The sequence below is a fragment of the Dendropsophus ebraccatus genome, chromosome 4 (genome assembly GCF_027789765.1).
Source record: "Dendropsophus ebraccatus isolate aDenEbr1 chromosome 4, aDenEbr1.pat, whole genome shotgun sequence".
Taxonomy (NCBI): domain Eukaryota; kingdom Metazoa; phylum Chordata; class Amphibia; order Anura; family Hylidae; genus Dendropsophus; species Dendropsophus ebraccatus.
In genome coordinates this window covers 4865692-4937780 of record NC_091457.1, presented here as the reverse complement: position 1 = coordinate 4937780, position 72089 = coordinate 4865692, and the positions used below count along the sequence as shown (strand labels likewise).

At 43.1% G+C, this 72089-nt stretch overlaps 3 protein-coding genes across 3 annotated transcripts; 1 reads left to right on the top strand and 2 right to left on the bottom strand.

The window, feature by feature from the left end:
• Positions 1-3219: 3219 nt before the first annotated feature.
• Positions 3220-19963, bottom strand: LOC138789171 (vomeronasal type-2 receptor 26-like). Its single transcript, XM_069967775.1, has 6 exons — positions 19959-19963; positions 17524-17815; positions 11767-12546; positions 10667-10900; positions 7002-7125; positions 3220-4136 (listed from the first exon to the last, which is right to left on the bottom strand). Exons 1-6 carry the CDS (start codon positions 19961-19963, stop codon positions 3220-3222), a joined length of 2352 nt encoding a protein of 783 aa, XP_069823876.1.
• A 9550-nt stretch (positions 19964-29513) lies between these two features.
• Positions 29514-38969, bottom strand: LOC138789170 (vomeronasal type-2 receptor 26-like). Its single transcript, XM_069967774.1, has 7 exons — positions 38959-38969; positions 38042-38333; positions 36945-37727; positions 35870-36103; positions 35215-35220; positions 33582-33705; positions 29514-30424 (listed from the first exon to the last, which is right to left on the bottom strand). Exons 1-7 carry the CDS (start codon positions 38967-38969, stop codon positions 29514-29516), a joined length of 2361 nt encoding a protein of 786 aa, XP_069823875.1.
• Positions 38970-50981: 12012 nt separating this feature from the next.
• Positions 50982-71388, top strand: LOC138789169 (vomeronasal type-2 receptor 26-like). Its single transcript, XM_069967772.1, has 6 exons — positions 50982-51019; positions 52563-52854; positions 62207-63010; positions 66969-67178; positions 69718-69841; positions 70469-71388. The coding sequence occupies exons 1-6, from the start codon at positions 50982-50984 to the stop codon at positions 71386-71388; spliced, it is 2388 nt and encodes a 795-aa protein (XP_069823873.1).
• Positions 71389-72089: the final 701 nt, after the last annotated feature.

The window sequence follows — 72089 nt, the reverse complement described above, 5'->3', positions numbered from 1 at the left end:
ATACTGATACAGCTAATAAATGGGAAATCTTCAAATCCACATTAAATAACTGTACTGCCAAATATATTCCTATGGGTAACAAATATAAACGGTTAAAATCCAATCCCACATGGCTTACAACCGAGGTTAGAAGGGCTATAAATGAGAAAAAAGGGGCATTCAAAAAATACAAATCAGAGGGGTCAGCTGTATACAGTACAGATCAGAGGGGTCAGCTTTAGCCTTTAAACATTACAAAGAAGTCAACAAAACCTGTGAAAATGTAATAAAAGCAGCAAAAATTCACAATGAAAGGCAGGTAGCTATAGAAAGCAAAAGGAACCCCCAAAAATTCTTCAAATATATTAATGCAAAAAAAACAAGGTCAGAGCATGTAGGACCCCTAAATAATGGCGACGGGGAGTTATTAACTGCGGATCAGGAGAAAGCTGAGTTACTTAATCGATTCTTCAGTTCTGTATATACAAAAGAAGAGGATGGAGCTGTGGTGGGTGGGGCCAGTACTGAGGTGGGTGGGGCCAGTGCTGCTAACACATGTAATGTACTGAACTGGTTTACTATAGATATGGTCCAAGATAAATTAAATAAACTCAATGTAACCAAAGCTCCTGGGCCTGATGGATTACACCCCAGAGTTCTTAGGGAACTCAGTTCTGTAATTTCTCTACCCTTGTATGAAATATTCAGTGATTCTTTGCTTACTGGTATTGTGCCGAGGGACTGGCGTAAGGCAAATGTAGTGCCGATCTTCAAAAAGGGCTCTCGAACTTCCCCAGGTAACTACAGACCTGTAAGCTTAACGTCCATTGTGGGGAAACTATTTGAGGGGCTTATAAGGGACTGCATCCAGAAATATGTAGTGGCTAATAGTATTATAAGTGATAACCATAATATGTTTCTATGAAGAGGTAAGTAGAAGCCTGGATGGCGGCGCGGCTGTGGATATCGTGTACCTGGATTTTGCTAAAGCGTTTGACACAGTTCCTCATGGACGTCTGATGGGTAAGTTAAAGTCTATCGGTTTCGAAAGTTTAATGTGTAACTGGATTGAAAACTGGCTAAATAATCCTACCCAGAGAGTGGTGGTCAATGATTCCTACTCCGAATGGTCCCCGGTAATAAGTGGTGTACCCCAAGGGTCAGTACTGGGCCCTCTTCTGTTTAACTTGTTTATTAATGATATTGAGAATGGAATTAACAGCAATGTTTCTATCTTTGCAGATGACAGTTGTAGTACAGTACAGTCTATGGAGGATGTGCAGATGTTACAGGCTTTGTAGTACAGTACAGTCTATGGAGGATGGGCAGATGTTACAGGCTTTGTAGTACAGTACAGTCTATGGAGGATGTGCAGATGTTACAGGCTTTGTAGTACAGTACAGTCTATGGAGGATGGGCAGATGTTACAGGCTTTGTAGTACAGTACAGTCTATGGAGGATGTGCAGATGTTACAGGATGACTTAGACACACTGAGTGTTTGGGCGTCCACTTGGCAAATGAGGTTCAATGTGGATAAATGTAAAGTTATGCACCTGGGTACTAATAACCCACATGCATCATATGTCCTGGGGGGAGTTACTCTGGGAGAGTCACTGATGGAGAAGGATCTGGGTGTACTTGTAGATAATAAACTACAGAAAAGCACACAATGTCAGTCAGAGGCTTCTAAGGCCAGCAGGATATTGTCATGTATTAAAACAGGCATGCACTCTTGGGACAGGGATATAATATTTATTTATAAAGCTTTGGTGCGGCCTCATCTGGAGTATGCTGTCTAGTTTTGGAACCCGATTCATAAAAAGGATGTGCTAGAGCTGGAGAGGGTACAAAGACGGGCAAATAAACTAATAAGGGCAATGGAACATCTTAGTTATGAGGAGAGATTAAAAGAATTACATTTGTTTAGTCTGGAGAAGAGACGTTTAAGGGGAGATATGATTAATTTTTTAAATATATAAATGGCCCCTACAAGAAATATGGGGAAAAGATGTTCCAGGTAAAACCCCTTCAAAGGACAAGGGGGCACTGCCTCCGCCTGGAGAAAAAAGGGTTTAATCTCCGGAGGCGACAAGCCTTCTTTACCATGAGAACTGTGAATCTGTGGAACAGTCTACCACAGGATCTGGTCACAGCAAAAACAGTAGAGGGCTTCAAAACTGGCCTAGACAAGTTCTTAGACCAAAATAATATAAATGCATATGTATAGAACCTATCACCCCTCCCCCTTCCCTGTATCCATCCCCTCCTTGGTTGAACTTGATAGACATGTGTCTTTTTTCAACCATATTAACTATGTAACTATGTAACTATGTAACTATGTAAATCTTTACTGTTTTATTTTAGGTTAAGACTAATCTGATACATAATAATGGAGTTGTGTCCTAATATTTTGTACATTGTATTATACTGTTTAAGTTATAAAGCTCTGCAATACATTTTAACAATTTACAGTAATCATTTTCAGGTGTGTTATTGAGACCCTGTTTTTTTTTTCACTTTTTTATAGTTTATTCATAAACCTGCAATTCCCTTTTAATAGTAATTCTCAAATGCCGGTAAATTTAGGAATATTTTTTTTTCCTTTTTTTATGCTTGTAATATATTTTGTTTTAGTTTTGCTATTGTAAACAAAATATATCAAATTTAGAATGAAAATGTGCTATATTAAATAAATATATATTAAAATAACTGGCGGCTATATTGCATTATCCTGTACGTGATCCCCTTGCATTAAAGCCGCTAGGTATTTTACTATAGATCTAATTAAAACAGAATATTTTCATTCTAATTATGCTATTTTTTATTTATTTAGCAAATTTTAAAATGAAGTTGTGCAACAATTTTCTTTGTCTACTTTAGTGGATTTGCTTTGCTCATCCCAACTTACAAACTTTCTTTTTTGAGTAATAAAGCATTATTGGAAAATGCTTGAGCTTTACAAACTTTTGTTCTTGAGTACTAAAACATTATTAAACCCTGTGGGGTCCCTGTGACTGTTTCTCCTGCTGCAGAGAATGACACAGCTGCCAACATTGTATGTATAAACAAGGACAACAAGAACTGTAAGAAAAACTAAGGACATTTTCTAAAGATTGTATGGGTCTTAGTATAAAGTATAAAGCATGAATAAACAAATGTGCCTTCAAATGTGTCCATAGCCTAAAACCCTAAACCAAATACACTGTATTTACATTTGATTGTAAGATACTCCAGAATCATTAATGTGTAAAAGCATTTTTACGTTTTAGAATATGTTTTCTTGTGTTTAGTTCCCGCTTGAACAGGATAATATAACATTTCGGGAAGAATATACAGCCCAACAGTCCAGCGTTAGACATCAGGATGGCAAAAATCTCCACGGCCACCATGTATTTGCCTTTGGTGCTGAGATAAGCCGGGATCATGGCTATCCAGACACTGCAGAACACCAGCATGCTAAAGGTGATGTACTTGGCCTCATTAAAACTGTCTGGTAATGTCCTGGCTAAAAAAGCTGTAGTAAAACTAACAGCAGCCAGAATCCCCATATAACCCAGGACAGAGTAGAACCAAAGATCTGACCCTTCATTACACTGAACTACCATCTTCTCCTTATAAGAGTGTGTGTCCAGCTCCTGGAAGGGGGGAGAGAGGGTCACCCAACTCATACAGATGACCCCCTGGACAGAGGAGCAGATCAGGAGCACACAGTTAGGGAGCTTTACTCCACTCCATCTGCTCCACACACTTCCAGGCTTGGTGGCTCTGAATGCCCTGTAAACCATGATGGTCTTGGCCAACAATGAAGAGATGGATATTGAGAGTAATATTCCAGTAGAGATCTGACGTAACATGCAGGTTGTATCCACAGGACGACCGAGGAACAAGAAGACAGAGAGGAAGCTCAGCATGATGGAGACCAGGAGGACAAAGCTCAGGTTCTTGTTATTCGCTCTCACAATCGCCGTGTCACGTTGGGAAACAAAAATGAGAAGAATGAGAAGAGTCAGAATCCAGAAGAAAGTGGCTAAAGAGGAAAAAGCTATAGAAATGATGTCCTCAGTATAAGATAAATATTCCATCTCCTTCATCACACACAATGTTCTGTTCTCATTTGACCAGGCGTCTTCTGGACATTTCCTGCAGTTCTCACTATCTGTAATAGAAATTCTATGTGGGAGAAGCTCATTCCTTTTTATCACGTGTGATGCTTATGTTTCAGTAGTTTCCTACATTAGGCTCATAGCCTATAATCCTATAATCTGCCCATATCAGATTATAGGAACTAAAACAAATGTGATATTCTTAGCAGTTTAGAGCAAACAAGAGAATATAGGTGGACATCCTTGAATAAATTAATGTTACATATGACATAGTTACCTGGTTGATACAGTTGAAAAAAGACACATATCCATCAAGTTCTACCAATGGAGAGGATGGATAATTAGAAGAGGACCTCATAACTGGACAACACATATATGAATAGACACATGGGGGGACATTTACGAAACTTACGCCTGTAGCGTACACCAGGAAGAAGGTGCAGATTTGTCCCTTTCCGTAGTGTACGCCCGCCATATCCCTTGCTTACACAATGGGCGGGCAGAGGGACTCTTGGGAGGGGGGGCCTTGCAAGACAGGGAGGAGGAGTGGCCCCCTCCCATGCCACATTTACCATGCTCACAGGCATAAATCATGATCCAAATCTGCACCTGCTTCTTAGTGATTTTGGATGGGGTAAAGGGGCGGGGCATAATTTAATTCATAATTCCCCTCCAGGTCTATAAATACACCCTAGTGCCTCAGTCCTCTAGGGTGTGTGCACCTAAAGAAGCACACAAGAAAGACGATAAAGCTATAGGCAGTGTACACACAAAATGTGATAATTCTGTGTGTGTATGTGTGTGTGTATACTGCATATAGCTTGGTCCTTAAAAGGGTTTGCCCATCCTCAGAAAAAAAAAAATAATCTCATTATGGAGTTCCTACAGGTGGGACACCCCGCAATCTCCAGAACAAGTCACAGAGTCTCCTATGAGAATGAAGATCCAAGACTTCTCTCAGATTGAAGCTGGTGAACTGTTGCTCTATTCATTCTCTATGGGAGTCATCATAGATTGCCAAACATTGTACTTCCTATGTTTAGCAGTTCCCATACATAATGTGATTGAGAGGATGCAAGGTGGTGTAAGCAAAAGCTAGGGATGTTGTGGTACCGCCATGGCACTTGTCATTGGGCTGAGTGGTACGTTCGCTCTTCCCTCATTCTCAACACAAACTCAGTAAATGTACCTATTACCCAATTCTATGGTGTGATGTGCAAGACTCAAGCACGAAGGGGGACATTTATGACAACCGGCCTGGTGCAGGCTCCACACATTTAATCTACAACTGCGAGAAGGCATAAATCATGCTAAATAAATAAATGATAAATAACAGTCTCTAGCAGATCCGTCAAGCTGTGATGAGTATGCAGAGTGGCACAACCAGTAGTATCTGTCCCTAGTGGGTCACTAAGAAGAGCTGATCTTTGACCTTGGCCAAGAGGAGGGAGACACATTGGAAAGAAAACACAGCTAGACTTTGCGGAATCCAAATTTTACTTTCAGAATGGTGACCCTCTCAGTGTGGACAGCAGGTGCCCCTCAAGTGTAGTTGCATCTCTAGTGAGCTTAGTATTTAGTGAGCATAGCTTTGCAGTTAGGAACACAGGAGCAGGGACACAACACAGCAGCTCAGAAACGCAGGAACAGGTCCTGTCCAGTGGCCAGGCCCCTGAAAACCAATTCTCTTCACTGTAGAAATCGGGACAAAGTGGAAGCAGAAAACTAGAACCAAAGACAGTCTACCTAATTACAGGCGTACAGTAGTCACCTTTCTTATACATCAGGGAAGCTTATCCATTGATGGAGAAGACATCATTGTCCTGAGGAGACACTCAACTCCCTGTTCAGGAGACTCTGTTTCCGGTTCTTGATATCTCTGAGGTTCCCAGCAGTTGGACCTCTGTGATTCCCTGTCTTGGGTGATATTTAAGAGCAAACCCCTTAAAAATCAATTATTAGTGATGAGTGAATAGTATTCAATCGAATAGCTATTTGATTGAATAGTACGCTATTCACGCTATTTAATTGCATCGAATATTCAAACAATAATGCAGTAAAAATTTGATTTGCCCCCCCCCCCCCCCCCGGTGCTTTTTTCCAGCAAATAAATATGCAGGGGGGAGGGTCAGGCACTAGGAATAGGCAGTACTTTAAAAAAAACCTCTAACTGTGATTGGCTGTCTAATACATTTGACCTCAGATTCGTGTCACTTGCTGTTTGGAGCTAGAGAGGGACAGACTATATACCAGGGAGAGAAAGCTTTTAGGTGAAGTTAGGTAGGAAGGGACCCCCAAAAGCCCTTGTTAGGGATAAAAGTATAAAAACCATAAATTTAGAGGCTGTTGTGAGACAGGCAGTGTGTTCAGACATCTACTGATAATGTATACGGCTATATACTGCGATTGTGCAATAATACATAGTTAATTTTTGTTATTACGTATTTTACACTGCACCTGACCTGATACTTCATAATTTGTTCGTGAATGTTCGGCGTACACGAACCGATCAACATTTTTTTTTTTGTTCATGTTCAGGAACCAAAAGTTGGGATGTTGGCTCATCACTAGTGTTAGATGTACCTAGGCATGCTTCCCCTGCTATCCCATATACATTCCAGAGATGTTGGCATCATTTCCTGAGGTGTGATTGGGCACTTGGTGACCTCCTGGTGGTCGAATCTTGATTTCCAGTTCCCAAGGATTTTTCTCCCATAGACTGTAATGGGATTTGATATTCGTTCGAATATATTGGGAGTTATTCGAATCGAATTTCGAATTATTGAATATTTCACTATCTGATCTATTATTTCTTTAACATTTCACTCTATCAATTATCTGAACATGCTGCATTATGTAAGGATGGGAAATAATTATTGGGCAAAACCCTATAAATATGGAAAGACATTATAATCTACCTGTTACATTGGATATTTCTCCTTCTGCACATGGGGCACATTCATAGCAGCACAAGTGTATACTAGGGGTTGTAATTTTTTTCTTTCCGGGTAAACAGCTTTCCGAACATTGGGATCTGGGCATCTGCAAAAAAAAGAAAAAAAAAATAGCAGTGTAGGTAATTGTGCCCCCCCCCCCATATTGTGGTGATGGTACCATACACCGCAGGAGTATATCGGGGGAGTGTCAGGTAAGAATAGCATGCTTATTGTGTTGTATGGAAGGGCAGTAATATGTCAATTTTTTCATTGTTGAAGTGACCTTTAATTGGCAAAATGGATATGCATATATCTGTGCCGCCAGTTTCCCACTGCCGATGACTATGCATACATACCTTCCATAATGCTCTGTGATCAGCTACATCACACAGGTGTGTCTGTGACACTGTCAGCATGCCTTTCTCTCTGTACGATACAATATCTTCACCACACAGCCTCACCTCTTTTAGAAAGTGATGTTCTGAGCAGGAGGGAGGCTTGGTGGGGATACAAGTAACAGGAGATGCGGTCGTGGTTCTTTCTCTCTTGCACCCAGATCCAGGAGGGGAATGGCGATGGGAGCTGATGGGACACAGCACGGAGTCCTGATCAGCGCTGCGGCCCTGCCGGAAGTTTGGAGCCGGAAGCCATTGCTGCTGGGTGAGAAGTCAGGTGCTGGACCGGGCGGGACCTTTAGTCCTGCCCATAGTGCTTCCAGTGAAGAGGACAAGGGGCCTGGGGAGGGGGGTGCTGGATCCACAGTGCATTTGATGAAGTCACCCCATGAAGATCAGCAGCGTCAGACAAGAGGTCTTTACCAGGTACCACAGGTACAAATAACCGCATATACCACATATGTGGTCTTGCACGCAGTAAAATCCCTTACCTCCCATCTCACACCACCTAACTGAACCACTCTAACATTATTCAAATGATCGAAATATTGACAATGGTGGAATTATTAATTTCCAGGGTTCTGAATTGCTCTACCCAACCACATATCTTTTTGCTTTATATCCCCCAATTCAGAGAATCTACCATGTACAATCTCATCCCTTAGGTTTTTACACAGACGGAAGGTTAAAACTAGAGATGAGCAAACCGGGTTTGGGTTCGAGTACATCCGAACCCGAACGATCGGCATTTGATTAGCTGGGGCTGCTAAACTTGGATAAAGCTCTAAGGTTGTCTGGAAAACATGGATACTGCCAATGACTATTTCCATGTTTTCCACATAGCCTTAGGGCTTTATCAAACTTCAGCAGCCACCGCTAATCAAATGCCGAAAGTTCGGGTTCGGATGGACTCGAGCATGCTCAAGGTTCGCTCATCTCTAGGTAAAACCTGAATATATCACAAAAGTAAGATCATTACTACGGAAAGGTGTAAAATTAGGTATACTGTCTAGAAGATTTGCAGAGAAACTCCTGTTGGAGTCTCCGGTGAAACCGTATTGGCACTAGATACCCAAACTGCACAAGGATATGGAGCGTCCCCCGGGCTGCCCAATTGTGGCAGGTATGGGCTCTGTCACTGAACCCCTTTCTAAATACTGTACCTTGACTGGGTGTTGCTCCCTCTATTACAGCAAGTCCAATTGTATCTTCAAGATACAAAGGAACTCCTTAATATTTTAGCTGATTTTGGAGGGAGGAATTTTTGTTGGCAAGCATGGACGTCAAGAGCCTGCAATTTTACACCTGCATTTTGGCGGTGATTGTTTCGTCTGGGCACCATGGATATGTCACACATTCTATATACCTGTGATATGGTATCTTTTGTTCTCCAGCATAATGCCTTCCAGTTCGCTGATCAATGGTATTGTCAGTGAGCTGAAACAGTGATGGGGACCCCGGTCACCCCAACTTTTGGAAATATATATCTTGCGGAGTTGGAGGATGATATAATTTTTAATATCGGGAATATATTTGCTGCTAAAAAAGCCTTATATTACATGTATTTAGATGATGTACTGATAGTATGGTCTGGGTTCAGGGAGGAGTTCTTATTGTTTTTACAGTGTATGAACAGCAATACTTATAATATGATGTTTACATTTGAGTATGGGACGGACCAGTTAAATTTTTATCGGCGTGCATTTAGAAGTAGTTAATAATGCTTTACAAACCAATGGGTATTGCAAGCCTACAGCAACAAATATGTTGCTGAACTACCCCCCGGCAGGCTTAGAAGAAGGGATCTCCCCTCCGTGATTGCATCATGGAGCAGAGATCTCACCACTAGACACCAGGGATTGCTCTCTGCATGGATTTAAATGCAGCTGTCATGTCTGATAGCTGCATTTAAATGTCCTTATTAGCGGGCACAGCAATAAGCCGCGTCCACTAATAATTGTGGTCCCGGGCTATAGAAAGCACCCAGGATCGCGGCGGTTCAGAGAGGGGTTGCGGCCCCTCACTGAACCCACCTAATGGCGCCATGACGTATGAGATACACCGTGGGTCGTTAAGGGGTTAAAGAAGTCCAGCGATGTCTAAAAGTCGGCATTCTGCGGGGGAAGGGGGGAGGGGGAAATGATTACAAGTAACAACTTACCTCTTCCCGTGACTGCGGTGAGCGGAAGGAGCTGCTGCAAGACCCCTGTCACCTCACCACCCAGCTGATGGACTGGTTGCTCAGCCAGTCAGTGACTAGGGCAGGATGCAGCTCCAGTCACTGATGGCTTAGCAGCAAGTCCATCAGCCAGGATAGGCATTTCTTGGGGGAAATGACTTCCGGCGGGGTCCAACAACCGCTCCAGATGCTCACCATGATCAGAGGTAAGTTCCTACTTGTGCAACATCTATTTCTTCTACGTATTTGATTTGACAAGAGGACTGTACTATATGGTAAAAAAAACCACAATTAGCATGTTCCAATGAGCCACTGTTCATACACGATTATCTTGTCGGCAAGCATTCGTTTATGGGAAGTGTGGAGGATGTCTGGTTAGTGATACTTTTTGTGTTTGAGATCGGCTTCTGTAGTCTCCACTGTAGCCTATCAACCGCTGAGGTGGGGCACTGCTGTAGCCACTAACTGGCTGAGTGGAGACTGCAGGAGTCGGACCCAAACACAGAAAGCACTGTGTGTCAAGTCTGGTGAAGGGTAAAGAAAACATGAGACCAGGAGGGTAAGTATAACTACCATCAATAGAAAGTGTACTGTGCCTGTCTCAGCAAGGAGGGGGATTAAGTCGCTTAACCTCAATGATTGCTGGGGTGGGCGCAGTGCAAATGGAGAACAGTCTGGCCCCCGGGAGGGGGGTTAAAGTGGGAATGCTTGTCCCCCTAAAAGCCAGAGATCAGGGCTGTGTTATAAGACTACAGAACATCTCCTATCACTGTAACTGAAATGATTTTACAGTTGTCTGAGCTACTTTGTTCCCTGACAGCACAGCCCTGGCCCCACTGGGAGTAAGGAAATCAGAGTTTTACTTTCAGAGGATGGAACAGCTCCGATCACTGTACAACCAGGTTCATTTAGAATTGGTTCGGTTAAAACTGAATCTTCTACCCAAAACTCACAATCGTGACAAACCAAACTTTTCAAAATTTCACTCACCTCTGATCATAATACACAAGATGAGAACACATTGTTACATTTTATTATGTGAAACAAAGCAAGAAAGTTTTCCAAGAACTCACTTTTCTTATGTTATTCTTCCATATTGTGTCTTGTGCCTTAAACCAAGAATCCATGCTGTCCTTAGAGCTTGGCCTGTATGATCCCATTGTGGTCAAAGACGAGTTATACATATTCCATAGAGTGGCATTATTAACGGTATAGAGGTATTCCTTATCTCCTTGGTCTGTGAAACATTTGCGTTCTCCTCCAGATTCATCGGAACATATCATGGCTTTTATATATTTGTGCACCTTCTATAAAGAGATAAAAATTACCTAAAAAAAAGTTAATATAGAACAAAAAAGACTAAAAATAAAAAAAAAGTACAGAAACAAATCGTAACTGGAAAGCAGCCTGGAATGTGTCATTGTATGGTGGATTCTTATCATGTTAGTTCTTCAGTACTACACAAAGACATCGGCCCAGATTTATAAAAAATCGGACATCCTTTTGCCATAGTGTTTTATAAATGCTTATTCTTTATGCTGCTTTCTCTTAGATGATATGAAGTGATTACGATAGCGCAAACAATGAGTAAGGTCAAGAGACCGAAACACGTCAGCTTCTGTCGCTGAGTTTGTTATTTTGCATGTAAAGATTTAATAAAGACCAAATTTTGGACGTATCCGGTTTTTATCCTATCGTTTGTTGGTGAAGTTTGCACCAGGCGGGTGAACTGCTGCGAGTGTGGCGAGCTGAATAATCCTTTACTTTGTATTACGATAGCGCACTCTTAATTGGTACAAGTTGAACGTCAGTGGTACTATATGAAAAATCATCAACTGCACACAAAGTTCTTTGAACATGGAATTATTGATGCTTGAATAAACTCTATGGCTTTAGAGCTTTTCTAAAAGCACTTTGTGTTCTGTTTGATGATATTGACTTCCTAGTAGAGTCATAAATTTTATTTAAGGAGAGGTCCGGCAATTTCTAAAAGCCGTCAGTCTGCAGGGGGAAATTGAATACAAGCCTGACCAAACCTATCTTGTTACTAACAAATATTTATTTATCTAAATGGATAGTTCAGAAGAGAATGTGGATACATGACTATCAACACCCTGTGTTAATCTACATCATCACTCATATTTTATCATCACTCATATCTCCATAGACTCACCTTGTGTGTATGTTGATGTATCTGATGGCCATGAGAGATGTACATATGGTGGAAGGCGTCAGCCAGGGACCGGACAGCCAGATACATCTGGAAACTATTTCCCCTACATGGAGGTAGAAAGTGTTCTATTTTTTCCGCTCCATCACATTTATGAAGAGGCTTTTTATATATTCGTTCAAACACATCATTCTTTCCTATATTTCCCGTTAAACATTGAAACATTATAATCCAGAGATTTTCAAGAATCATGTCTTTAGGATTTCTCAAGGGGTGGAAACTTTTAAAGTAACTTTCCATGTCGGGAATTTTTCCTGGTTTCAGGTGAAACAATAAAGCGATATTGAACATATTTGCAGATCCAAAATAAAGAGAGTAGGTGGGATTAAGGATTAGGATCTTGTCATGTTTCTTTTGTTGAAAAGATCCAATAAAAGTTATCAGGAGTTCAGAGAAAGTTCCACAAGCTATAATAATCCGGGCAGAAGACTTCCTCATCACTGCAAAGCTCCTTTTAATGAAATTCCCTTCCGGTAACTTCCAGTAACTTTCTTTTAAAACAAAGTCCACACAGATGCCATGACTGGAGAGGACACTGGCCAGTAAGCTGGCTTCTCTATCAACGTTATCCTCAAAGGCGATAATTCCAACCCAGGTCCATCCAAAGGAGCGTAAGAAGTCACTCATGACTGAATAAGATGTGTAGTCGTCTGGAACAGTCCGGAAAAAAGACGGAAACAGACGTCTGTCACCCAACAACGTGTCTGTGGCTCCATAACTAATCTGTATTATTAATAAAAACCATAGTTATTATTAAAGATGAGCAAAGCGAATTGGATGAATAAAAATTTGCTGCTAATGGGGACGTTAGTAAGCTTTGTTTTGCAAAGCAAATTCACAAAAAAACAAACTGGCATCTGCACATGCACAGCAGGCAGTTAGAGCAGAGAGAGACTAAAAGAGTGATATAGAGACAGAGAGGAGAAGATAGAAGGGCTAATTGTGGGGGATTGTTTGTTGTAGCTGCCAAACAAAGTCCAGTTCAACTTGGTGCCTATAGGAATTCACTGGGACCAGTAAAGACACAGTCCATGTTATTTACTCACTGGGCACTGTAAACTCCTTTAAACTGCTTTAAACTCCTATTGAGTTACAGTATACCAATTTACTGGGATCAGTGAATTGAGTGTACGCCTTCTATAATTAGTGGTTGCACTCCATATCTACTGTGTTCCAAAACTTTGTTTTCATTAGTGAACTGAGTGTGCGCCTTCCTTAATCAGCGCTCGCAATCCACTCCTACTGTGTTATACAAGTCAGGCTGATGGTTTCCTCTTCAACGCTGTCTTCCTCTAGTCGCATGTCTTCCATCACCTTTCTTTGTACAAAGATACCCCTGCCTGACTCTTTTGACTGCTTGCAGGCCTAGCAACCTCTGCAATTTGAATGCTGCCTTCCAAATGCTGATTGTTCTCCCATTCCTCCAAAGAAGAGAGTCCGGGGTGGAATTTTCTCAGCCACGTCTCTTGTAGTGTCTTCACCGCAATAATACTTTTGGGGGCCATCAGCCAAAAAGCTTCAGATGAACCTAGACCAAGTCCGGACTCTTCCCATAATTGTTGGCTCTGGGACTGACGACTGACTAGTGATGAGCGAACATTCCAATGTTCGGTTCAGATCCCGACCACAAACATAAAAAAATGATCGTGATCGGTTCGTGTTAGCTGAACATTCACAAACAAATAAGGAACGTACAGTAGAGGTGTCCTTTTTGGTCTACACACATGTCTACAGATTATTAGATGAAAAGCGTAAATTACGAATATGTTTCAAAATGATTGTTATAACATTTCAAAGCATCAAACAAATTGTTTGTGATTGGTGAACATGAACAATTAGCATCATGTTTCTATGAACATACGAATGTTTACGAACATGTTCTCTCATCACTACTACTGACTGCTGTGGAGCTGGAGATTTGAGGGATCGATTCCACAATAACAGGCTGGCTATTACACACCTGACCACTGGGTTTAACTTGGAAGCTGCAACCTACGTCCAATCCTGTTAGGATGGCCGCTACCACGACCCCATGTCCCACCACTTTCACCTCTTTCACTACTACCTCTGCCACTGGCCAAACCCTGAAAAGGGACAGACTTCTTTAGACACTTGAACATCCTTGCAATTTATTGCAACACAAGGGAAGATGAAAGGCTACTTGATGGGGGATTGAAAGGTGTGAAATGTTTTAGTAGAAAGATTTCCGATTTTCTGCCACTATCATGCCAATGCCCACTCCTGTCCTGGGAAAAAATATATATATATTACGCCGCTGATCCACCAAGGTCCATGCTGTCTATGGTGGAAATTGAATGATTGACTGGCTGATTGACATTTTTTTTTAAATTGTGATTTTCCGTTTTTTTTTTTTTTGTTTTGTTTTGTTTTATAACAACTTTTCCTTTCTGTAATAGTCCCAGTACTGTAGCTACTATAGTTTTGGCTGTTTTAATGAAATTCATTAAAGGGGTTGTCCGGCGATAAAAAATTATTCACAGAATAACACACATTACAAAGTTATACAACTTTGTAATGTATGTTATGTCTGTGAATGGCCCCCTTCCCCGTGTCCCACCACCCCCACCCGTGTACCCGGAAGTGTGGTGCGCTATACATTACCTGTCGCATGCCGACCACGGTCTCCGATCGTCAGCAGTGACGTCTTCTTCGGGAGCTTGGCGGATCTTCCCGAGTGCCGGCCGCCCTCTGCAGCGTCATCCGAAGCTCAGCCGCGATTGGCTGAGCATAACTGTGCTCAGCCAATCGCGGCTGAGCAGCTGATGACGTGGCCGCGTCATCAGCCGCTCAGCCGCGATTGGCTGAGCACAGTTATGCTCAGCCAATCGCGGCTGAGCTTCGGATGACGCTGCAGAGGGTGGCCGGCACTCGGGAAGATCCGCCAAGCTCCCGAAGAAGACGTCACTGCTGACGATCGGAGACCGTGGACGACACGATATGCGGTGAGTATAATGCACCACACTTCCGGGTCTAGCGTGGGTGGGGGGAAACACGGGGAAGGGGGCCATTCACAGACATAACATACATTACAAAGTTGTATAACTTTGTAATGTGTGTTATTCTGTGAATAATTTTTTATCGCCGGACAACCCCTTTAAGATTCCATTCTCAAATCTTAACAAGTTTGACCAAAAATTTGCAAACGTCACAAAACAAATTTCATCTCCAGTTATTATCATGTGGGAAGTTATTGCTGTCCGCACAATGCTCCCTATTACTAAAGGCATGAATTATTGATGGGACCAATGCGCCATTTATGGGACCAAAGATAAGACATCAAAGCCTTCTCTGCTTTACATCTGGCTGTGAGAACCTATGGAGTGATTTCCTCTCTACCATCAGTGGTTAAAGGTCATGGCAAGTCTCTATATTTACCGGAAACATATAAGCAGTGGGAGGGTGACCAGCACAGTGACTTCCTCTCCTGACCTGACTGTAGTTTGTAATGACATCGGCAAAGCAGGGAGAGCATGTTATCAGGGTAAGAAAACAAAGGGACCAAGACATCACTTGGCCAGTATATACTTTGGCTTGTTATTTTAGGGACATAACTGTCAAGGAACAGTCACACAACACTCACAGATAGTCACTGCAAAGATAGAGAGTACTGTCAGGGGAACATAGCTTGAAACCGCAAGCAATAGGGTAAAATAGAGATGGCTAACTTAGTCGCTCAACTCTGGCGGTTGTGCTTCGAGCCCTACACCGCAAAGGAATGAAGTAGCCATCTGCTGCCCATCTTGGAATGCCAGAGAACCAATGGAAGTAGCTGTAACAGATTGCAGCATAAGGTCCCGACATGCGGGGATTCCAGGATGTCAAGGCGCTGAATGGCTTGCAGCACAGAGATTATTGGAGGCACAGTGGTATCTGATAATAAGTTTTATTTGTGGATAAGGCGTTTAAAGGTCACCCTCTTTGTCAGAGCCGATACCACTACACCTCCCATCATCACTCTGAGAGGAGTGCCCTGCAAACTGTGCAGCACCTTGACATCCTGGAATCTTCCCAAGTCGGGACCTCCTGCTCCGATCTCTTACACACACAGATAGGAATATCCAAAAAGGAAATACACAGAAAAAAGTACCTCACTGATACTAAAATTCTGAACAGACCAAGCACAGTCTCAAAATTTAACCACCGAGACCTTATGTGCAATATGCTATAAATAAAGATAATCAAGATTTGACATGTGTCTAAATCATTTCTTTATTGTTTAAAATAAGCAGTAGGAAATGCCAAAAATCCACACATGGAAGACGACACCCCAGGTAGAGCATAATAGGGCGAGCTCATGATAAAGTGAGCATGTGTGTTGTAAACCTTTAGTAAACAAATCCACCAGTATTCACAATGAAAGGAATAACTATATAAATCATAATGTACTAAGCAAACCGCCTAATGTACAATCATAGGTAAAGTGACTGGTGCACAATCTGATCGACAAACGCCAAGTGCTCTACATACCCATAGTCAGTACACTGCTCCCCTAGGATGCCGCCAAACCCCGACGTACGTTTCGTCTCCTTCATCAGGGGGTGACATCATCCCAGCAGGACAAAGGTTATATAGTGAATCCCCACCAATAGTATGTTGGTAAACACACCTGTGGTCATTACATGGCGCATGTCGTGTGTAGTTTGGGTTGATCCCTCCGGATGTGACGTCACAGGCACGTGCCCGGCGGAGGAGGTGGACCGCAGCGAACACGTCACCGCGCTCCGCCCCACCACCACAGCACACCCGTTGGAGATGCCCACCCGAGAATCATCAAGCAACAACGTACTCAAGAGTCAAGCAAAATAGTCATGGGAGGCAGAAAACTAGGAGAGTCAAGGAACTGAGAAGAAGGTCAATTCAACACAGCAAGCAGAGGTATAGGGAGCACTAAGCATAGAACAAACAGGGAATACACTGGGAATGTAGGAGCAAACTAGACTAATATAAAGCCAGGGGAGTAAACACAGAAGATGCTTCATAGGAGGTCAGAGGTCTGGTAAAGAACGTGATTGGGCCAGACCCCCTAATCCCAACCACAGACACTTGTGGTCACAGAGAAGTTGTGGTTCAGCCTTTGTGCGGCATGCTGGCACTCCTCACCACTCCTTCCTCCTCCCTCTCCTTGCTCGGCCTCCTACTCGCTCAGCTGTCAGTCAGTATCTGTCAACAGAGGACTGATCAGCAATCAGATATAGTTTAATCTCCTAGCCAGTGTTGGAGCTTTGGTCTAGGGGTAAATCACCGGCCTAGAGACCACCAGCAGTTAATTTTTTTTCGTTTGATTGCCCTGATTGAAATTAAATATAGTTGTTTATGACTGACAGCTAAGCGAGCAGGAGGCCGAGCAACATTGATTATTCATGAAGGAGAGGGAGGAGGAAGGAGTGGTGAGGAGTGCCAGAGTGCGGCACAAACACTGAGCTACAACTCCTCTTTGACTCTTCATTACAGTAGGAGACTTGAGATTGAGCACAATCCACTACACGGACAAATTACCAAAAAATACTATCCTCATTAGGGGACTGCCAGCTACAGCACTGTCAGTACCTCAGGTAGGGCCCGGGTGCTGACAGATTCCATTTATATAGTTCTATTATAAATTTATTTACTAAAAAATGTATGAAAATAATTTTTGCTTGTCAGAATATCTTTTCAACAAGGAAATACCTCATAACTCACCTGTGAGTACGGATAGATCCCCAGGAGCTGGGCTATAGGTAAAGTGGTAAATGAAAAATGGTCTCCAATAAATCCAATAACCTTCTTCTTCCGAGTGCAGGAGTAGTTGGGGACAATGTGTCCGGGCCCAGATAGTATCTGTAAAATGCTCTTTATGGCCTTCCTGGGATCTGCACAGGAGTCATAGATGTGATATCCCAGAGTCAGGTTTGGTAGAATAGAAGGATCTTTATTAATTTCATGAACAGAATAGAATAAGGTCATTAGATTCTTGTAGTAATACAGGGTTGGACTGTAAAACAAAGAGACAACACAAATAACTAATATGTTATAATATATAATACCGCAGGTCAGATCCAATCTCACTAGAAGTATATATAAATTTAATTTTGTCTGTTATTTTTTTCCCTTAAAACTAAGACATAGTCTATCTGCTTGTGACCTACCCTGACCTACCCCTTTCTCACAAACACACACGCATATCTCCCAACTGTCTCTCTTTTGGAGGGAAAGTCCCAACTTTTGACCCATGTCCCTCTTTGCCCCTTACATGTCTCTAGGAATTAGATTTACATTAACACACTTTTTATGTCGCTCTAGAAAGTGTCTGGTTTCTTAATATATAATAGACCCTAACCTACAGATTATTCCATCATGCGGTGCCGGCTGGATCCTAAAAATTGTCCCATTCAGATGAATGATGTGACATTATGGCCCCTGTCACACATCATTTCACACATGGAGACTCATTGATTTCTATGGCCCCATACACACGGCCGTAGGTGTTACGGATCCGTTTTGGGGACATGATCCGTGCCACAAAAAAAAAACAATTAAGCCATTTCACGGCTAATGTGACCTATTGGAATCAGTGGGTCCCTGCAAACGTGTAATCCTGTCCACAGTTGTAGGTCTGCAATTACAGACAGGGTTACTGATGTGTGAATGGGATCTAAGATTTGCAGATATCGATGAAACTAAAGGCATGCATCAATCTGCAGCAGATCTTGTATGTGTGATTGCCTCAATCTGCAGCAGATCCTGTATGTGTGATTACATCCTTGAATTAAAAAGTAAAGGAATGTCTATAAAATTTTCCTACACTGAACCACAAATGTCCCTCTTTGGCCGTCTTAAAAGTTAGGAGGTATGGGTAAGATACAGCACCTGATATCATTTGTTCTGGAACTTACTAAAAACAAATCTTCTTATTTGGAGGCGTCTTAAAAGTTGTTTGCAAAGGTATCAAAAGACTGTGGACAGTGACAATCCCTCCGACCATAATGTCTCCATCTTGTACATATTCATAATCCTCAATCACAGAGTCAATCTGGAGCCTACAGGCCAATGCTGGAGACTGATTGGTCACTACACAAGGTGTCACACACAGGAGTAACACACAGAGCAGAGATTTCAGGGAAAAAGATGATGTTAAAACTGAAGACGATGTTACAAGGTATAAAGTCATCCATCCTATAAGAATAAGTAATAGCCCCGGGTTCCCGGCATCCAGTGACATAGTGACCGGCAGCATCTTAGTGTCACTGCAGCCTGAGCGAATCCTCCCCCTTATATACACAGTTCTGCTCACTATCATACATGGTGTCCTAATATTACACTCCGGTCTGATAGCATCAGGGAAGAAAATATCTTCTTCACTTATAGAAAATCAGATTTTAGATGATAAAAGTACAGAGTGGAAAATAAAATAGTACAAAGATTTCATTAACACTTGCAGAGACGTAGATAAATTTTTGCATCTTTCCTGTGATGGGATTTAACTTGTATATATATATATATATATTGTATATATTTAGAGATGAGCAAACCCAACGGCCAAACCTGGGTTCAACCGGGACCTTGCTTGCTTCTGCTTTGGCAAAATAAACCAGACATGGCCCAAGGAAGATTTCACATGCCCTGTGCCTGACTCCACTATATAAATTCCTAGCTGCCACCATTCACCACCACAACTCCTTATGAATGTCTCTGTCCTAATACCATACCCCACCGACAACTTCTACCTCCACCACCAGCCCACCATCCATGCTGCTGTGGCTAAATCACTGGGGTGTTTTACAAAAAAAATACTAAATACTACAATGGTTTCAATTTCTTGGAATTCATTTAGTCTGCACACAGTGCCGGCTGTCAAACCTAGTGCTCTACCACGAAAAGGATATTTTTTTCTTGTTTTTAGGAGTCCATTCCATCTGCACACTGTGCCGGTTGTCAAACCTGTTGCTTAACTATGAAAAGGGTTAATATTTAAATGTCTAGGAAGCCATTTTGTCTGCATACAGTGTTGAGTGTTCAGCCATGAAACTGTTTAAATTTTTGGTGCTTAGGAAGCCATTTAGTTTGCAGACTGTGCCTTCTGTCAAATCTGTTGCAGCTACTAAACCGCACTTAAGACTAAGGCAGCAAAGTCTTACCTCATTGTCCTAGCACCAGTGCAATTGGTTCGACTCAAAAATTGAATGCCATGCCATCTTCAATGTGTTGGGTGTCAAAACACCCTAACAAATGGAGAATGTTGTGGCTCTTTGTTAGAAATGTCATCTTCGTTGTACCTGATCTCAAATCACCGTACGGCTATGTTCACACAACGTATGAGACCGGCCGTTCCGTGACCCCCGCCGGGTCACAGAACGGCCGGTCTCTGGCCGGATCATCTCGGCCGGTACTTAAGTACCGGCCGGGTGATCTTTCCGGCCGCAGAGCTCTGATGCGGGCGCATCAGCGCGCGCCCGCATCAGAGCTTACCATAGCACACAGTGAAGCGAGCGGCCGGAGCCGCTCGCTTCACTGTGTGAACTGACAGGTCTTTCTGTGGCCGGAATTTGCTGAATTCCGGCAGCAGAAAACTGACATGTCAGTTATTTGCGGGGCCGCACAGATCCCGGCCGGAGCGTATACGATGTGTGTACGCTCCGGCCGGGATCCCATTGCTTAAAAGGCTGTGCTCCGCTGCACAAAAACTATGGCCGTTGTTGCCACTGGCAACAACGCCCGTAGTTTTACGTAGTGTGAACATAGCCTCAAACTGTAATTTTGAGGCCCTATGTGAGCAATTTAGTTTTCATTGTACTAAGTGTAAAACCACCTGAAAAAGAGAGAATTTTGTGGCTCCTTGTGAGCAATTTTATCTTCATCGTTATGTGTTGTAACCACTGACAACATAGACAAACCACATGCAGAAATCACGGGCAAACAGAGCTGGAACCAAATGTAAAGCATGCAGAAGCTCCAATAAAGGAAATATGAAAGGGCCGGGCTAAATAGGCAGATGCTGCCAATTGGGGTGCACCGGACCTTTAAATTTGAGCGAGTCAGTGCTAGATAACAGAGGTACGTGTGCTGGCCACAGGAGGATACACAGGCAGCGAGGAGAAGGGAGGCACCCTGAGGAGATGAAACACAGGCGGCGCCGGGCCCTGGTGTGTGGGCTACGACATCCACAGAGGACTGGAGGTGAGGCATGGGAATTCACCGAAGATATGACAGTTACCCCCCCCCACACACACACACACACACACACACACACACCTTCTTGCTCTCTCAGCAGGTTATGGTCCAGGATATCGGTCTCAGGCGATTGAGAATAACTGGCTATAGGAGGGAAACATGGAAGGAATTCGGGATATGCATGGTGGGAGGCAGACTGAGTTTATAGGCAACAGGGTTGATGAGTTTCAGCTGAACAGATTTGGAAGACAACCATACTTTTTTAATAGGAGAGAAATTTATGGAAGGTCTTCTTTTCTGCCTGGGACATCTTCTTTTCTGCCTGGGACATAATGGGATGGATCTCTAGTGGCGTAAAAATGCAATCCCCCCCCCCAAAAAAAAAAAAAATATTATTTTTTTTTTTTTTTTTTTTTTTTTTTTATTTCACCACACACTGAATTTTTTAATGGTTTTGCAGTGTCCTTTATGAAAAAATTCTGCCTGTCATTGCAAAGTACAAGTAGTGACGCAAAAAAATAAGGGCCCATGTGGGTTTCTAGGTGAAAAAATGCAAGTGCTATGGCCTTTTAATCACAAGGAGGAAAAAACAAAAACGCAAAAAAATTTTATTGGCCTGGTCCTCTAAAGGTTAAAACGACATATTTTCCTTTCAGTTTTGCTTTTGTAAACAAAAAAATTGCAAAATTAGAATGAAAGTATGCTGAATTAGGTAAATAGATAGTAAAATAACTAGCGACTTTATAACAAGGAGCTATTTTACTATATATTTACCTAATACAGCATATTTTTGTTTTAAATTTGTAATTTTTCATTTACAAAAGCAAAAGTGAGCCAAAAATATGCTGTTTTAAGTTATATAGTAAGTTATAAGTTGGCATCTATATTGTTTTTTACAATCTTCATACATTTTACTATATATTTATTTAAGACAGCATATTTTCTTTTTAATGTTGTTATTTTTTGCTTATAATAGCAAAAATGAAATTGAAATATACTAAAAATATGAAAATATAGGATTTCATTCATAAATTTATTGGCAACTGGGAATTACAGGAAAAAAGGAATTGCTGGTAAATTTATGAAAGAAATATAGAAATGTGAAGAAATAGTAGGCTCTCAAGATCAAGTCTAAAATGATAATTGTAAATGGTTAAAATTTATTTATAATTAGTGATGAGCAAGCATGCTGGTCCGAGCTTGGTACTTGTTTCGAGTATTAGGGTACTTGATGTGCTCGTTACTCGGATGAGCGTCTCGCGATACTCGAGACAATGGCATATTCCTCTTCCTGCATGTTTGGCGGCTTTTTTTCAGCCAGTCATAATGCAAGAGAGTCTTTGGGAGTTCGTAGCATCACGTTGGAACCCTACATGTTGATAGCAGTGATTGGCTGGCCAGATCAGATGACCTTCGGACGCAGGCTGTATGAGCATAGGGAGAGGGCTGCTGTCTGTCAGCACAAACAAAGAACATCAGTGAAACATGGAAAGAGATCTATGCTTGATGCAAACAAAGATATGTATAGATATATAGCATACATGACATATATATGGGTTATTACAAGTGATGAGCGAACATGCTCGTCCGAGCTCGACAGAGCTGCTGCTGGTCAGGGAGAGCATTAGGGAGAGAATTAGCGTTCCAGTAGGCAGGGAATACTAGCGAAACAACCAAGCAGCCCTTGTAAGGGCTTCAAAGCATTTTTAAATTGTATTACTCCAGACTGCTGGCTGGGACTTGCAGTGCTGCTACCACGATTTCAGCAGCACACTGTGGTGATCGGCTGCTGGCAGAAAGGGGACATAAGGTTTTACATACAGACCCCTAAGAAGTGCTCAGTACTCTTTTATTATTTTGTGGCTGGTGGTGCTGCTGACGTACATTGTATTGCTGTGATTTGTAGTACACCTGCATAGAACTTCACTGCTCATTGTAAGGGGGTGTCACAGAGTGTATTGGTGCAGTCACCACCAGATTGTCTACCACAGTCCCCAAAAAACTAGTGGGACCACTAGTATATTTCCAGATTTCTGTCTTTCTTACTCAAGCCATATCTAAGATCGCTACTGCTTGCACAATGTAAAGGGGGTGTCACAGAGTGTATAGGTGCAGTCACCAACAGATTGTATACCACTACCCCCAAAAAACTAGTGGGACCACTAGTACATGTTCTGATTTCTCTATTTCTTACTCAAGGGATATCTAAGTTCACTACTGCTTGCACAGTGTAAAGGGGGTGTCATAGAGTGTATAGATGCAGTCACCATCAGATTGTATACCACTGCCCCCCAAAAACTAGTGGGACCACTAGTACATTTCCAGATTTCTGTCTTTCTTACTCAAGCCATATCTAAGATCACTACTGCTTGCACAGTGTAAAGGGGGTGTCACAGAGTGTATAAGTGCAGCCATCAACAGATTGGATACCACTGCCCCCAAAACTAGTGGGACCACTAGTATATTTCCAGATTTCTGTTTTCTTACTCAGGCCATATCTAAGTTCACTACTGCTTGCACAGTGTAAAGAAGGTGTCACAGAGTGTATAGGTGCAGCCACCAACAGTTTGTATACCATTGCCCCCCCCAAAAATAATGGGACCACTAGTATATTTCCAGATTTCTGTCTTTCTTACTCAAGCCATATCTAAGTTTACTACTGCTTTCACAGTGTAAAGGGGAATTCACAGAGTGTATCGGTGAAGCAACCATCAGATTGTATACGACAGCCCCCCAAAACTAATGGGACAACTAGTATAATTCTGATTTCTGTCTTAATTACTCAAGGCATATCTAAGTTTAATACTGTGCAGTGTCCATAAAATGGTGAACCCCAGGGGTAAAGGTCGAGGACGAGGGCGTGGGGTTCCAAGCGGTGCAGTTGGCAGAGGCTGTGGTTCAGAGCAGGGTTACACAGCAGCACCCGTTGACGAGGGAGCAGTGGCACACCGCAGACATTCACTCCCTAGCTTCTTCGCCCAACTTACGGGGTCTCATGGTAGACCAATATTGAAACTGCAGCAGTGTGAACAGGTGATCATGTAGATAGCGAATAATGTGTCCAGTAACTTATCCACCACCCAGTCTTCCACGCAGTCCACCCACGTTACCCAAGGGAGTGGAACCCTTGATCCAGCAGCTCAGCCTTCTTCCCCACAGCCTGGCCCCTTCAGGGAAAGAGGGGATTCAGATCCACCACCACCACCATGCTCCCAGGAACTCTTTTCTGGACCCTTCCCTGAGTCTGAGACTCGGAGCAGTCGATCTGTCCCAATGCCCAAACTATGCAGCTCACGCAGTCAGTGGGTGATGAGAGTGGGGACTTGCAAGCAGGGTTGGAAGAGATGTCTGATGATGACGATGAGACCCGGCTGTCAGACAGTGAGGTTGTTGTCATGGATGTAACTCAAAGTGGGGAGCAGAGTGAGGAATTGAAGGAAGAGCTGGTGGATGAGGACGAGGTGACTGATTAAGCCTATGAAGACAGTACTTCTGAGGGGGGACAAGTTCACCCACAGGACCGGTTGGAAGAGGAAGAGGGGGTGCAGAGGGAGAAGCAGGGGCAGAGCGAGTAGATCAGCAACTGTTTCTAGGAGTCAAACTCCCATGGCCAGGCCTAGATTTTCCCAAGTCTGGAGGTTTTTTAAAGAAAGTGCGGATGACCGACGGACTGTAGTGTGCAACGTGTGCCAAACAAGGATGAGCAGGGGAACCACCACCACCAGCCTAATCACTACCAGCTTGTGCAGGCATATGAGGGCTAAACACCCCACTCAGTGGAACCAAGGCCTTTCAGTGAGTGCAAGTCGCACCCATGCTCCTTCCCCTATGTCACGTGCTGGCTCTGTCAGTCCCCCCGCCCAGGCCCCAGGCACGAGGGCCTCCTGCCCTACGCGCACCCCTTAACGTCCACTATGCTCCACACCCTCCAGCAAGGTGTCCAAGCGCAGCGTTCAACTGTCCCTGAAACAGACCTTTGAACAGAAGCGCAAATACACTGCCACTCACCCACATGCACAAGCCCTAAATGTGCACATAGGCATACCGCTGAGCCTGGAGATGCTGCCTTATCGGCTGGAAGAGACTTTTAGGAACCTCATGGCGGTGGCTGTCCCTTAGTACTCTGTACCCATCCGCCACTACTTTTCACGGTGTGCCGTCCCAGCCCTACACCAGCACGTGACGGATAACATCATCCGTGCCCTGACCAACGCGGTCAGTGTCAAGGTCCACCTAGTGCTGGTGGGCAGGGCGGGCAAAGACACTATATCACATTGGGTCAACTAGGTGAAGGCTGTGACAGAGTCTAACCCAGGTTTCCGATCCTGTGCTGCCCACACCAAGAATTACGGGGCCTACCTCATTATTAATATACCTGTTTCTCCTTCTCCTCTTCCTCTTTTTCTCTATTACCCTTCACGAGCATGTCACCTCCATTTCAGAGCGCTAGCTGCATCAGCACTGCGGTGGGTAAGCGCCAAAAAACAGTGTTGAAACTGTGGAGCTTAGGCGACAAGAGGCACACAGCCTAGGAGCTGTTGCAGGGCATCAAGGCGCAGACAGATCTTTGGCTCACGCCACAGAGCCTCAAAACAGGCATGGTTGTATGTGATAACGGGCGGAACCTGGTGGTGGCTCTGCAACTCAGCAGCTTCACACATGTACCATGCCTGGCCCACGTGTTCGACCTAGTGGTGCAGCGGTTCCTTAAGACCTACCCCAATTTGGCTGACTTGCTCACCAAGGTGTGGCGCATCTGTGCGCATTCCCGCAAGTCAACCATGGATGCTGCCACCCTTAGGGCAGTGCAAAGGCTCACAAACTGCTGTGCGACGTGACCACGCGGTGGAATTCCACCTTCCAGATGGTAGCCAGGGTTTAAAAGCAACTCAGAGCCATTGTGGAATGCCAGATGTCAACCTCTGTGCGAAGTGGTAGTCAGGTAAGTCAGCTACCTCAAATCTACAATGAGGAGTGGACGTGGATGTCTGCTATCTGTCAGGTACTGGGTCCCTTTGAGGAGTCAACACAGATGGTCAGCGGCGATGCCGCCATCATCAGCCTCTCCATCCCGCTGCTGTGTCTGCTTCAAATCTCCCTGCTCAGCCTGAAGTCTGAGACTTTGCCTTCATCTCAGGATACGGGGGAAGAACATCCGCCGCTAGATAGCCAGACCACCCTGATGTCAGTTTCTCACCACGAAGTAGAGGATGAGAAGGAAGAAGAAGAGGAGGAAGAGGAGCAGACTGCTTTCACGACTGAAGAGTGTACCCATGCTCAATCCTTAGTTGTTGCGCATGTATGGCCTATGGCGGAGGAATTGGTGGGGGAGGTGGAGGTGGAAATTGAGCCTATTGAGGAGAGGGTGTTCTTCCGTGTTTTGGGACCCTGGCGCACATGGCTGACTTTATGTTAGGCTGTCTTTCTCGTGACCCTCAGGTTACATTTTTTTTTACAACTCCGATTACTTGGCATTCACCCTCCTGGACCCTTGGTACAAACAGAACTTTTCCACTCTCATTCCTGCTGAGGAACACAGTATCAGAGTAAATCAATATCAACAGGCCCTGGTGCAGAAGCTGAAAATGTACTTACCATCTAACACCACTAGCGCCAGAGGATGTAGTTCTGTGGTCCAAAGAGCGGGGGAGAGGAGGGGTGGAGCAGGAAGCTTGTGAAGTGGCAGGGGAACACTCTCCAAGGCCTTTGACAGTTTCATGGCACCCTAGCAAGACTATGTCAACCGTCCCCAGTCTAGACAAAGTAGGGGGGAGGCCTTCAGAAAGATGGTGATTGAGTACCTTGCTGACCATACCAACATCCTTCCCGATCACTCTGCTACCTACAACTACTGGGTTGCAAAACTGGATATGTGGCCCGAACTGGTGCTTTACACCTTGGAGGTGCTGGGCTGCCCTGCCGCTAGCGTGTTGTCAGAGCAGGTCTTCAGTGCAGCTGGTGCCAACATCACTGATAAGTGCACCCGCCTGTCAACTGACAGCACTGACAGGCTGATGTTTATAAAAATGAACAAAGCCTGGATTTCACCTGAATTCAACTGTCCACATGGGGAAAGCAGCTCAACATGAAGAATCTTGGTATCTCCTCTCCTCCTCCTCCTTCAATTCTCAGCCAACAGCCAATTCTTCTTCCGCCATGCTGTGTGTGGGATAATTTTTGGGAGGCTCACCTGCTACAGCTTCTACCTGGGTCACTCTGTCATCACCGCCATGCTGTATGTGGCATAATATTTGGAAGGCTCACCTGCTACTGCTTCTACCTTGGTCTCTCGGTCATTACTACCATGCTGTGTGTGGCATCATTTTTGGGAGGCTTATCTGATACTGCTTGTATCTGGGTCACTCTGTCATCACCGCCATGCTGTATGTGGCATAATTTTTTGGAGGCTCACCTGCTACTGCTTCTACCTTGGTCACTCTGTCGTTACCACCATGCTGTGTATGGCATAATTTTTGGAAGGCTCACCTGCTACTGCTGCTACCTTGGTCACTCTGTTATCACCGCCATGCTGAGTGTGGCATAATTTTTGGGAGGCTCACCTGATACTGTTTGTACCTGGGTCACTCTATCATCACCGCAATGCTGTATGTGGCATAATTTTTGGGAGGCTCACCTGCTACTGCTTCTACCTTGGTCACTCTGTCATCACCGCCATGCTGTGTAAGGCTACATTTTGGGGTGCTTCATATGCTAACTCAATTTTAATGGTTCTCTGTGTCCTCACCGCTATGCTGTGTCAGGCAAATTTTTTGGGTGGTTCATCATATGCTACCTCTGTTTTAATGGTTACCTCACTTCCATGGGTGGTTCATATTCCTACCTCTGTTTTAACCAGGCTGTTGACAAGAATTAGGCATAATGGTGTGATTAGGCAGCCTCAGAAGTATCAATACATGCTGCCCCTGCTGTTTCCTGTCCATTTCCATTGTGTTTCCTTCATTTTCTGAGGTTGACAGGTTTTCACATGACCTTCCCTCTACCGAACTTGGCTCCCCTGCAAAAATGCTCAATGTTTCCTATTGACTTTAATGGGGTTCATTACTTGAAACGAGAACTCGAGTATCGGGAGATATTCATCTAGAGTAACGAGCACCCGAGCATTTTAGTACTCGCTCATCACTAGTTAATACCTTGCAAAATAACATGACGCATTATTCCAAACCTTCAGTGAGGAATCACAGTGTATCCTAGCCGGCACACCCTTTATAGTGTCTCAAGGAGGAGAAACACACTGCCAAAGGAATGTAATTCTCATGCACCTGTAATGCCCAGAACTCAGACAACCTATAAGTAGAAGAGAAGTTTGGAAACATGCCATAATCCTGACGAGGGCAACCGTGACAGTTGCTGAAACGCATTGATTTTTGGCCGCATTGAGGATCCATACAGAGAGTGACGTCACTGAATCTCCCGAGACCTTTGAATCGGACTATCGGTATTTACTGAGGAGTAGTGCCGCCAGCTGAAGCACCTCCAGAATGGACTAAGTAACATCATCGTATGGAGATTACATCGTGAATCTACTTACTACAGTGAAGCCTCCTTCATGAGCATCGACACGCAGACGGATGCTAGCAGATGATTCCATTAGGTACCTTCATTGTATAGTATTTTTTCTATGCCATCATTTTCCTTGGACTAACTATCCATTAAGCCACTAAGAATAGGGTACCTAGTTTTGCGCTAAATGTCTTTTCTTTTATTCTGTATATTTATGAATAGTTCTAAATAATCAGTTTTGTTTCTGTGAATAAAAAAAATAGCAAAATTAGAATGAAAATGTCCTGTAAGCAAATATATAGTAAAATAGCAGGTGGCTTTAATGAAAGGGAATCATGTAAAGAGATAAATTTGCCAGACTATATATTATATATAAAACAGCACAGTATTGCTTATAAAAAGGAAAAATAGCAAAATTAGAATGAAAATATGTTTTGAATAAATAGTAAAAAAGAAAGCTGGCGGCTATATTACATTATATGCAGCCCTTGTATTAAAGCTATTTTACGATTTATTTAATTAATACAGCAATTTTTCATATTAATTTTGCTATTTTTCATTTTAAAAAAGCAAAACTGAAATGAAACTCTTTTATTTTGTCTTTTTTTTTGTGTGAAAAATAAAGTTTGCAAAATTTTGCTTAGTCAACAAAGCTTCACTGGATTGGTTTTGTTCATCCCTAACTAAAAATTTTCTTTCTTAAGAAATATAAGAATTTGTGGAAATTTCATGAGCTTCAGTTTAAACCTACAAAATTTTGTTCTTGAGTAGTTAAACACTCTTGGACCCTGTGGGGTGACTGAGACTGCTTCTCCAAAAACAAGAAAAGAAGGGAAACAAGAAGTGTAAGAAAAACTAAGGACATTTTTTAGTAAAGATTTTATGTGTCATAATAAGTTCAAAGCATGAGTAAACAAATGTGTCCATAGCCTATCAACCCAAACCAAACAAAATTTCCAAGGCCACTTTATATTTCCATTTGGTTTAAACATACTCCAGGATCAATAATCATTTTTAGGTACTAGAAGATGTTTTCTTGTATTTAGTTCCGGCTTGAACAGGATGATATAACATTTCGGGAAGAATATACAGCCCAACAGTCCAGCGTTAGAGGCCAGGATGGCAAATATCTCCACGGCCACCATGTATTTGCCTTTGGTGCTGAGATAAGCCGGGATCATGGCTATCCAGACACTGCAGAACACCAGCATGCTGAAGGTGATGTACTTGGCCTCATTGAAACTGTCCGGTAATGTCCTGGCTAAGAAAGCTGTAATAAAACTAACAGCGGCCAGAATCCCCATATAACCCAGGACAGAGTAGAACCAAAGATCTGACCCTTCATTACACTGAACTACCATCTTCTCCTTATAAGAGTGTGTGTCCAGCTCCTGGAAGGGGGGAGAGAGGGTCACCCAACTCATACAGATGACCCCCTGGACAGAGGAGCAGATCAGGAGCACACAGTTAGGGAGCGTTACTCCACTCCATCTGCTCCACACACTTCCAGGCTTGGTGGCTCTGAATGCCATGTAAACCATGATGGTCTTGGCCAACAATGAAGAGATGGATATTGAGAGTAGTATTCCAGTAGAGATCTGACGTATCCTGCAGGTTGTATCCACAGGATGACCGAGGAACAAGAAGACAGAGAGGAAGCTCAGCATGATGGAGACCAGGAGGACAAAGCTCAGGTTCTTGTTATTCGCTCTCACAATCGCCGTGTCACGTTGGGAAACAAAAATGAGAAGAATGAGAAGAGTCAGAATCCAGAAGAAAGTGGCTAAAGAGGAAAAAGCGATAGAAATGATGTCCTCAGTATAAGATAAATATTCCATCTCCTTCATCACACACAATGTTCTGTTCTCATTTGACCAGGCGTCTTCTGGACATTTCCTGCAGTTCTCACTATCTGGAAAACAAAGTGTATTTGTGAGACACTCATTCCTTGTGGTCTTGTGCCGCTGTGTCGCCATGTAAAGAACAGGGAATAGTTGGTCAAGCAATTGCCCTTTCACAGTCTTGGCGCTGGCCATTTTGGTTAGCTGAGTGTAGATATGGAGGTTTTTACCCTTTAACCCAAATACAGAAATCTGGGCTTTGTTGCTACATATTAATAGGTTGGGTCTGCAGAGTAGTCACTGACTGGTGGAGCTTACAGACAAGAGAGGAACACGTCTCTCTGTTCTGCTCTAATTGAAAGCTGGTAGGCGAAGTCCTCACTCCTCATGTTTGACTTAATGGTTATTTGTGTATCTCTGTAATGTCTGATTTTCTCTATGAATGTGCTGACAGAATTCATACAGTGTAAATAAAAAGATAATTTTTTTTTTATTATTGTTCTTTCAGTATACTGGCCAAAACTTGACACTTTTCAAAATTTTACACTATAAAGTAAAAATCCTCAATGTGGTGTATTTATATTTTTTGAGTAGATTCCTACATAATCCCCTACCACATACATGACCAAATGTGCTCTTTATAGCTTGTTGCCTATGGTTATGACCTGTGGTTTAGTTTTAACTTTCTGGTCACACATGCTCAGTTTTTGCACTATGGGTTATAGGACAGTGAACCATTTGGCTATAAAAGAGCAGATAAAAGCAACTAGAAGCAAATGTGGGATTCTTAGCAATGGGGGAGCACGGTATGGTGTGCACAACGGTGTGGAGACTTACCCTATAGTAATCAGAAGAAGACAGATAGAGGTGGACATCCTGGAGTAAATGTTATGTATAACATACAGTAATTGGTGAAGTTGAAGTAAGACACATGTCCATTAAGTTTAACCAAGGAGGGGATGGATGGAGGGAAGAGGTATATATGGATGGATAGATGATTAAATTCCATATTTCTACATTAATATAATTTTTTTCTAAGAACTTGTCTAAGCCTGTAGTGAAGCTTCCACTGTTTTAGCTGTGACCAGATCCTGGGGTGATTGTTCCACAGATTCCCTGTTCTCGCAATAAAGAAGGCTTGTTACCTCCCGAGACTGAACCTTGGGTTCTCTAGGCAGAGGCAGTGCCCCCAGGTCTTTTGAGAGGGTTTTACCTGGAACATGTTTTCTGGGGTGGGGATTGGGGTACAGCATATCCTAAAAGGCAGTAGACTAGGTGCATTGTACACTGGATGCTCTGTGGGAGATTAGAATACGTGTCAGGAGTCGTCCGTCAAGATTGACTCGAAGTACAGCTGGAGCGTACGACCGACCTCCCACAAGTGTACGCCGAAGTGTACGGCCAGCGTCCCTGGCTACCAGTCGTCCAGGTTGCTAGGGGCGCGGTGGCTATTTCATAAGTTGTTGCCACTTCACTGCCCCCGGCTAATCGGCCTAGGTGTTTGATATGAAGTTTGTGCTGACTGGCGGCTGTTGTATTGTGAGAGTTAGAATCTCAGCCCCAATCACGTCCTAGGGCTGGGACTCCAGTCTCTTTAAGTATCCTCCCCTGTGTGTCCATCCTTGCCTGCGGAAGAGCCTCAGTTCGTGAGTGTTTTCTTGACCTAGCGATCCTTCAGACTGTTATTCCAGTTCTTAGATTTTGGCTTCGGCTTTTTGACTACCCTTTTGACTAAGTTTTGGTACTGCTCTGAATGCTTGTTGCTGACCTTGCGTTATTGTGTTTGTTTGTCTTGTCCTTTTTTTGTATCACAGGCCAGGGACTGTCAAACAGTTATCCACTGCCATTTAGGGCAGTTGAGGTAATTAGGCTGGGACAGCGGGACGGGTGTTGGTGGGAGGGCATCACCTTTCTGGTGTCCTCCAGTCCCCAAGCCCTGACAATAGGTCTATGTAGTGTTAGTATAGGGAATTCCAGTATAGAGAGAACAATATTATCACAACACTTTCACAAGCATCATTACAACCACCCCCATACCATTACTAAATAACATCCGCTGTATAAATACCAGTATCACCCATGTAAAGTTAGATACCAATGATACACAATGATAAAAAACTTTTTCCCGGCGCAAATCATCCCCGCAGAATCTACCAGACATTTTTGGCTTCTTGTTCATACTGTATAGGCGTCCTTTGTGCCCCCATATAATAGTTTGATTCCCTGTGTTTCTCCCATATAATAGTTAGGCCCTTCTGTGCCCCATATAATAGAAAGGCCCCCTCTGTGCATTCATATAGTAGTTATGTGCCTTTTTGTGTCCCCCATATTGTAGTTAGGACCTCTCAGTGCCCTCTGTATAGTGATTAGGCCCTCTCAGTGCCCCTATATAGTTGTTAGGCCCTTTCAGTGACCCCATATAATATTTAGGTATTCTGCTGGGCATCCATATAAAAGTTAGGCACCATTCTGTGCATCTATATAAGAAAGAGCAAGGAGAAAGCGGCTACTCCACTTACTATCATGATGCTGCAATCCACCGCTCCTCTCCCCAGTAGTGTAAGCCATGGCCTGCAGGTCTGAGGCCCCTCCCCCAGACCATATCCCAACAACGCCATACAGCAGGTAAAGAGTAGGGTTGATCAAACTCGAACATTCACGAACCTGTAGCATTTGATTGCTGATGCCTTCCTGGTCCATGGGGAAGGAGGAGAGTGCCCGAGTACCACCTGGAATTCTGGGATTCAGCCTAGGCAATAGGCTAATTCCCGGATTTCCAGGAGGTAACCGGGCAGTCTCCTTCTTCCCCACAGACCGGGAAGGCTTCAGCAATCAAATGCATTAAATCGAACCTAGGATTTCCCAAGGTTTGATCAACTCTAGTAAAAAGCAGCGAATATAGCACTGTGATCTGGCCTGGGGGAGGGTCCTCAACTCGCATCGGCTTACAGTACAAGGAAGAAGAGGAATAGTAAGTGGAGGAGCCGCTGTACTCCGTACTCTGCTATCTTCTGAAGCTCCCACAGAAAATGAATAGAATTGTAGTTTGCATGTACGACCATTTTTGAGGTGATTGCCCATTTTTCAGAGGAGACTAAGCACCCTTTTCTCAGGAGAGATTCTGTTTCCTTTTCTTATGAACATATAGGTTCCTGGCGGTTGAACCCCTATTATTCCCTATCTTGGAGATAAGGGATAACTTACAATACAAAAGACAATAGAATCTACCTGATATATTGGAGACTTCTCCTTCCGAACATGGGGCACAGTCATAGCAGCACAGGTGTATACTAGAGGTCGCCATTTTTCTCCGTCCAGGTGAACAGCTTGCTGAGCATCGCGACCTGGGCATCTGCAGAACAAACAAATTTCATCAGTTTATATCAATACCCCCCACCCCTCCTTCCCCCTTATATTGTGGCAATGGGATCTTTCAGCAGGGTAACTGAACACATTGTAGGAAGACATCAAGTGAAGTAAGAATATAAGAATAGCATGGCCATTATGTTGTATGTGAGGGCAGAAATATGTCAAAAGTTTTTTTTTTGTTTTTTTTTATCACCGGAGTGCCCCTTTAATCTGGCCATGGATGCTGAGATTTGGCCATGAAATTGTTCTTACTTTTTTTTTGCTAGAAAGCCCCTAGGTGTTGGGGCATAAACAAGAGGATGTTTCCAATGAGAGCTCATTTGTAATGTAGCATACATTGTGCATTTGTTCTGCTGTACATGTTTTTGAGAAAACTCACTTCTAGTAGAATTTAGTACAAAATGGAAAAAAAATAATTAATAATTTCAATATCTTCTTAATATTCTTAAAATGTTCTTTACATTGTTAAAACTTTAAATAAAAACAAATGTAATTAAAAAAGAAACCATACTTACAAGTGATGAGCGAATAGTATTATAGCTATTAGCTATTCGATCGAATACTGCAGTTTTCGAAAGATTCGAGTTTGATTGAATATGTGATCGAATATTTGAATCTAAATTAGCTTTACTAAAACAACTAAACAATTATTTAGCTGCTTTAATAAAGATTAGTGCTAACTGGGAAAGCAGGGAATCAGTATCACAGGGCACGGTATTACTGGGGTTAGTGATCCCCGGCAATAATGCCGATTCCTGTAATAAATAATATTTAATAAATAAAACAAAGTTTTGTTCTAAAAAAGTTATTTCATTGTTCAATAGCTTAAATAAAACGAATCCATGCTTTTGCATTTAAATATACTGTTAATAAAAAAAATAAATATATAAATAAATGTGTATATGTATTTATTTATATATTTATTTACAGCATATTTAATTGCAAAAGAATGTATTCCTAACCTACACATTTTTTTTTTTTTTTAAATAAATAACTAAAAAAAAAAAAACATTTGGGTTCCCCCTATTTTCATAACCAGCCGTGTTAAAAACCAAGCAACAGCTGCCTAGTAACAGCAGGGTGGGAAGGGCCATTGTTTTTGCCCCTCCCCAGCCTAAATATTATGAGCCTGCTGCTGCCCAGTCCAGGAGCGTCAATTTTGATGCTCCAGGACCACTGGCACCCGGCTCTTCCCAGTACCCCTAGTGGCATTGGGTACTGGAGTAATAAGGAAGGGGGGGGGGGGTTAGTGTTAGCCATTTTATACCGGCTAACACTAAGCCCTGACTTAGTAATGCATTTTGTCTATTAGACGGCTTCCACTACTAAGTCTATATAGTAAAGAAATAAAGACGAGACACAAGTGAAAAATATTTTTTATTCAAATAAAAACACCCCCACACCTCTTGCTGACAATTTTATTTAAAAAAAAATCCCAACAACCGCTGGTCATTGACGTGGTCCATCGAATCTGCTGTAATCCACAGGATACCGATATCTGAAAAACAAAAAGGGAGAAACACACAAAAAACACACAAACAGGAGCGCAACACCCATCATTGTGAGCGGTGTTTTGCACCTTACAGTATGCAGCATCTTTACAGATCGCTGCTTACAGTGTGGCATGGTTAAGTAAGGGTCCCCACATAACCCCTTGGGGGCCAGATTGATATCAGACTGCACCCATCCCAGCAAGGAAGGGGTTAAGTGATGCCCCTTCCTTGCTGGGAGGGGTGCAGTGCTGGGGGGAGAGCTTTCTACTCCTCCTCCGATGTGTTCCATCTTCTATCTTCTCTCTTCTTTCTTCTCTCTTCATCGGTCCCCGGCACACTGAGGTTAGTGTGACAGGACCAACTTTTTATATGTCTGCTCAGCCAATGCAGCCCCCATGAGGACATGCATCCTCATTTAACCTCCTAGAAGTAAGATTGGGGCTGTGCTGTCAGCGGAGGGAACAGCTGTTAGTGAAATGATGTTACTGTGATAGGAGCGGCTCTGTTCCCTGACAGTAAGGAGGCCAGACTTGTACCATCAGGGGACGGAACAGCTCTGATCACTGTAAAACCAGATACACTTAGAGCTGGTTCAGGTAGAACTGTTAACATATATTTTGTGAAATGAAGAAAGAACGTTTTCCAAACACTTACTCTTTTAATGTTGTTTTTCCATACTATATTTTGTGCACTAAACCAAGAATCCATGCTGTCCTTAGAGCTTGGCCTGTATGATCCCATTGTGGTCAAGGACGAGTTATACGTATTCCATAGAGTGGCATTATTAACGGTATACAGAGTTTCCTTATGTCCTTTCACTGTGAAACATTTGCGTTCTCCTCCAGATTCATCGGAACACATCATGGCTTTTATGTAATTGTGCACCTTCTATAATGAGATAAAGAATACATGAAATACAGTGAATATGAGAGAACAAAAAAGACTAAATATAAATAATGCACAGAAACAGATGGTAACTGGAAAGCAGCCTGTAAAACTGCCGGCCGATCCTAACAAAGCTCTTTGCTTCGTTCCTACTGAAAATTCACTCATCGCTAATTATCTGTATAGAGACACCTTGTGTGTATGTAGATGTATCTGATGGTCCGTAGACTGGTGGCCATGAGAGATGTACATATGGTGGAAGGAATGTTATCCCCATAGACTCCTCACCTTGTGTGTATACTGATGTATCTGATGGTCTGTAGGCTGGTGGCAATGAGAGATGTACATATGGTGGAAGGAATATTATCCCCATAGACTCACCTTGTGTGGATGCTGATGTATCTGATGGTCTGTAGACTGATGGCCATGGGAGATGTACATATGGTGGAAGGAATATTATCTTCATAGACTCACCTTGTGTGTATGCTAATGTATCTGATGGTCTGTAGACTGATGGCCATGAGAGATGTACATATGGTGGAAGGAATATTATCTCCGTAGACTCACCTTGTGTGTATGCTGATGTATCTGATGGTCTGTAGACTGGTGGCCATGAGAGATGTACATATGGTGGAAGGAATATTATCTCCGTAGACTTACCTTGTGTGGATGCTGATGTATCTGATGGTCTGTGGACTGATGGCCATGAGAGATGTACATATGGTGGGAGGAATATTATCTCCATATAGTCACCTTGTGTGTATACTGATGTATCTGATGGTCTGTAGACTGATGGCCATGAGAGATGTACATGTGGTGGAAGGAATATTATCCCTAGACTCACCTTGTGTGTATGTTGATGTATCTGATGGCCATGAGAGATGTACATATGGTGGAAGGCGTCAGCCAGGGACCGGACAGCCAGATACATCTGGAAACTATTTCCCCTACATGAAGGTAGAATACGTTCTATTCTTTCTGCCCCATCACATTTATGAAGAGGCTTTTTATACATTCCTGCGTACAAATCATCCTTTTCCTTATTTCCCGATAAACATTGAAACATCATAATCCAGAGATTTTCAAGGATCGTGTCTTTAGGATTTCTCAAGGGGTGGAAACCTTTGAAGTAACTTTCCATATCAGGAATTTTTCCAGCTTTCAGGTCAAATAACAAAGCGATATTGAATATCCCTGCAGATCCAAAATAAGGAGAGAAGGTGGGATTAAGGATTAGGATCTTGTCATGTTCCTCTTTTTGAAAAGTTCCAATAAAACTTAACAAGATGGTAGAAAGAGTTCCACAAGTTAAAATAATGCGGGCAGAAGACTTCCTCATCACCTCAAAGCTCCTTTTAATCACATTCCCTGGTTGTAACTTCCAGTAACTTCCTTTGACGACAAAGTCCACACAGATGCCATGACTGGAGAGGACACTGGTCAGTAAGCTGGCTTCTCTATCTCCAATGTTATCATCAAAGGCGATGATTCCAACCCAGGTCCAGCCAAAGGAGCGCAAAAAGTCACTTATAACAGAATAAGATGTGTAGTCGTCTGGGACGGTTCGGAAAAAAGAAGGGAACAGACGTCTGTCACCCAACAATGTGTCTGTGGCTCCGTAACTAATCTGTATTATTAACAAAAACATGGTTATTATCACGGGAAAAAGATAATTTTCCGCACAATGTTCCCTATTACCAACGGCATCAATTATGGACGTGACCAATACAATCTGTTTTGGAGCAAGGGTGTTACGAAAAGTCACTAACAGGTAGAACAGGGGACACAGAGAGTGAACCCCACCAATTTTTTTAAGTATATATTTATATTTTCTTAAACAAAATTCTGTTATAAAATTATACATTAAAAATCTAAAAAAAAAAAAAGCTGATTTTAATTTGCCAGAATACCTCTTTAATAAGAAAATACTTTACGACTCACCTGTGTGTATGGATAGATCCCCAGGAATTGTGTTATAGGTAAAGTGGTCAATGAGAAATGATCTCCAATAAATCCAACAACCTTCTTCTTCCGAGTGCAGGAGTAGTTGGGGACGATGTGTCCGGGCCCAGATAATATCTGTAAAATGCTCCTTATGGCCTTCCTGGGATCTGCACAGGAGTCATAGATGTGATATCCCATTGTCAGGTTTGGTAGAATAGAAGGATCTTTATTGATTTCATCAACAGAATAGAATAAGGTCATCAGATTCTTGTAGTAATACAGGGCTGGACTGTAAAATAAAGTGATTAATTTATAGACAATGCAAGTATCTGATATGTTATAATATATACTACTGTAGGTCAGATGTGATCCCACTGGACAGGTATACAGATCTTATTTTGTCTATTATTTTATTATTGTCATTAATTAAATTTTTTCTTTAAAATTCCTTCTACAATTTGTAAAACTGATTTACTGAAATACATTTTTTTCCGGCACAGGGAAAGGAACAGGTTACGGCTAGTGATGAGCAGCCCTATCGATATTTGGTTTTTACTGGTTCGTTAAAATGCAATAAAAAAAGTTTGACTTTTACCTGCACTTTTTTTTGGACCTGAAGCTAACATTGCACTGCAATGCATTGCATTAGACCTCTGGCCAGGTGTCCAATTTGTAAACTCAGAAATTGAATTGGAACAAGCCATCGTTCAGCACCATGAGATTCTATTCTCTAATTCTATTTAAGGAAGAACCCTTTGTTTTTTGGATACAGAGAACCAAACTATTTTGGTGGCCTCCGACTCTTAACAATGAGTGCAACTGTGGTTAAACATAAAGAAGAAGTCCTATATATTGCCACAGACGACACCACTGTTGAGGGCAGTTATTACAGTTTTTTGGCCTTCCTATCTCACCCTGCTTGCATTGCCAACCTCTCCTTACTGGACTTGTAGATTATGAAGTCACAGCACTGGTAGAAGTTGAAGTCATAGGACTGGTAGGATATGAAGTCATAGGACTGGTAGGATATAAAGTCATAGGACTAATAAGATATGAAGTCACAGGACTGGGAGGAGATGAGGTCACAGGACTGGTAAGAGATGGAGTCATATAACTGGTTGGGGATGAAGTCATAGGACTGGTAGGAGGTGGAGTCATACAACTGGTATGAGATGAAGTCATAGGACTGGTAGAAGATGAAGGCACAGGGCTGGTAGAAGGTGAAGTCATAGGACTGGTAGAAGATGAAATCATAGGGCTGGTAGGAGATGGAGTCATAGGACTGTTAGGATATAAAGTCATAGGACTGTTAGAAAATGGAGTCAGGGGACTGGTTGGAGATTGAGTCATACAGCTTGTAAAAGATGGAGTAACAGGACTAATAGGAGATAAAGCTATAGGGCTGGTAGGAAATTGAGTCAGTGGACTGGTAGAAAATGGAGTCATAAGGATGGCAGGAAATGGACTCATAGGATTGGTAGGGGATGGAGTCACAGGACTGGTAGGGGATGTTGACATAGGACTGGTAGGAGATGGAGTCACGGGACTGGTAGGGGATGGAGATATAAGACTGGTAGAAGATTGAGTCATATCACTGGTAAGTGGAGTCATAGGACTGGTTGGACATGGAGACATATTACTAGTAGGGGATGTCATAGGAATGGTAGAAGATGGAGTCATAGGACTGGTAGGAGATAATGTCATAGGACTGGTAGGGGATTGAGCCACAGGAGTGGTGGAAGATGGAGTCATAAGACTGTAGGACATGGAGTCTCAGGACTGATAGGAAGTCATATAGTTGGTGGGATATGGAGTCATAGGACTGGTAGGAAATGAAGTTCCAAGGTGCAGGGTCTGTCGGATAAGCTGCAGTCACATTACTAGAGGTATACTTGGACATACATACACCCTTTCCTGCTGAAAGTAATGATTTCTGGGCACGTTTCCTGACATTTCTGGCCAGAGCTATACAGCCTGTACAAGCTTGTTCTTCCTCCAGCCTCTCTTCTCCCTACTTGACTCCTTCAGGGTCTTGCACTACAATAGTGGTAGCGATGAGCAAACTTGGTTATGCCGTACTTTGCCGCAAAGTTTGGGTTTGTCCAAACCAAACCTTACACAAAGCAGCTAAACAATTGCAGACATTTAGCTTGTTTCAGTGCCATTTTAGTGTATTAAAATGTGTGGCTGACATCTTGTAACAGGATGGCTACAAACTTTGGTTTCGGCTACAACAGTTTTGGTTCTGTAAAAGTTCTTAATAAAATTTGGGTTTGTATAGTTCTATTTGCTCATTTCTAGTTAGCGGAGCCAGAGCAGAGTTAAATGACATGAACATGAAAGGGTAATGAAGGGTTGGGGAGTGGGGAAAACTGAAGAAGTCCCTGATATCAGGTCAGTAAAACCACTTCACACTCCTGTGATCAGTGTAAGAAAGCAATGGTCTATATCCCAGATAATACAGATCAGTGTCACAGTATACTGACCTCTTACTTGCTCTCCCACCACTGCTGACACCCAGAAGCTCAGGGAAGAGCTCAACCTGAGGCAAGTTGCTCACTTTGCCTCATAGATGGTGCAGCACTAGGTGTAGATACAGTAAAACTTTTTGCAATTTTTCTTCAATTTATCTTTTTTTTTTCTTTTCTTTTTTTTAAATATGACATTTTCATGTCATGGTCGCTGGACAATTAACCATTTCTTTGTGGTATCTTACTGACCATGCAAAAACTGAGATATCCCTTTTTACTTCCTGCAGTTCAATATATGAAGAGTTGGATATTTCTCATCCCCTCCAGAAGATAAGACATAGTACCTGATATCATTTGTTCTGGCACTTACTAAAAACAACACTTCTCAGGTGGAGGCATATTAAATGATGTAGACAAAGATACTAAAAGACTGTGGACAGTGACAACTCCTCCGACCATAATGTCTCCATCCCGTACATATTCATAGTCCTCAATCATTGTGTCAATCTGGAGCCTACAGGCTGGTGCTGGAGACTGACTTGTCACTACACAAGGTGTCACACACAGGAGTAACACACAGAGCAAAGAATTCAGAGAAAATGAAGATGTTAAAACTGAAGACGATGTAACAAGGTATAAAACAATAAATCCTATAATAATAAGAAACAGCCCAGGGCTCGCAGCATTCACTGACATAGTGACCAGCAGTAACTTGTGCAGCATCTTAGTGTCACTGCAGCCTGAGCGAATCCTCCCCCTTATATACACAGCTCTGCTCACTATCATACATGGTGTCCTAATATTACACTCCGGTCTCATAGGAACAGGGAGGAAAATATCTTCTCCACTTATTGATAATTACACTTTCAGATTATAAAAGTACAAAGTAGAAAATAAATTTATTGAAAGATTTCATTAACACTTGCAGAGACATGGTGATGTTTTTGCATTTAAATTTCTGCATAGAAACATAGAAGACTGTCGTCAGAAAAAGACCGCTGGGTCCATCTAGTCTGCCCTTTTGGTATTTCCCTTCCTATTATCTTAGGATAAATATAAAATTTCTGCATCTTTTCTATAAAGTGGTTTAGCTTTGGATTTGGACGAAACCAGACTTTCTCATGGTTTGCTGCAAAAGGTAGACAGATGGCATCTTTAAAACATCTTTGAAAATACTCGTGGCCAGGACATTTGCGCCACTTACCACTTTCTAGGTTTGGCTTACTACAAGCAGCAGCAGGGGGTAGTGATGGGAGGAGGAGCAGCCAACTACCGTTGCTCGTATTTACCACTGGGCTTTTAGCGAAACATTTGGAGGAAAAAGACCCTGATGCTTCCAGCCAGGCTTCAGAGGAGTCCTCTGCTACTATGCTCATCTAGCTTGGCAACAGAACCTCAGGTCAATCTACTAAGGCCACTTCTGGAGAGATACTCCCTGTAGGACAAAAAAAAAAACACTGGAGATTATCCACCATGACAGGAGGAGGTGAAGTTCTGTGAGGACAGTCAACTTTTAAATGTGGATGAGGTAGAAGTGATGGCTGACAGTGAGACACAGAAAGGTGGTGGTAACAGTGGTGGTAGCCACCCAGATGGTGCTCCTGAACTGGATAATGATAATGGTGATGATGTATTATTGGACAGAAAGTTGGAGCAAGGTGTAGAGAGGTCATCAGAAAAGGAGAAGCCTTTCACCCGCACTGATGAGGCACAGCCAAAAGGTCCTAGGGGGTGGGGGGCATAACATTAGCCTACAAAAGGACAGGGGAAGGCCTTCTGGCAGAGGAGCAAGCTTAAGTGAGGAAGTTGTACTGTAGGTTGCAGTGGTTGTTTCAGATCCTTGGTAGTCTGGCAATTTTTTGTTACCTTCCTTGGTGTTTAAATCGTGCCATTTTTCACAATTTGTTAGAAGGAAGTAAGCTGCATCAAGGGCACAAATGTACACACCGCAGCCTTACAGAGGCACATGATGTGTCCCCATAAGGCCATGTTTGATGCTGCAGCTAATGAAGAAACACTAATGTCTTGCACCCAGGCCTCATCGACTCTAAGAGCATTGTCAGTTTTGCTGCTACTCTTCCCTGGGTATTCTCTGGGGAACCAGCAAGTGTATGCACCTAGTAATCCACTTACCTAGTAATCCAGTTGCTTACCTCAAGCCTGACCAAGTTATTGGTCATTTAGGCCCTCCAGGAAAGGGCAATATCTGATTTTACGGCCTACTGGGTTAAGATATGGAAGGGAAAAGTCAACAACAACTAGAACGGCACAGGTAAAGAGTCTGATACCACCATTATGCTTGTGCAAAAGAAGGGTCCGTGGAGTCTCAGTTACAAGTGTCATAACACAGGAATAGCCAGATATCCCTCCAGGGGAGGGAAGCCTATTGCCAAGGGGGTGCCAAATCACCAAACCACCCTGATACGTAGCCCCTTAAGTCCCACTTGGTTGCAAGTATTGGAACATAAATCAGGAAATACCAGGGTGGCCCCTTATACGTCAAAGTCTAACTCTGTGGCGAGTATTGCGACATTACAAGGGGTTTACCAAGGCAGGCATCCATCCACAGACGATTGTTTCGGGGTAGTTGCCCCTCGTCAGTGTGGAGAAGGATTCTTACTAACAAGGGCAATGAAAATAAGACCAACAAAACACAGCAATCGCTGAGCTCAGGGAGACCAGCGACAAAAAAATCAGATGGAGTACTCACTGAAGAGTCTCCACTGATACATTGCCCCCTTTAAATTTAAATATGCAAAAGAAGGGTCCGTGGAGTCTCAGTTTTGAGTCTCAAAACATAGGAATAGCCAGATATCCCTCCAGGGGAGGGAAGCCTATTGCCAAGGGGGTGCCTCCCAGTGGGGAGATCACCAAACCACCCTGATACATAGCCCCTTAAGTCCCACTCGGTTGCGAGTATTGGAACATAGATCGGAAAATACCAGCGTGGCCCCTTATACGTCAAAGTCTAACTTTGTGGCGAGTATTGCGACATGACAAGGGTTTACCAAGGCAGGCATCCATCCACAGACGATCGTTTCAGGGTAGTTGCCCCTCATCAGTGGGGAGTAGGATTCTGGCTAACAGGGGCAATGAATAATAGACCAACAAAACACAGCAATCACTGAGCTCAGGGAGACCAGCGACAAAAAAATTAGATGGAGTACTCACTGAAGAGTTTCCACTGATACATTGCCCCCTATAAATTTAAATATGCAAAAGAAGGGTCTGTGGAGTCTCAGTTACGAGTCTCAAAACACAGAAATAGCCAGATATCCCTCCAGTTGAGGGAAGGCTTCCCTCCCCTGGAGGGATATCTGGCTATTCCTGTGTTTTTCCAATGGGAAATTTACTTCCCATCTGACACCACTAGTGCCATAGGACATAGTTCTGTGGGCAAAAAAGTAGGGGAGAGGAGGGGTGGAGCAGGCAGCTTGTCAAGTGGCAAGGGAACACTCTCCAAGGCTTTTGACAGTTTCATGGCACCCCAGCAAGACTATATCAACCATCCCCAGTCTAGACAGAGTGGGGGGGAGGCCTTTGTGAGGGAGTACCTTGCTGACCATACCAACATGAAGAGTCTTGGTATCTCCTCTCCTCCTCCTCCTTCAATTCTCAGGCAACAGACAATTTTTCTTCTACCTGGGTCGCTTCTACCTGGGTCACTCTGTCATCACCGCCATTCTGTGTCTGGCATAATTTTTGGGAGGCACACCTGCTATCGCTTTTACATGGGTCACTCTGTCATCACCGCCATGCTGTGTCTGGCATAATTTTTGGGAGGTTAACCTGCTACTGCTTCTACCTAGGTCACTCTGTCATCAGGGTCATGCTGTGTCTGGCATAATTTTTGGGAGGCTCACCTGCTACCGCCTCTACCTGGGTCACTCTGTCATCACCACCATGATATGTCTGGCATAATTTTTGGGAGACTCACCTGCTACTGCTTCTAACTGGGTGACTCTGTCATCACCGCCATGCTGTGTCTTGCATAATTTTTGGGAGGCTCACCTGCTACCGCTTCTACCTGGGTAACTCTGTCATCACCGCCATGATGTGTCTGGCATAATTTTTGGGAGGCTCACCTGCTACCGCTTCTACCTGGGTCACTCTGTCATCACCACCATGCTATCTGGCATAATTTTTGGGAGGCTCATTGCTTCCTCACTCACTCACTTTTAATGGTTCTAGGTGTCCTTACTACCATGCTTTGTCAGGCCTAATTTTTGGGAGGCTCACTTGCTTCCTTACTCACTTTTAATGGTTCTCTGTGTCCTCACTTCAATTCTGCGTCAGGCCTAATTTTGGGGAGGCTCACTTGCTACCTCACTCACTTTTAATGGTTTATTGTGTCCTCACTGCCATGCTGTGTCTGGTATAATTTTTTGGGAGGCTCACTGGCTACCTCACTCTCTTTTAATGGCTCTCTGTGTCCTCACTGCTATGCTGTGTCAGGCCCAGTTTTTGGTGTGCTTCATATGCTACCTCTGTTTTAATGGTTCACTATGTTCTCACTGCCATGCTGTGTCAGGCTGAGTTTTTGGGTGGTTCATATGCCTACCTCGGTTTTAACCAGGCTGTTGCCCAGAATTTGGCATAATGGTGTAATTAGGCAGCCTCAGAGGTATCCATACATGCTGCTCCTGCGGTTTCCTGTCCATTTCTGTGGTGTTTCAATCATTTTCTGAGGTCGACAGGTTTTCACACGATCTTCCCTCTACCAAGTTTGGTTTCCCTGCAAAAATGCTTGAGTTTCCCATTGACAGGAAATATTCGTCTCGAGTAACGAGCACCTGAGCATTTTAGTACTTGCTCATCACTAGAGATGAGCAAACTTTTTAAAAGTTTGATTACTCTGTTTCCCAAACGTTTGGGTCTCAGCTTTGGTTACACCTGAATCGGTTCTGAATTAACTGGGTTTCTTAATCTCTGCCTGACCAAATCTGTGGTCAGCTGGGTCAGCTGTTACACTGGTGTGGTAGCTTAGAGGGTCTAGGGTATGTGGGTACTTGTCATGGTAGCCTGGAGTGGTATAGAACCCACCCCGGACAGTTTGGCAACTCCCCAACACCTAAAAGCATTAACCCAAGTGTAGAGCTGTGTGTGTGGGTGTGAAAGAAATAAGCCAGAGTCCAGTGCTTTAGCAGAGTAGAACAGTTTACTGAAGATAAGCGTAGTAAAATACAAAAAGAAAAATGGTGGCAACAATACTTTCCAGTGCAATACAATCATTGCAATCTTGTAATAACACAGGTGCTTGTAGTTGAGGTAGAGACTAGGTGATTGTAGTAAGAAGGTGCTTTGCAGTAGAGAGAGTAGAGGACCTGACAGAGGGGCCCTGCCCAAGGTTGAAGTGTGATCTGCTGGAACAGTAGAGGTGTGTAGAAGAAGAAAATAGAGAATACTCCTACTCACAGATGACTTCTAGTCTTAACAGCATTATGCCCCCTAGTTCCGAGCTACCTATCCTAGGTTGGTAATATAAGCCCCAGGCCTTGTTATCTGGATTGAGAAGACTTCCAAGCCTTCCCAGTTGTTGCACAGTGGAATACGTAGACATTCCGTACCTTTGTTCCACTAGGGTCAGTTCCTATGACTCTTAAGGTAACTGCTCTGTACTTTTTAGAGAGATTCCTGTCGTGGGCAAGGTGTTCCCTGAGTTGTCTAGTTGTGTCCCTGTTAGAGGACCTGGCCAAAACTAAGCCTTGTGTTGGCTTCTGCAGAGACCTGTTTGTTGTGCGTCTCTCTCTCACACTGAAATTAAAACTGGATTGCCTACCTCCCCCCACCAGAAACTAAGTCCTCGCTCCAGGGATTTCTACAACCCTGCCTTTGATTGGTGGGCTGTGTGTGTGCAGAGATAGAGAGAGTAGGAGATAGGTCAGAAAAAGGAAGGAAAGCACCTGCACCTGTGACTGGACCAGACATAACATGTGACATAAAATACATAACCCCTTTTCTTCCTTCAGCTGTGCATAGGATAAGCTATATATAAACAGATTAGTGACATCTAGTGGGGAAAACACAGACTACAGTTATAGCATCTCCCACGCTGTAAACCTGAGTGAAAACTTTACACAGGTGCATAAGGACAGCACCCCGTGCTGGGGTACTACATTAATTCCTTTCTCTCTTTGCCTTTTCAGGTGTCCTTTCTTCTGCTGAATCTGTTGCATTGGTGATTGATAAGACATACAGTATTTGTAGTAGTCAATAGTACTGCTCACTGTGACTGTGGTGCGCACTAAGCTTTTAAAAGGGTTATCCAACACTACAAAAACATGGCTGCTTTTCCCCCTCCATATTGGGTGGGGTTTAAAACTCAGTTCCATTTAAGTAAATGGAGCTTAATTGAAAACCACACATGAACTGGAGACCAGAGAAGGGGAAGAGTGGCCATGTTTTTGTAGCGCTGGATAACCCGTTTAAGATCCGTGTTTTGAATAACACTTTACCAACACCGAGGTTCCTCCCCCACTTGATTGTGATTGGTGATGTCTGTACCCTGGTCTGAATGTATGCTTGATAAAAAACCACCATTGGTCAAAACATTGCATTTTTTTTGTATCTGAATATGGAATAAAGCCTTGATACCCTGATCTACACTAGATGTTGTTGGACTCTCCTAAATTTGCATACCACCGATGAGTATTGGGAATTACCTGCAACACCTTGTGCAACCTACTCAACTACACTAAGGTACCTTTGGTTCTGTTGGACTGCTGTTGTTTTGTCATCAGACATGTTACAAGATAGTGATCACAGCTGAGACCTGAGTTACAGCCGGGGAAGATTGAGTCTCTCTCCAGCTGTCAATCAAACCCAACTCTTTTACTAACAGCCGGAGAGATACGCTACAGCAGTACGGTCAGCTCTGTGGCACCTGTGGCAGCTGAAAGGGTCTCCTAGGCTTACGGCCTAGGAGGGAAGCACACTGCCGCTCTGCTCTCTCCCCGACTGTATCGTTGTACTGCAGTGGGTCTCAGCAGAGTGATCAAAAACTTTTTCCATATCTCATAACATGTTAATTTTTTTATGATGACAGGAACTCTTTAGGCAAAAACTTGTTATGACTAGGTTTCTGGTGAACTTGATCAAAAGATTATTCTGCCATATCTAGAGTCAGAAAATATTGGATCAATTGGTAGTAGACTCATAAGACTCAACACAGTAGTTTACCTTTAAGAAATACTGAAGAAATTACTACAGGTTTAACTGCAAACCATTGAGTAAAGTTCCTCCCTTTGGTGCGGCTGGAGCAAATGGGCCTCCCTGATCTTCCAGGACATTTTTTGCACAATGTGGGGAGCAGCCAAACCTCTTCATTGGAAATTTGCATGGAAAATATCTCTAAGTCTCTGCAAGAGTTAATGAATTTTTTTCTACAATTTTTTTTTCTACTTCACATTTTTATAATCTTTTAAGTAAAGAAGATATTTTCTTCCCTGATGCTATGAGACCGGAGTGTAATATTAGGACACCATGTATGATAGTGAGCAGAGCTGTGTATATAAGGAGGAGGATTCGCTCAGGCTGCAGTGACACTAAGATGCTGCACAAGTTACTGCTGGTCACTATGTCGGTAAATGCTGCGAGCCCTGGGCTGTTTCTTATTATTATAGGATGGATGACTTTATACCTTGTAACATCGTCTTCAGTTTCAACATCTTCATTTTCTCTGAAGTCTCTGCTCTGTGTGTTACTCCTGTGTGTGACACCTTGTGTAGTGACCAATCAGTCTCCAGCACCGACCTGTAGTCTCCAGATAGACACAGTGATTGAGGACTATGAATATGTACGGGATGGAGACATTATAGTCGGAGGGGTTGTCACTGTCCACTGTATTTTAGTATCCTTGCCTATGTCTTTTGAGACGCCTCCAGTTGAGAAGTTTTGTATTTTGTAAGTAGAAAAACAAATTATATCAGAGCCAGAGCTAGCATGTATATGTATGTCCTAGTGTACCTTTAATAATGTGACTGAAGCCTGTGAGACAGACCCTGCACCTCTTATAAAGTGACTGAAGCCTGTGAGACAGACCCTACACTTCTAATAATGTGACTGAAGCCTGTGAGACAGATCCTGCACCTCTAATAATGTGACTGCAGTCTGTGAGACAGATCCTGCACCTCTAATAATGTGACTGCAGTCTGTGAGACAGATCCTGCACCTCTAATAATGTGACTTCAGCGTGTGAGACAGACCCTGCACCTCTAATAATGTGACTTCAGCCTGTGAGACAGATCCTGCACCTCTAATAATGTGACTACAGTCTGTGAGACAGATCCTGCACCTCTAATAATGTGACTGCCAGTGTGAGACAGATCCTGCACCTCTAATAATGTGACTGCAGCCTGTGAGACAGATCCTGCACCTCTAATAATGTGGCTGCAGCCTGTGAGACAGATCCTGCACCTCTAATAATGTGGCTGCAGCCTGTGAGACAGATCCTACACTTCTAATAATGTGACTACAGCCTGTGAGACAGATCCTGCACCTCTAATAATGTGACTACAGCCTGTGAGACAGATCCTGCACCTCTAATAATGTGACTGCAGCCTGTGAGACAGATCCTGCACCTCTAATAATGTGACTACAGCCTGTGAGACAGATCCTGCACCTCTTATAATGTGACTTCAGCCTGTGGGACAGATCCTGCACCTCTTATAATGTGACTTCAGCCTGTGGGACAAATCCTGCACCTCTTATAATGTGACTGCAGCCTGTGAGACAGATCCTGCACCTCTAATAATGTGACTACAGCCTGTGAGACAGACCCTGCACCTCTTATAATGTGACTGCATCCTGTGAGACAGACCCTGCACCTCTAATAATGTGACTACAGCCTGTGAGACAGACCCTGCACCTCTTATAATGTGACTTCAGCCTGTGAGACAGACCCTGCACCTCTAATAATGTGACTTCACTAAGTATTTATGTAAACCAGATTATTTGAATGAAAATCGCTGTAGTTTTAACATAAAGATTGCTTTTATAACATAGCAATGTGTGTTTCCTTCATTGCTGGTTTACATCATATAGACACCTCAGAAGCTCAGTTGAACTCAGTTATGTCATCTCCAGAGGTTCATGGAGTGATTGATACATGGCTCCTTCCAGCCACAATGCTTCTGTACTTTCAATAATTTGTTAATCCTCTGCAGTAAAAATAGGTATACTCTACTTTTTGCATTTTGCCCCAGGTGCAAGGACTTTTGGCCTAGTGCATGGTTCTATTTGGAGGCATCTGAAAGAGATGAAAGGATTTCAGTTTATAAGAATGCTCAATTTCAGTGAGAAAAGAAAAAGCAAAACGAGATTTGATATCGATTTAATAGTCATATGGTCACATTATACACTGTGGTTATTGATCTAGACCTCCTCTTCCTCTTTAAATATCTGCTCGTTCAAAAGTAATGGCTGCCACTATGGGCTGATGGATTAGTCACTGTTCTCATGTTACCAGGCTCACGAGCGGCAGAACCTTTAGTAGAAGTGAAATTATTTGTGTTTTGCTGTATACAGGCTACATAACAACACTCTCACCCTCAGCATAATAACCCCACTGACAGGAATAACAATAGGACAACCATGGTTCATTTGATTGGTGGTGATCGGCCACATCTTTTATTTTTCAGTAACCCCTTTACCTTTAAACCAACTGGCATGCATTTACTGTAGGGCACAGTGTGCTGACGGGGGACTCCCGCAGTGCAAGTCTGACATGTTACCCCTAATCAGATATTCTTCAACAGCTGTGACACCAAGTCAAAAAAGTTGTTTTTTAACTTTCCTTATATATAATTTCTTTCAAATATTTCAATTTTTTTTCTTCTTTTCTTCTTTTTTAAATTATTATCAATATATATATATATTTATCTATAAAGCAAAAACTAAAAAGGGGGGAGGAGGCAAGCGTTATCTGTCAACTGAAGCAGGACAAGGAAGAGGGCACAGACAGGGAGGTGAGCAAGTACGTGATCCACATCAATGGCCCAAAACCTTGAGAACTTCTCACATAGGCTGGAAGCAGGGAAGGGGTAAGGGGTATAAGACAACTAGTAAACCCCTTTCTGGTGGCACCAATGAATATGTAAATATGAAAGACTATAGGGGTGCCACACGGCCATTTCTCTGAAGTGTCCCAGAAGTAATTTTTCAACAAAACCAGTGCCAGATTGTATGTTGCCCATGCTATTGTGATCAGCCAGTGTGGCCTTAATGTGCTTTCACGGCTTGCAGAGTCTCTGGTCTTGTACCCTATCATCTGGATTGTCATTGATCTGCAATTGCATAGGAAGCTCCTGTGAGTGGATCCTGATGATTTATGTGCTCAACCTTATTTAGCATGGCAGAACATCCCTCAGAAAACTAATACCAACCTCACTGATAGAGTGCCAAGGCGTGTACGTGTGTGGATTTCTGTGCATTGTGTTCCTATTAGAGATGAGCGAGAAAACACAACAATGACCGAGCTCAAGGAGACCAGTATGATTCCAATGAGGTACTTATTTAAGAGTTCTCACCGATGCCCTCCAAAAGTGTAAACATGCAAAACGTGTCTCAAAACACAAAAATAGCCAGATATCCCCAGCCTGTTGCCAATGGGTGCCTCCAGATAGGGAGAGCCCCAAACCACCCTGATCCCCTTAAGTCCCATATGGTTGTGAGTATTGGAACATAAATAGGAAAGCAATAGGGTGGCCCCTTTAGTGTCAAAGTCTAACTCTGTGGCGAGTATAGTGACTTGACAAGGGTTTACAAAGGCAGGCATCCATCCACAAACAGTGATTTCGGGGTATTTGCCCCTCGTCAGTGTGGAGCAGGACTCTGGCTAGTGGGGGCAATAAAAAGTGAGTCAATGGGAAACTCGAGAATTTTTGCAGTAGACTAAAGCTTTTCACAGGGAAGGTTGCCTGAAAACCTGGAAACCTCAGAAAATGATGGAAACAACACGCAAATGGACAGAAAACAGCAGGGGCAGCATGCATGGATGCTTCTGGGGCTGGCTAGTTGCAACATTACGCAAAATTATGGGCTCTTGGTGCTCTCCCCCATGTTCCTGTACCTCCTCCCTCGCTCCAACTTCTGTTCACTGTTGGACCAGTAATCTCCTGAGTTGTTTGATGTCTATCAGGGTTCAAAGTACAGCCTTGGACACACTGATGCAGTAGCTGTACTTTGCTGATCCCAGTCTCTCTCCCCGTACAACGACTCCCCCTCCTTCTTGGTTCTCTCCTTACTGCACAGCCAGCAGACCTCCATGTGATTGATAGTTGTCAGGGGGTGAAGACGCACAGCACTGCATATACTGTTAGTAGCTGTGCTTTGCTGATTCCCCCCCCCCCCCCCTCCTTCCTGCATCAGAGCCCTCACAGCACAGTGAGGATAGGTATAGCTGAACTACAGATCCCAGCCAGCCAACAGAATGTCAGCAACAGAAAGTCCAAGCCAGGAGCCAAGAGTAGCAAAAAAAAAATATGTTTTGAAAATTTTAAGCTCTTAGGACTGTTGGGTTCTTTGTGTCATATTCCTGCCTAACCGCACACTAATTCCTTGCCTAACACTCTCCCTAACAGACACAGCTCTCTACCTAATCTCATCTAGCTTGTGTCTGACGCGAACACTGCGGGACCTGATTCAGGCCATCTGATCTGGCCAGCCAATCGCTGCTATCGACATATAGGGTTCCTACGTGATGCTACAAGCTCCCAAAAACTCTCCTGCATGATGATTGGCTGAGAAAAAGCCGCCAAACATGCAGGAAGAGGAAGATGTCATTGTCTCAAGCATCGCAAGATGCTCGTCCGAGTAACGGGCACCATCGAGTACCCTAATACTGGAACGAGTGCCAAGCTCGGGCAACATGCTCGCTCATCACTAGTTCCTACTCATTTTTTTTTATTGCATAGCATTACCATGTCAATCCATCCTGCGATTTCTATAATATCATAACTTTTCCTGACAATAAACTTCTTCTACAGTATTATGTATTTTAAATCATCAGGCATTTGTGTTGTCTACAAATCAATCACTTTGTTTTACAGTCCAGCCCTGTATTACTACAAGAATCTGATGACTTTCTTTTACGCTGTTGAGAAAATCAATGAAGATCCTTCTATTCTGCCAAACCTGACTCTGGGATATCACATCTATGACTCCTGCTCAGATCCCAGGAAGGCCATAAGGAACATTTTACACATTTTGTCTGGGCCCGGACACATTGTCCCCAACTACTCCTGCACTCAGAAGAAGAAGGTTGTTGGTTTTATTGGAGATCATTTCTCATTGACCACTTTACCTATAGCGCAATTCTTGGGAATATATCCCTACTCACAGGTAAGTGATAAGAAGTGCCAGAAAGAAGTGCCTGGAAGTGCCAGGGCTCAAGGGAGAGCCCATCGTAACTGTACAGCATTGTGAGCTGGTTTGGGGAAGGGACCTTGGTCCTGTAGGGGGTGGGGGGGCACTAACTGTGATTAAATATCAGGTGGCATTATATTCAGGGCTTACTTGGAGGCTACTACCGGCACAGAGATGCCTAAATGTTACATAGATGCACAGAGATGACTTAACTACTATATGGTGGCACAGCAGTGTGCCTAACAACTACATAAAACAAAATATAAGACAGCGATCCATAGCGTAATTCAGACAGGGCTGAAGTGGTGAAAGTAAGCACATAGAACTCTCACCTGAGTAGGTTGTGTTGATGTAAGGAACAACTCTTACTGATAGCATGTGAATGAACCGCAGTTACTCCCGACTAATCCCCACAGGGATTAAAGACACTCAGTATCCTCCTCCACTCCAAGATTGGTAAAAGGCGCGGGTCCAAGGGGTATTGGTAATAAAAAAAAATAATTAAATTTATTAAAAGAATTATGTTAGAGACCGGTTCTGTTTCTTTATCAAATGTCTACAGGAGCCACCTCTTGGCTGGGTCCTTCCCAGAGGGATGTCTGGCTAGACTCCTTAATGACCATAGGAGTACATTTACGACCCCGCAGGCTGTGCCTTATTGCAGGAGGGTGTAAATGTATGCCCTGACGGCGGGCCCCACTGTGAAGCGTACTCAAGAGCTGAGCTCGCTTCATAGCAGGTAAGCACCGGCTGCTATCAACAGCCAGTCCCTTACTCTCAATGGCGGGCCACGACCGTTTAAGTGTAAGTGACCGGAGCATCTCCTTTCACTTACCGATCAGGACCCCCACAGCGTGTCTGTGGGGGTCCCGATTGCACTCCCTGACTGAAGGAGGTATACTGCTTACCACGGTGCAGTCTGATCTTCTGTCTTCTGATAGAGTCTGCCATAGGCCACAGACAGGCTCTATCAGAAGATCGCTGATAAAACTGATCCCTACTATGCTATGGCCACAGGCAGACTCTATCAGAAGATCGCTGATAAAACTGATCCCTACTATGCTATGGCCACAGACAGGCTCTATCAGAAGATCACAGATAACACTGATCCCTGCTATGCTATGGCCACAGACAGGCTCTATCAGAAGATCACAGATAACACTGATCCCTGCTATGCTATGGCCACAGGCAGGCTCTATCAGAAGATCACAGATAACACTGATCCCTGCTATGCTATGGCCACAGGCAGGCTCTATCAGAAGATCACAGATAACACTGATCCCTGCTATGCTATGGCCACAGACAGGCTCTATCAGAAGATCACAGATAACACTGATCCCTGCTATGCTATGGCCACAGACAGGCTCTATCAGAAGATCACAGATAACACTGATCCCTGCTATGCTATGGCCACAGACAGGCTCTATCAGAAGATCACAGATAACACTGATCCCTGCTATGCTATGGCCACAGGCAGGCTCTATCAGAAGATCGCTGATAACACTGATCCCTGCTATGCTATGGCCACAGGCAGGCTCTATCAGAAGATTGCAGATAACACTGATCCCTGCTATGCTATGGCCACAGGCAGGCTCTATCAGAAGATTGCAGATAACACTGATCCCTGCTATGCTATGGCATAGCATTTATCAGTGCATGGAATCAAATGAATGTATGTAACGATCCCCTGGGGAAACTTAAAAAATGTAAAAAATAAAATAAATAAATGTCTTAAAAAATTCCCCAAAGTTCCTCTCCCAATAAAAGTCTAAAGCACCCCACCTTCCCATTTTATCAATAAAACACATAAAAGTAATAAAATAAATAAACTAAACATGTAATATATATAAAGCAATATTATTACCGCACGGCAAACAACGTGAAGAAAAAATAGTAAAAAAAAAATGCCAAGATCGCTGATTTTTTATTACAATTTATATATTAAAAAAATAATAAAAAGTGATCATTACATCCAATGTAAATAACTATGGTACTATTAACCCTGGACGTACCTGTAGGCGACCCTGGACGTACCTGCATCCGACAGCTGCATCCGATTACTTGAATGCAGCCGTTCCCTGGTGTCTAGTGGGGGGGATTGCTCCTCCTGGACGGTGTCCCAGAGGAGCGATCCACACATCCTCCTCCATCTGGGCTCAGTGCCGTAATGGTGCTTATCCTGACTCGGCACTCGATTGCTTCCGGCTGCAGCAGCCGGAAGCAATCAAAGTGCCTATCTCATCGATCTATCCTGTATTACTATTTAGCATAGATCTAAATGAGGGATCAGAGTGCTTATACTAGAAGTCCCCCAAGGGGAATAACCCTAACCCCAGGGGGAATAACCCTAACCCCAGGGGAGGAATAACCCTAACCCCAGGGGGAATAACCCTAACCCCAGGGGGGAATAACCCTAACCCCAGGGGGGGAATAACCCTAACCCCAGGGGAATAACCCTAACCCCAGGGGGGCTTCTAGTATAAGTGTAAAAGTAAAAAAAAAGTATTGTTATTAATAAAAAAATAACCTCCCCTAATAAAAGTCAGAATCACCCCCCTTTTCCCATGTTATAAATAAAAATAAATAATAATCGCCCGAAATATTAATTAATCACATTCCTGATCTCGCACGGTAAATGGCGTAAGTGCAAAATAAATCCCAAAGGGCAAAATTGCGCATTTTTGGTCGCATCAAATCCAGAAAAATTGTAATAAAAAGTTGCATCAAAAAGTCGCATATGCACAACCAAGGTACCAATAGAAAGATCACATCATGGCGCAAAAAATGACACCTGACACAACCCCATAGACCAAAGGATAAAAGCGCTATAAGCCTGGGAATGGAGCGATTTTAAGGAACATATATTTGTTAACAATGGTTTGAATTTTTTACAAGCCATCAGATACAATAAAAGTTATACATGAAAGTCTGTGCAAGGAGCAGTTACCGGCACTACCACCTATATGCAGTGTGGTTCATATATAAGAAGATAGGAGTTATACTTATGAATGCCGCTACGGTGGTGCTCACTGCGCGAATCGCAAGGCAATATGTGAACAGTCATCAACGAAGAAAAAATGCCAGGGCACTCACCATTCAGCGTGCTGTATTCTTTATTATTCGATATGCATCTTCAAGCAGATAAAAGCAGGCAGCGGGGTGAATGCTAGACACCCTTCAAAGGACAGTCGTTTCGCGTCTCCACGCTTCGTCAGTCAGACTGACGAAGCGTGGAGACGCGAAATGGCTGTCCTGTGAAAGGTGTCTAGCGTTCACCCCGCTGCCTGCTTTTATGCACATCGAATAATAAAGAATACAGCACGCTGACTGGTGAGTGCCCTGGCATTTTTTCTTCGTTGAAAAAAGTTATACATGTTACATAGCGTTGTAACCGTAACAACTTGAGGAACATGTATAACAAGTCAGTTTTACCCCAGGGTGAGCTGCGTAAAAACGAAAAAAAAACAAATAAAAGTAATGCTTTTTTTTTTTTCAATTTCACCACACATTGAATTTTTTCCTGGTTTTGCAGTGTCCTTTATGAAAAAAATCAGCCTGTCATTGCAAAGTACAATTAGTGGTGCTAGACAATAAGGGCTCATGTGAGTTTCTAGGTGAAAAAATGCAAGTGCTATGGCCTTATCACCCAAACAATTTAGTGTTTTCCATGAAAAGTCACACTTCTTCACCACCGCACGTTGTGAAATGAATAGAAAATAGAGACAAGACATTGACAAGGTTAGAAATAATGATTTGTATGTGAAATAACATTGTTCTTCCATCACACTTTGCTTCCGTCCCAGAATCCTCCTTGTGCACCAATTCCAGCATTGCACACCTTTGGCATTCTAGCTATTAATCTGTTGGGGTAAGCTGGAGAAATTGCCCCCCACGCTTCTAGAAGCAGCTCCCACAAGTTGGATTGGTTGGATGGGCACGTCTGGCGTACCATACGGTCCAGCTGCTCCCACAATGGGGTGGTGATCTGGTGACTGCGCTGGCCACTCCATTCCCTATGATAGAATACCAGCTGCTGCTTCTGCTGGAAATAGTTCTTGCACAATTTGGAGGTGTTTAGGGTCATTGTCCTGTTGTAGGATGAAATTGGCTCCAACCAAGCGCTGCCCACTGGGTATGGCATGGCGGTGCAGAGTGATCGCCTTCCTTATTCACAATCCCTGTTACCCTGTACAAATCTCCCACCTTACCAGCACCAACCCCAGACCATCACATGACCTCCACCATGTATAACAGATGGCGTCAGGCATTCTTCCAGCATCTTCTCATTTCTTCTGCGTCTCACAAACGTTCTTCTTTGTCATCCAAACTCCTCAAACTTGGATTCATCCATCGTCCACAACACTTTTTTCCAGTCTTCCTCTCTCCAATGTCTGTGTTCTTTTGCCCATCTTAATCTTTTTCTTTTATTGGCCGGTCTCAGATACCGCTTTTTCTTTGCCACTCTGCCCTGAAGCCCAAAATCCTGCAGCCGCCTCTTCCCTGTAGATGGTGACACTGGTGTTTTGCGGGTACTATGTAATGAAGATGCCAGTTGGGGACCTGTGAGGCGTCTGTTTCTCAAACTAGAGACTCTAATGTGCTTAACTTCTTGCTACAGTGTGGGTCCCACCATGTTTTCCCTCTTTTGGGAATTTGAAATATTTTTAACCTCTTAAGGACCCATGTCTTACCGGTACGTCATGGATCACTGTCACTTAAGGACCCATGACGCCGCGGCCGGCCGGGTCCCGATCGGGGGAGATAGCCTGCTATAATACATAGCAGGCCATCTCTCCCTGTCGGCATGGAGGGTTGTAAACCCCCCCCATGCCGACGATCGCCGCTATTGGCTGATAAGCCCATAGCGGCAATCGGAACCTTTCGGGGCCATCGGTGGCCCGATGACCCGGAAAAAAATGGCGGTCGGTGCTGTCGGAGGAAAGCACCGACCGCCATTACTGTAAAAAGTAATGGTGGTCACGGTACCACCGTCCCGATCGCCGTGAACGGCCGGCCGGCAGTTCACGGCGATCAAAGTCCCCACAAGTAATAAATACCTGCTCCGGACCCCTCAGCTAGGTAGCTGAGGGGTCCAGAGCAGGTATTTGTACATTACTCACCTGTCCCGGGGTCCTGATCGGCGTCTTCCGGGTTCCCGGCGTCCTCTTCATCTTGTCGGGTCTTCGGCTTCTTCCGTGACGTCCCGATCGGCTTGATCTGGGCTCCAGCGTCGTCTTTTTTCGTATTTTTCCGGTTCCAGCGTCGTCTTTTTTCGGATCTTGCGCTCTGCTGCCCCCTAGCGGCTGATAAGTGTAATACACGTATCAGCCACTACAGGGATGTTCAGAATGTAGTAAAAAAAATAAAAATTTTCCCAATTTTTTTTTTTCTATTTTCCGCACCCTATCGCCGCTGATTGTTGATCAGCATCGCACGAAAGTGCGCTACTAATCAGCAACTCCTCCTTTTTGGCGTAGGGTGTTTTTTTTTTATATCCTACTGCCACGGTCTGCTGATAAGTGCCGAACATAAGTGCGGCATTTATCAGCAACACCATTTTTGGCGTAGGTTTTTTTTTTATACTTACTGTAAAAAACACGTAAAAAAACACTACATTACACCACACTACACTACATTGAATAAAGTTTTACACTACACCACTACATACCCCATATACCAATCCCTATATAAAAGTGGCCCCCGGCGTGTTTTCGGTATCGGACGCATACGTTATTATTGCCTCCGACACTGAAACAGCCAGTGAGGATGAATGGGGGGGTCCTTCTTTCCTCCATTCATCCTCATCCTCCTCATCATCCAGTGACGTGTCTGGGGGTAGCGTAGTGTAGCTGCCCCCCAGACACGTCTTTTCCGCCAGTACCGTCCCAATAAGAGATGACTGTATGGCGTGAAATTCTACACACTCTGTGAGAGTACCTCAGGGTACTCTTACAGATTTAGGGTACGTGCACACTGCGGAATGGCGAAGGATAACCCTTTGTGCATTCCGCAGCTGGCACCCGCCGGCGGACTGATGCGGGCGCATGTCTCTACCCGTGTCATAGACTCCATGTTATGCACGGGCGGATTCCATCATCCGTCATTCCATCAACACGTTGGACGGAGAGTGGAATCCGCCCGTGCATAGAATGGAGTCTACGTCATTTTCAACCTTATAAACTAATAATTGGCCTAATACCCCCAAATAAATTAGAATTGTCCCTTTTCCCCAGCTAAATAGGTATGGCCGCCATTCCCATTAGAGGATGCCATGATGCAATTACAAAGCCTCTGTGCGGCCAGGACAGTAGAAACCCCCCACAAGTGACCCCATTCTGGAAACTACACCCCATAAGGAATCTAACAAGTGGGGCAGCGGGTATATGGCCCCCAAGTGACGGCCACATTTTGGACGTGAAAATGAAAAAAATTGTATTTTTTATTTTCACGGCACATGTTCTACACATGTGCCCATCACTAGTGGGGTCCATATGCTCACTGCACCCCTTGTTAGATTCCTTATGGGGTGTAGTTTCTAGAATGGGGTCACTTGTGGGGGGTTTCTACTGTCCTGGCAGCACAGGAGCTTTGTAATTGCGACATGGCCTCCATCCTCCATTCCAGCCTCTAAATGGCGTTCTGTCCTTTTGGTGACTTGCCCTGTGCCCATATGGCACATTATGTCCACATGTGGGGTATTTTCGTGTAGGGGTATTTACCCTACGCGTTTTGCTTTTATTTTCTTTTTTAACCCCTTGTGGAAATGGAAAAAAATCAAGGCTAGACCAACATTTAGTGTAATTTTTTTTTAATCTTTACTCTAAATCATTGATCTTGTCTTGATTTTTTCATTTTCACAAGGGGCTAAAAGATAAAAAAAACACAATGTGTAGAGCAATTTCCCCTGAGTACGGAAATACCCCACATGTGGACATAAAGTGCCATGCGGGTGCAGGGTAAGCCTCCAAAGGGAAGGTGCGCCATTTGGTTTTTGAAGGCTGGATTTGGATGGAATGGATTTCGAGGGGCCATGTTGCATTCAAAAGGCCCCTGTGTTGCCAAGACAAGTTAAACCCCCCCACAAGTGACCCCATTCTGGAAACTACACCCCTCAAGGAATCTAACAAGGGGTGCAATGAGGATATGGACCCCTGGATGACGGGCACATTTGTGCCATGAAAGTGAAAAAATGAAAATTTTCACTTTCACGTCACATTTTTCCACATTTATGCCCGTCACAGTGGGGTCCATATGCTCACTGCACCCCTTGTTAGATTCCTTGAGGGGTGTAGTTTCCAGAATGGGGTCACTTGTGGGGGGTTTCCAGTGTCTTGGCAGGACGAGGGCTATGTAAATGCGACATGGCCCTTGAAATCCATTCCATCCAAATCCAGCTTCCAAAAGCCAATTGGCGCTCCTTCCCTTTGGAGGCTCGTCCTGCGCCCGCTTGGCACTTTATGTCCACATGTGGGGTATTTCTGTACTCGGGAGAAACTGCGCTACATGTTTTGTGTTTTTTTTTTCCTTTTATCCCTTTGTGAAAATGAAAAATTGAAGGCTAGAATAACGTTTTAATGTAAAAAATACTTTAGTCTTTTTCCAAGCCATATTGTTCGGAAAATCTGTGAAGCACCTGTGGGGTCCAGATGCTCACCGCACCCCTTGTTACATTCCTTGAGGGGTTTAGTTTTCTAAATGGTGTCCCTTTAGGGGTGTTTTTTAGGTTTTGGCACCCCAGAGCCTCTGCCAACCTGAAGTGGTACAGTCAAAAATGACCAAAAATAACGGAGCCATTGAAATTCACTAGGCGCTCCTTTATATCTGAGGCTTGTGGTTGCGTCAAATAGCGCAATAGGGCCACATATGGGGTATTTCTGTAAACTGCAGAAACGGGGCAATCAATATTGGGGTGCATTTCTCTGGTATTAAGCTTATAATTATGAAAAATATTGGATTACAATAAAATCTCTGCACAGAAAATTAAAATTTTCAAATTTCTTACACACTTAGCTTTTATTTCTGTGACTCCCCTAAAGGGTTAAAAAACTTTGTGGATATGCTTTTGCAGAGTTTAGGGGGTGCAGTTTCTGAAATGGGGTGCTTTGTGGGGCTTTCTAACACACAGTCCACTCAAATACACTTTGAACCTGAACAATTCCCTAAAAATATCTGATTTTGAAATTTTACAGAAAATTTGGAAATTTGCTGCTAATGTTTTAAGCTTTCTATTGTCTATAAAAAATGAAATACAGTTTAATAAATGCTGCCAACATAAAGTAGACATGTTGCTAATGCTATTTAATATATAATTTATGTGGTATAACCATTTTCTGTATAAGCAGAAAAGTTTTAAAGTTGGAAAAATGCATTTTTTCACAATTTTTCACGCTATTTTGGTTTTTTTCATAAAGATTCGTTATAAGTATCGACTCAAATTTACAAGAAACGAGAAGTACAATATGTCACGAGAAAACAATCTCAGAATCAGCCGGATAGGTAAAAGCATCCCGAAGTTATTAATGAATAAAGTGACACTGGTCAAATTCATAAAATTTGCTCCGGTCCCTAAGGCCATTTCAGGCTCTGTCCTTAAGGGGTTAATGTGCAGGGATCTGTCTTTCTTTGCCATTTTTGTATGTTTTTGGTACTTTTTTGGATTCATGTTTATTAAACTTAATTGTGTACTTTGATAAATTTGATTGTGGGTGTGCTCCTATATTAGACATCTCTTTTTCTCTTGGGTAGTGTCCTATGTTCTATCTTCCCTATCACAGCTCAGCCCATCAGAGGATGAGGTGGGACACCAGTGTAGCTGCTGATTGGCTGAGCGGTGATAGTGAAGATAGAAGCCTGGAGTGTAAGGTATAATTCCCCCCATACACACACCACACAGCACATTCTGTTCCCCAGGGGGATAACTTGGCGCCCTGGGAGCCAGACTGTCACTTTGTAGCATTTCAGGCTAACCAGGTTTGATCAAATATTTTACTAAGATCCTCACTTTTTAATATCTACAGAGCAGTTGTTTACCGTGTGCACGCTGGGAGGACTATATAAGTAAGCCCTTGCACCTGTGGGTTGCTGCTGCACGTTCTGTTTTTTGTTTTAACCAGGTAAACTCTTCGCGTCTCTCATTGTTTTCTATGAAGCTCGTTACATGAGTCAAGCACTCGAACATTGAGAAATGCTCGACTAAAGAGCAGGCAAGCATTTAAGTGCTCTATGAACTCTTCTCCGGTCCATAATTCAAGCCGTTGGTAATAGGGAACATTGTGGGAATAACTATATTTTCTCCACAATAATAACCATGTTTTTGTTAATAATTCAGATTAGCTATGGAGCCACAGACACATTGTTGGGTGACAGACGTCTGTTCCCGTATTTTTTCCGGACCGTCCCAGATGACTACACATCTTTTTCCGTCATAAGTTACTTCTTACGCTCCTTTGGCTGGACCTGGGTTGGAGTCATCGCCTTTGATGATAACATTGGAGATAGAGAAGCCAGCTTACTGACCAGTGTCCTCTCCAGTCATGGCATCTGTGTGGACTTTGTCTTCAAAGGAAGTTACTGGAAGAGACAGGAAATGCCAAGAAAAGTCATGAAAAGTATCTTTGAGGTGATGATGAAGTCTTCTGCCCGGATTATTATAGTTTGCGGAACTTTTTCTACCCTCCTGATAAATTTTATTACAAAATTTCGACATACGAAACATGACAAGATCCTAATCCTTAATCCCACCTACTCTCCTTATTTTAGAGATGCAAAGATATTCAATATCACTTTGTTATTTGACCTGAAACCAGGAAAAATTCCAGACATGGAAAGTTACTTCAAAAGTTTCCATCCCTTGAGAAATCCTAAAGACAAAATCCTTGAAAATCTCTGGATTATAATGTTTCATTGTTTAACAGGAAATAGGGAAAAGGATAAGATGTTTGCATCAATGCATGAGATATCTCTTCATAAATGTGATGGAGCAGAGAGAATAGAACATTTTCTACCTCCATGTAGAGGAAATAGTTTCCAGATATATCTGGCTGTCCGCTCCCTGGCTGACGCCTTCCACCATATGTACATCTCTCATTGCCACCCGTCTACAGACCATCAGATACATCAGTATACACACAAGGTGAGTCTATGAAGATAATATTCCTTCCACCATATGTACATCTCTCATGGCCATCAGTCTACAGACCATTAGATACATCAGCATACACACAAGGTGAGGAGTCTATGGGCATAATATTCCTTCCACCATATGTACATCTCTCATGGCCATCAGTCTACAGATCATCAGATACATCATCATACACACAAGGTGAGTCTAGGGATAATATTCCTTCCACCATATGTACATCTCTCATGGCCATCAGTCTACAGACCATCAGATACATCAGTATACACACAAGGTGAGTCTATGAAGATAATATTCCTTCCACCATATGTACATCTCTCATGGCCATCAGTCTACAGACCATTAGATACATCAGCATACACACAAGGTGAGGAGTCTATGGGCATAATATTCCTTCCACCATATGTACATCTCTCATGGCCATCAGTCTACAGACCATCAGATACATCAGTATACACACAAGGTGAGTCTATGGAGATAATATTCCTTCCACCATATGTACATCTCTCATGGCCACCAGTCTACAGACCATCAGATACATCATCATCCACACAAGGTGAGTCTATGGGGATAATATTCCTTCCACCATATGTACATCTCTCATGGCCATCAGTCTACAGACCATCAGATACATCAGCATACACACAAGGTGAGTCTATGGGGATAATATTCCTTCCACCATATGTACATCTCTCATGGCCATCAGTCTACAGACCATCAGATACATCAGCATACACACAAGGTGAGGAGTCTATGGGGATAATATTCCTTACAAATCAAATAAGTGATGCAGATAAGAACAGGGTATTGATAGTTACAGTATGTAACAGCATTCTCTTCTGAACAATCCCTTTAAATGAAGTACTAGAGAAAAAAAAAAAAAAAAGGGAATAAGCTCTTGTGCCCTAGCTCACCTGCAGCCCATTGGGCTAGTACCATTTTACCCCAACCGGGGTATGGATTCTGGGTGGACATCCAAAGCGTGGATAGAAGAACAGGGACTATAAAAGCTGGAGTTACCTCCCAACGGGAAGAAAAAACAAGAAAACTGGAAGTATGTGTGTGAACCAGTGCTTTCCCTGAAGCAACTCAACTCTCCGAAGTAAAGATGACTAAAAACTAGTGATGAGCGAATACTGTTCGATCGAATAGATATTCGATCAAATAGTAAGGTATTCGATCTATAGTATATAATCGAATAGTTCGCCAAATATTCGATAAATATTCAATAAGCGTTCAAATCCCCCAGCTTCCGGTTTTTACCTCCAAGTGGTCGAATAGATGTTTTTCAATAATCAAATACTTGTTCCCATAGAGTTCCCAAACAGTTTATTGCAAACGGCAGAGAGTGTACATGGAGAAACTGTAAAAGTCAACACTTACTCCAAATAAAATCCATTTATTGAAGATTCATGATCCATAAAATCAGTAATAGAAAAAATACAAGATACAAAAACATGCAGGACACACAGTCTGAGGCGTGTCTGGCCTATTGGCCCCTAATCATAGATAGTGTGTATTGGGCCATACTGAGGTAAAAGTAGGGAGGGGACTTAGCACACCTCCCCTCTTCACATGTTAGCCAACAAACCTTTTAAACAGACACTTAAAAGAGAAGTCCAGCGAAAATTTTTATTAAAGTTATGTATTGTTCCCCAAAAGTTATACAAATTACCAATATACACTTATTACAGAAAATGCCCATATATTCCTTTTTCTCTGCACTTACTACTGCATAAAGGCTTCACTTCCTGGATAAAATGGTGATGTCACTTCCTGGATAACATGGTGATGTCACTTCCTGTATAACGTGATGATGTCACTTTCTGGATAACTTGTTGATGTCACTTCCTGGATAACGTGGGGATGTCACTTACTGGATAACATGGTGATGTCACTTCCTGGATAACATGGGGATGTCACTTCCTGGATAACATGGTGATGTAACTTCCGGGATAACATGGGGATGTCACTTCCTGGATAACATGGTGATGTCACTTCCTGGATAACATAGTGACCTGACTCCCAGAGCTGTGCGGGCTGTGGCTGCTGGAGAAGATGATGGCAGGGGGACACTGAGGGATCCAGGGCACAGGAGGGACACTGAGCATCCCTCTGCCATCATCCTCTCCAGCAGCCACAGCCCGCACAGCTCTGGGAGTCAGGTTGTGACATCACCATGTTTTCCAGGAAGTGACATCACCATGTTATCCAGGAAGTGACATCCCCATGTTATCCAGGAAGTGACATCACCATGTTATGCAGGAAGTGACATCACCATGTTATCCAGGAAGTGACATCACCATGTTATCCAGGAAGTGACATCACCATGTTATCCAGGAAGTGACATTACCATGTTATCCAGGAAGTGACATCACCATGTTATCCAGGAAGTGAAGCCTTGATGCAGTAGTAAGTGCAGTGGAAAAAAAACACTTTATAAGAATTTTCCATAATATATCTATATTGGTGATTTGTATAACTTTTTGGGGGCGATACAATACTTTAATAAAAAAATTTCACCGGACTTCTCCTTTAATACAGACAAAATAAGCACATATAATATCGTGCTTATAGTTCAGTGAAAGATCGAGTCTATGATTTAACCATTGGGAACAGATGTGGCCAACATTAATATCCAATATCCCTCCCGATTGGTCTGTCCTGGTATCTCCTCCGCGTTCAGCACAGGAAAGCTTTACAATGCCTACGATAGGCAAGGCAGACACATCTCCTGCATGAAGCAAAGAGAAGTGTGTGGAGACCTTAGATGGGTTTCTTACATTAGTATGCTCTCTATGTTCCTCAAGTGAGTACGATTACAATGATAGGTAACTTATTTAACTTTTATTTTATTTGACTGCTTTCAAAAATTATTTTTTTTTTTTATAAATGTGTTTAAAATAGTTCTATTACCTTCCTTTCAAGGCTTTTATTTTTTGGTCTGTGGGGATATTTAAGGCGTTATTTTTTGCGCCATGATCTCTGTTTTCCATCGGTATCTTACCTGCATATATGCAACTTTTTGATCGCTTTTTATTACAACTTTTGATGTGACCTAAAATTTTGCACTTTGGCGGGATTTGGCGCTTACACTGTCTACCAAGCGAGATCAGGAATGTGATAATTTAATAGTTGAGTCCAGATGCGGCAATAGCAAAAAAAAAAAAAAAAATCCTTCCTTCCTTCCTTCGCAGCAGCAAACCCCCATAGAAAACCTCTCCTGCTCTGGACAGATCCTGTCTGGAGAGTATCCAACCTGCCCTTTGTTGATAACAATTGCAAATATGCCCCTATTTTTCAAGGATTATTACCTTTATGGATCCTATTTTGCAGCAATAAAGATTAAGGCTATGTTCACACTACGTAAAACTACAGCCGTTGTTGCCGATGGCAACAACGGCCGTAGTTTTTGTGCAGCGGAACACAGCCTATTAAGCAATGGAATCCCGGCCGGAGCGTACACACATCGTACACGCTCTGGCCGGGATCTGTGCGGCCCTGCAAATAACTGATAGTTCACACAGTGAAGCGAGCGGCTCCGGACGCTCACTTCACTGTGTGCTATGGTAAGCTCTGATGCGGGCACGCGCTGATGCGCCCGCATCAGAGCTCTGCAGCCGGAAAGATCATCTGGCCAGAACTTAAGTACCGGCCGAGATGATCCGGCCAGAGACCGGCCGTTCCGTGACCTGGCCGGGGTCATGGAACAGCAGGTCTCATACGTTGTGTGAACATAGCCTAACAGACACACACCCCAAGCAAATGGGACATTTGCAGTTTTTATTCTGACATGACAAATTGCCATCTCTTTAAGGGAGTTTTTGTGGCGATCACCTCCTCCCTCAGCTCATCCTGGAAGTACAGTTACCATCTGTTTCTGTGCATTATTTTTAGTCTTTTTTGTTCTCTCATATTCACTTTATTTGATGTAATCTTTATCTTATTATAGAAGGTGCACAATTACATAAAAGCCATGATATGTTCCGATGAATCTGGAGGAGAACGCAAATGTTTCACTGACCAAGGAGATAAGGAATACCTCTATACCGTTAATAATGCCACTCTATGGAATATTTATAACTCGTCTTTGACCACAATGGGATCATTGGATATTTGGATTAGCGCACAGGACACAGAATGGAAGAAAAACATAAAGAGAGTGAGTTCTTGGAAAACTTTCCTGCTTCATTTCACTAAATATATTTTATCTGCTCCTCACAGGTTCCATCTCACATTAAAGAGGTTGTATGGAAAAAAAAATAACTTTCCCTCTATCCATAGGATAGGAAAAAGTAAGAGATCAGGGGGGTCCGACCTCCGTACCCTCTGACAATCACCGTATCACCCCCCAGCTTCTTTGTTATTCATTGCTATGGAGGTGCTGGAGAAAGCCAAGTAAGCATTTTTATCGGCACTTCCATAGGAATGAATAGAGCCGAGGGTCATGTGCCATACCTACGGCTCTATTCATAACAAAGAATCTGGGGACCAATACGGAGATTGCCGGGGAGGTTTGACCCCTGCAATCTTTTACTTTTCCCTTATCCACAACATAGTGGAAAAGTAGTTTTTTTTAAGGCCAACCTTTTTAAGGCTTCCTCAGGGGAAGTCTTAATGTGAGACGGAACATGTGGGACTTGTTGGACCCCAACACTGACCTCTCCTGTTCTACATTTCTCAGCCCATCTCTTCCGAGATTTTTTTTTTGTTTGCACTTTTACATTTTTGTGCATCTTTGTATATTCTGACATTACAGATCTTCCTATGTGGTGTCCCACCACGGGTGTTTTTCTCAAAGCTAAGTGGTAATGAAGGTACTTAAATATTTTGTTACTAGACGTCAGTGTTTATTGTGTATGCTCTTATGGATTGCATAGCTGAAGCTAACAAAGGGTTACTGTTTCTTATATATTATGTACTTTTACTATCCATTGGAGATACTCTTCTCTTCTGACCTATCCTTTCTCTTCTTTACTTTGCACACATTCCTTTCCACGACTCACAGGGTCTTTTACATACCCCTGCAGGAAGTAGTCACTTGGTGGGAGGAAGTGTAGCGTCAGTCTTATCTGGTTTCTCATTGTAGAAGGATACACAGAACAGACGTCCCTGCTGCAGTCAAGTCAGGGCTTGGCTCTGCCAGGACCCTTGTCCGGGACAGTCTAGTGTATGAAGCAGCCAGAGATGTTTAGTTTCTCCAGTCTTTAATGTGATGCAGTTCTAGACACTACCAAGGGAGAAAAGTTGGGGATACACCTAGCCCACGCCAAGAACCACTCTGCAAAGTGCAAGGCAGTATCCTGATACACAGAGGTACTAGCCCGGATAGAACAAAGATACCAGAAGGTCTATGTATTCTAACTTGCAGTGCAGGTGACACCGGAACACCCTTGGCCACTTAGCTTCACCCAGGTAACTACAGCTGGGGCTTGTATCACCCTATTAGGATGAGAAACTCGACACTGTAGGGCAGAAGGTGGTCAGAAATCAGTCTAAACACAGTAACAGTCTAAACAAAGGTTAACTTCTCACTCTCAAGTCTCAAGTATTTCTCTCAAGTTCCGGCAGAGCACAGTACTACTTTGGGTTGGGACTCCCTTGACAAACTCCTCTCCTCTACACTGCCCCACTCTACTCTAAACTCTCCAAGTTAGTACAACTAACTCTATTGTATTCCACTCTTTCAAGTATCTCCAGCACAGGTCCAGTGCTAAAGTCTGTATCAAGATAATCTATTTACTGCCAAAGTGTTTTATATTATTCAGAGACTACACAGTAAAGCTGTTCTATTTTTATCACTGGTACTCAGTCATCTGTTCATCTGCACCAGCACCTATACACAGTAGCAGCAAACCTTGGGTTATTTTTCCCCTTTCTGTTGGTTGCAGTACCGATAGTCCAGGTGGGTCAGTTGCCACCCAGGACTACCGTGACAAGGGACCCATCACAGCCCGGCAGGTCACCACCCATTTTGGGGAACAGTACCGCAATCCACTATACAAAGCAGGTAGCAACATCACACCTGTGTGCTGGACTAGCACTGGTGTCACAACACTTACATCACTGGCTGAGCTGTACAACACAACCAGTCACCACAGAAGTCACCAGTAACATCACAGCACATCACTGGTCGAATTCACCACAATTATACTTGCACTTTATAGGGTTTTGCTTGTACCTTGCAGGTTGAGTGTGACCTGTTTTATATACTTGTATATTAGGTATTGCAGGTCCTCAGATTTGTTTTAATCACAAATGGTAATTTTTTTGCATTATTTTTGTATTACAAATGGATTTGAATACAATTTACTTACAGTATGTATTATACTATGGTGTGCCGGTCTTTATATGTGACATAAGGAAAAAAAAAGATTTTCATCCCTGGACAACCCCTTTAATAACATACACACAGCTCACCATCAGTTTAACAATAAGTTTGACAAATAAATAAATCATTTCCTTGTCATATTTATATTTTATTTTTTGAAAATTACACAAAGTATCTTACAAGACAAATAAGCTCCCTTGGGAAATATGCTCTTATTTATGGTCCACCACCTATGGACATTCTAAATAATACAGTAAAAAGTTATACTCATATGATGGTAAAGTCGTCACATCGGGCCAGATTAACTTTTAAATCATAAAATATCAGGGGACAAATTGACCTAAATTGGTGACATTTTGTCTTTTTGCAGATGCCCAGATCCCAATGTTCACCAAGCTGCTCCCCCGGACACAGGAAAATGGCGACCTCTAGTATACACATGTGCTGCTATGACTGCGCCCAATGTCCAGAAGGAGAAATCTCCAATAGATCAGGTAGATTATAACATCTTTCTATGTATATCATCTTTATCATCCTCACATAATGCACCATATTCAGATAATAGATCTTTAAAGGGGTTTTCCCATGTAAAGTTCCCCCTTTATCCAGGATTGGGGATCACTGCTGGGAACCTCTGCGATTTCAGGAACAGGGAGCTGAGTCTCCTCTGAAAATTAGGAAGGCACCCCAAAAATGGAGCAGCTGTCACAGGTGAAAACTGCCACTCTATTCTTTCTCTAAGGGAACTGCTAAAGATTGCTGGGCATGGGGTTTGGCTATCTTAGTTGACTCTCATATAGAATAATTGGCTACAGGGACAAGCAGCATGATAATGCAAATTCTACATCCTAAGGCAATGTTCACACAGTGTAATGAATTCAGAAACCTATGGCCGTAGTGGTCATTGAACACAATTACCATAGGTTTCCGACTGCATTTCAATAGAACAATGGGCGTTGTTGTGTTTGGCTGTTCTCCCGACCATAGTGAAGTCAATGATTAATTGTTTTTATTATTATGTATTATTTATGTATTCTTCTACTGTCCAGAATTAGGCGCCCTCAGTGCCCCCCATGTGACCACAAGGAATGAGCGCCTCTCACATAGACTTTCTATTACAGATAGTGAGAACTGCAGGAAATGTCCGGAAGACGCCTGGTCAAATGAGAACAGAACATTGTGTGTGATGAAGGAGATGGAATATTTATCTTATACTGAGGACATCATTTCTATCGCTTTTTCCTCTTTAGCCACTTTCTTCTGGATTCTGACTCTTCTCATTCTTCTCATTTTTGTTTCCCAACGTGACACGGCGATTGTGAGAGCGAATAACAAGAACCTGAGCTTTGTCCTCCTGGTCTCCATCATGCTGAGCTTCCTCTCTGTCTTCTTGTTCCTCGGTCGTCCTGTGGATACAACCTGCAGGATACGTCAGATCTCTACTGGAATACTACTCTCAGTATCTATCTCTTCATTGTTGGCCAAGACCATCATGGTTTACATGGCATTCAGAGCCACCAAGCCTGGAAGTGTGTGGAGCAGATGGAGTGGAGTAACGCTCCCTAACTGTGTGCTCCTGATCTGCTCCTCTGTCCAGGGGGTCATCTGTATGAGTTGGGTGACCCTCTCTCCCCCCTTCCAGGAGCTGGACACACACTCTTATAAGGAGAAGATGGTGGTTCAGTGTAATGAAGGGTCAGATCTTTGCTTCTACTCTGTCCTGGGTTATATGGGGATTCTGGCCGCTGTTAGTTTTATTACAGCTTTCTTAGCCAGGACATTACCGGACAGTTTCAATGAGGCCAAGTACATCACCTTCAGCATGCTGGTGTTCTGCAGTGTCTGGATAGCCATGATCCCGGCTTATCTCAGCACCAAAGGCAAATACATGGTGGCCGTGGAGATATTTGCCATCCTGGCTTCTAACGCTGGACTGTTGGGCTGTATATTCTTCCCCAAATGTTATATCATTCTGTTCAAGCCGGAACTAAATACAAGAAAACATATTCTAGGAACTAAAAATAATTATGCAAATTCTTGATTCTGGAGTATCTTGTAACAAAATGGAAATGTAAGGTGGCCATGGAGAATGTATTTGTTTTTGGTTTATAGGGTATGGACACATTTGAAGGCATATTTGTTTGTTCTTGCTTTGTATTTGTTATGACCATGGGGTTTATAGGCTTTAGAGACATTTGAAATCGAATTTGTTCATTCTTGCTTTGTACTTATTGTGACACAGAAACCTTTTCTTTATAAGTCTTTATTAAAAGAAAATGTTCTCATTATTTCTTACACTGTGTTCTACTTGTTTCTCCATACTGTATATTGTTGGCAGTTGTGTCTTTCTCTGCCGAATGATGTTGTAATGACGTGTAAAGATCGAGGGGGCCTGGATGTTTTTCTTGAAAACTATATAGTTACAAATCTTGGTTATTAAATTCCTAGTGATTGATCATTGATGCGGGAATTCATTCTGATTGGTATATAGGGAGTTGGGAAGGAGTTCTTTTGTTTCCCTCTAGCAGGGAGCAATTGGCAAGATCATCATATCCTCTTAAGCATCTCAGTACTTGATGTACATGGGCCACATGAGTCTGTAGATTAGGTGAATAGATCAGAATATCATCAAGGTGCACAATGATACACAATAACGCTAGAAAATGTCATTGACAAATTCTTGGAAGACGGCTAGGGCGTTGCATAAACCACAAGGCGTCATCAAATACTCAAGGTGTCCAT

What these genes read in the sequence shown, in the direction of transcription:
- LOC138789171 (XM_069967775.1), bottom strand. An exon ending in TACATCAACATACACACAAG is followed by an intron (nt 10,901 to 11,766) that starts GTGAGTCTATGG and finishes ATCTCTTTATAG; the next exon opens with AAGGTGCACAAATATATAAA. An exon ending in AGAAATATCCAATGTAACAG is followed by an intron (nt 4,137 to 7,001) that starts GTAGATTATAAT and finishes TTTCTATTACAG; the next exon opens with ATAGTGAGAACTGCAGGAAA.
- LOC138789170 (XM_069967774.1), bottom strand. An exon ending in TACATCAACATACACACAAG is followed by an intron (nt 36,104 to 36,944) that starts GTGAGTCTAGGG and finishes ATCTCATTATAG; the next exon opens with AAGGTGCACAATTACATAAA. An exon ending in AGAAGTCTCCAATATATCAG is followed by an intron (nt 30,425 to 33,581) that starts GTAGATTCTATT and finishes TTTGTTTTCCAG; the next exon opens with ATAGTGAGAACTGCAGGAAA.
- LOC138789169 (XM_069967772.1), top strand. Translation starts at nt 50,982, where the DNA reads ATGACCGAGCTCAAGGAGACCAGTATGATTCCAATGAG. An exon ending in TACATCAGTATACACACAAG is followed by an intron (nt 63,011 to 66,968) that starts GTGAGTCTATGA and finishes ATCTTATTATAG; the next exon opens with AAGGTGCACAATTACATAAA. An exon ending in AGAAATCTCCAATAGATCAG is followed by an intron (nt 69,842 to 70,468) that starts GTAGATTATAAC and finishes TTTCTATTACAG; the next exon opens with ATAGTGAGAACTGCAGGAAA.